Source organism: Ascaphus truei, chromosome 15 (assembly GCF_040206685.1).
Source record: "Ascaphus truei isolate aAscTru1 chromosome 15, aAscTru1.hap1, whole genome shotgun sequence".
Classification (NCBI taxonomy): domain Eukaryota; kingdom Metazoa; phylum Chordata; class Amphibia; order Anura; family Ascaphidae; genus Ascaphus; species Ascaphus truei.
Window position 1 is genome coordinate 53,129,031 of NC_134497.1, and position 72,089 is coordinate 53,201,119.

Consider the following 72,089-nt stretch of genomic DNA (forward strand, 5'->3'; position numbering starts at 1 on the left):
TCCACCTCTTACCCCTAGCTGGTCCGGATCCTGACTGCCTGCGTGGCTGCAAAACCCCGCGAAATGTATCCATCTGTTCCCAGGCAAATCCCTCAGCCCTATTGGCTCCCTGGCGTCAGGTGTCTCTGCCCCTATGCACCCTGGGGGCTGGCAGACTCATCTCGCGCATGCGCGAGCTATCTGGGGCCTCCCGCGCTGTGCTCTGCCACTGCGCATGCGCAACAGCCCTAACATGGCGGCGCCCTGCTTCCCGAGCCGCCGGGCCGGTGGCAACGCGATCGCGGCCTTAGCGACGGCCCGATCGCGTCCCTAGCTACCAGGGATTCCTCTGCTCGCGCTCCGGCCCCCCCTCACTCCCTCGCACACAGCGTTTGGCCAAAAGGGAGGATGGGGGTCAGCCACAACAAGGGGGATATGGCTACATCCTCCCCCTGGTGAAAACTCCAACGTCCTCGCTTGGACCACATAACTTCCCACCAATGTACAAAAATAATATAATAAAAATGCAGTAATATATATAACTTAGCACAGGTAACTCTAAACGAGATTGCATAACTCGTTGAGCATCACAATCACAGACTGTATCTTACTACGAGAACACTGCTGAGCCTCATAATGGGGTGCCCTCATTTGATCGTAGGTATCCCGAGTTGGCGGGTACCTGACTCGTTGACTCCGTCGGAGTTGTTCTTCAGCAACTCCCTTGGGGGAGTAATACGCATAGTCCTGAGGCCTAGCCTCTTCCCTTGAGGGGAGAAATGTCTCTGAGGGTACAAAACACGGGCTCTGTGGATCCAAAGGCTGGCCTGTTGGTGCCACCTTAGTAGGCATTGGCCTACGGGGCCCTTTACCCGTAGCTTCTTCAGGAGATGCCCCTTCTGTGGGATGGTCTCTTTGAGAGGGTCCCTCCAGAGGGTCTTCAGGAGTTTCAGAGTGAGTCTCGTTAGTTACAGTCTCTTGACCCACCTCTGATAGATCGAACTCACCGTTGAGCGGTGTGGCCTGTAGTTCCTCTTCTTCGTCTCCCACTTGGGGAATGGGGAGAAGGTGATTACGATGCCAAACCTTTACCCTGCCATCGGTGTCTCTGATACGATAAACCGGGAGGCCGGGCATCTGTGACTCCACCTCATATACGCCATCTCTCCACCGGTCCGTCAGTTTATGTTTTCCGGGGATTCCCAAATTACGAAGTAACACTGCATCCCCAGGACGTAACTCTCGATACTTGACTTTATTGTCATATCGTCTCTTGTTACCAGCATTCAGTTTGGCTGTAGACTTCTCAGCCTGTTGGTAAGCTTGTTGCAGACTGTCTTTTAGCCTTTGCACGTACTTAAAATGAGTGGTATTGAGTATCCCGTCCATTGATACTCGGAGACGCACATCTACTGGAAGTCTGGCCTCCCGCCCAAACATGAGGAAGTACGGGGAGAACCCAGTGGACTCATGGCGAGTACAGTTGTACGCGTGTACCAAAGTTTCTACATGACGACTCCATTCTGTTTTCTGCATTCCCTTCAGGGTTCCAAGCATGTCCAACAGGGTCCTGTTGAATCGTTCAGGTAAAGCATCTCCTTCGGGGTGGTACGGAGTCGTCCGGGATTTGGCGATGTTCAGCATTTTAAGTAATTCTCGGATCAGAGTACTCTCAAAATCTCGCCCTTGGTCGGAGTGAAGTGGGTTTGGAAGGCCGTAATGAACGAAGAACTTTTCCCATAGAACTTTCGCGACCGTGATAGCCTTCTGGTCTTTTGTGGGGAAGGCCTGTGCATAGCGGGTGTAATGGTCCGTGATGATCAGCACATTACCGATTCCTCGACTATCAGGTTCGATACACAGGAAGTCCATACACACCAGGTCCATTGGACCAGAACTCTTCAGATGGGCCATGGGAGCTGCTCGGGTAGGCAACGTCTTGCGTTGAACGCACCGGGAACAACGGCAGCAGTGTTGTTCCACCGCTTCCCGCATCTTGGGCCAGAAAAAACGATCTCGGACTAGCCCAAAAGTCTTCTCTACACCGAGATGCCCGTGTTCATCGTGTAGAGACTTCAACACCATATATCTCATGTTTTGGGGTAGAACTAGTTGTCGCCTATCAGGGTGGTTATGATATTGGACTACCCTATAGAGCAAACAATTATCTATCTCGAACTTGTCCACCTCACGCATGAGTAACGCGACCAGATCTCGGGGAGCACTCTTCAATAGAGCGGGGTTCTTTCGCTGAACGGCTTGTCGGATTATGCTGATCACGGGATCTCTTAATTGATAGTCCACTAAGTCTTTCCATCTTATGACTTTGTCCTGGGTTATGTTCATCCCTGCGGGGTCGCAGTAGGCAGCAGGGATCGCCTGCGACTGGCACCCTAACGAATCAGCAACTCTTAGTTCAGAGAAAGCGACCTGATCATTGATGACGGCCGCTATACTACACATTGCTCGCATCCCAGGTCCAGGGATCTCTTCCCATTCATCATCGTCAGGGGTAGCATTCAATCCTGGTCGTCGTGATAGAGCATCGGCCCCAATGTTCAGAGGCCCTGGCTTGTACTTCAGGGAGAATCGGTAGTTACATAGTGTCGCCAGCCATCGGTGTCCGGCTGCATCCAATTTGGCGGAAGTATTGATGTACCTGAGGGGATTGTTATCGGTCCTTACCTCAAATGTAACACCATAGAGGTAATCATGAAGTTTCTCCGTGATCGCCCATTTGAGAGCCAGGAACTCTAACTTGTGCACCGGATATTTCTGCTCACTGGGTGTCAGACTGCGGCTGATGTAGGCTACAGGCCGAAGACCCTCGGGGTGCTTCTGATGAAGGACAGCGCCCAGTCCATTGAGACTGGCATCCACATGCAGGACATATGGTTGTTCTGGGTCAGCATATGCAAGCACTGGTGCTTCAGTCAGGCTTTTCATCAAGTTCAGGAAGGCCCGTTCACACTCAGGCGTCCACTTATCGCCAAACGGTTGACGGGCCGACGTGGCCTTTCTCCCAGTATCTTCAGGGTATATCTTCAGCAAATTGTTCAAGGGTTTAGCTCGACTAGAGTACCCTTCCACGAACTGACGGTAATACCCACAGAAACCGAGGAAGGATCGCAGTTCCGCGACATTATCGGGACGCGGCCAGTTCACCACCGCTTCTACTTTGGCCGGATCAGTAGCAATCCCCTGGGCGGACACGATGTGTCCCACGTAGGTCACTGAGGTGTGGCAAAACCTACACTTGTCGAGTGATAGCTTCAATCCTTCTTGGCCAAGAAGATCTATCACCTTCAGCAGCCTCTCCTCGTGTTCTTCTAAGGTCTTCCCAAAGACAATGATATCGTCCAGGTAAACCAGACACTCCCGAGGGTTCATGTCCCCTATTGTCTTTTCCATCAACCGCTGGAAGGTAGCAGGGGCTCCGCATATACCTTGGGGCATACGCGTGAACTGGTAGAAGCCCAGAGGACAGACGAAGGCAGTCTTTTCCTGATCCTCTTCACTCATGGGTACCTGGTAGTACCCAGATCGCAAATCGAGCACACTAAACCATTGGCTCCCGTTCAGAGCATTCAGGATCTCTTCAATACGAGGGAGATTGTATTGGTCAGGTACCGTACGATTATTCAGCGTTCGATAATCGACGCACAATCTTACAGATCCATTCTTCTTCCTTACTACCACTATGGGTGATGCATAAGGACTCCGCGACTCCGTCAGTATTCCAGCGGTCTTCATCTCCTCCAGGACATCCCTTACATCGTCCACATCCCTGGGGGCGATACGACGAGAACGTTCACGGAACGGAGTGGCGTCACTCAGCCTAATAGTGTGTTGGGCGCTGCGGCTGCGGCCTACATCCATCTTGCTGGTAGAAAATACTGTTCTTCTTTCCCTCAGCTTGGCCGTCAGTCGATCCTTCCACTCTGTTGGCAGGGTCGAATCTCCGAAGTTGAAGTCCAGGTCGACTAACCTCTCACCTACTGCAGCGGCGTTCACCTGGGGCGCGGTTTCTACCGGGCTGACGGGATATATACTGCCCAGACTTTGTCCTACATCGATGTCCATTGGAAATGGAGAGATGTTTTGGATATACACATGGGTTCGGAGAGGAACTCGGGTCGTCCACTCTCTTACTTCAGGTATTACCCGATACCCTCTCTGGATCTCTTCCTCAGGGTCACTCTCCAGAGAGAACAGATGATCGGTCTCCTCCCGATCTGGATAACAGCACCAGACGGCCAGGCGTTTCACTCCCCCTGGTGAAATGGTCGTCAGTCCGCGTTGACGATTGTAGAGGTCCCCGTGACGCTCTAGGGCATATACTCGGTTGCACTCCTCTCTCAGTACAGGATCCAGGCGTGTATTGGCCAATGGCAATTCATTAGTCTCCTTCAGGTAGGCTCTGATTACAGCTCGTACTATATCCGTATTTGTCCCCAGGATGACCGGGTACTGACACTGTCCTTGAGGCTTTGGGCACACCATTGCCTCCACATTCATGGGATGTTTCTTGCCGGTATTCAATTGAAGTATCTCCAGTTGAACGCTCACAATCCCATCGATAGGGTAATCCTCGTTGCTCAACCCCCTCACCTTCATATGTTCCGCCGACCGCAGGGGACAATGCTTCAGGTGCTGGTCGTAGAAGTGCCGGTATATTATGGTCACTTGAGACCCGGTGTCCAATAGAGCAGCAGCATAGACTCCCTCTACTACCACACGTACGATGGCCGAAGGGCCCACCTGACAGTAACCATCTCCCCCTGGAGTTCCTTCGCCTGGGCTCAGATCAGGAGGGGCTTCGGGAGGCGTGGGGGTGGCCTCGGTGGTTTTGGCTTCTGAGGTCTGCCTCTGACAGATCATAGCCCTGGCCGAGCTTCCTTTACGGGGCGTTTCCTTTTCTTGGGTGACTCCATTAGGGCACTCTCTAGAGAAATGGCCTTTCTGTCCACAGGTATAGCAAACGACGTCTTTCAGGTCCAGTCGTCTTGGGTAAGTGGGGGAGGATCGCCCCGAAGCCCGCCCTTTCGTTGAGGGCGACTTGGGTGGCGCATCTTCCTCTTTGACAGGTGTCTTAGTCCGCCGAGCGGAGGCTCCCGGGGTGTCACTGGTCGGGGGATCTCTGACCTTGGTGCCTGCATGCAGCTTGGTATAGGCCTCATGCCCTTTTACGATCCCCAGAATGTCCATGAAGGTAGGGGGAGGGCCCTCCTTTAGTGAGCACCTGATCAATATAACGATGTGATGCGTGGGGATGGCCCCTCGGAGGAACTGCTTGCGCCGATATTCGTCCATCTCTGAAGATAGGATGAGGCCGCAAGTTCGCAATTTCCACAGGACCAGCTGGATGCGTTGCAGGAAGTCGGACAGGTCTTCCTTCTCTTTCTGTCGGAGAGCGTAATATTTGAACCACAGCTCGCTCTCCTCTTCCTCTTTGCCATAGATCTGGACTAACAAGTCTACCATCTGGTGAGCAGAGAGATCAGGGTCTTGGTCACCCTGTGCACTGACCATGGTGGCCGCTGGGGGTCGCAGGCTTTCCAGGATTCTCTGCCGTCTGACCGTTTCAGAGCAGGGCCATTCGTCGATCACCTTGAGGGTGTGCTCCTTCCAAGAATCGATACTTTCTTCGCCTATGGGGACAGGAACCGTTCCTGAGAACGCCTTCAATTTCCTATAATTTTGGGCTTGGGCGGACGTAGTTATCGCTTCCACAAGCTGCGGGAATGTCACTCCTAGCAGGGAGCCGTCATTGTCGGAGCCACTGGCTATCACGGCTCGCCGTCTGTTAGGGGTTGGGGTAGAACTGTTCACGGACCTGTTAGTAACCGGTGATGTGGGCGGACTACCGGCCCAGCTGGTGGCCCCTTGCCTAGCATCTGAAGAGAAGGTCACTCTGGGTAGGGATATATCTGATCGGATGGGTGTACTGGCGGCCATATCTCTGTCATCCCAACCCTCATGTCTGGGGAGGGAAGTGACGTGACTGGAAACAGTTCCCGGGTAAATTAGAGGGCACCCTTGCGGCAAAGTCTCTGGTAGATACACTACTCGTGGGCCTCTATCAGGAAGTATAGCTTGTTCAGTGGCTAGCAATAGGGTATTCTCTTGCCGGTTAATGTTATAGTGCTTGCTGATGAGGCGGGCGCCCGCCAGACCAGGTAATGTCCTTACTGCGCTGCAGACAGTAAACATGGAGACATCAGCAGGCACCCCGTCTACGGCGACCACGTGTCGCAGAAGCTCTCCTAGCTTTTCGGCCCAGTCGGCCACTTGTTTGGGCGTGAGCGCAGACATACTGACTGACAGGGTAACGGTAACTACAAAGTGGGGCACCCCAGGACTATCTCAGCAGCGCCTCCAAATGTAACGGGTATTCCCTATGAATACAACCGCTACTACCTGCTGTGCAACCTGTGTGGCTCTCAGGAGCCTAAGCCTCCGCTTGGGGAACCTGGGGTACATACGTGTTATACATCTCTGGGTGCAACGCCTCCACCTGGGAAGGATCCCAACGGAGTGGGAGGAGACCCTCACAGGAAACAACCACACAAAGCGAGCAATTATAAAACAGGACTGGCATTACTGCATAGCAAAACATATATTATCACATATCAACACAACCTCCATGCGCCACGGCGGACGCTAACCACTCTGCGCCACGGCGGACGCTAACCACTCTGCGTCACGGCGGACGCTACCACCTCTAGGCGTCACGGCGGACGCTAACCTCCCACAGAGTGATCCCACCCCGTGTCCAGTAACCCCCACCCAAATGTCTTGCACCCCCAAAGTCAAATACCACTGTGCATGTGTATGTGTGACTGCGCAGCCACTATGTCTGGTGATAGGCCTGGTTGGTGCACGTGAGTTGCAGGTTACCTGCCCGGGCTCCAGCCACGGGTACCGCGATATCACTAGAGATCCGCCCGATCCGACGTTGTCCTCCACACCGCGTTGGGTGAATTCCAGCGCAGATAATATCACCTTAGTCCCAGGGTTGTAGGTGGTGTTCTGAGCCCAGAACCCACCTCGCAGGGCCGCACGGATTCAGCACTGTGTCCCTGACTAAGCAACCAATTAATGGGGCAGTGTCCCTATCTAGGGCCTGTCCCTAAGCTCCACAAGCTACTAGGTGGCTCAGGACCTAACTGGGACCTTGGGGGCTGCTGGCCTAATGCAGAGGGTCACTGACCCCTGCATCCACCTCTTACCCCTAGCTGGTCCGGATCCTGACTGCCTGCGTGGCTGCAAAACCCCGCGAAATGTATCCATCTGTTCCCAGGCAAATCCCTCAGCCCTATTGGCTCCCTGGCGTCAGGTGTCTCTGCCCCTATGCACCCTGGGGGCTGGCAGACTCATCTCGCGCATGCGCGAGCTATCTGGGGCCTCCCGCGCTGTGCTCTGCCACTGCGCATGCGCAACAGCCCTAACATGGCGGCGCCCTGCTTCCCGAGCCGCCGGGCCGGTGGCAACGCGATTGCGGCCTTAGCGACGGCCCGATCGCGTCCCCGGCAACCGGCCCGCTCGCGTCCCTAGCTACCAGGGATTCCTCTGCTCACGCTCCGGCCCCCCCTCACTCCCTCGCACACAGCGTTTGGCCAAAAGGGAGGATGAGGGTCAGCCACAACAAGGGGGACCTGGCTACACTGCTCTAATGAGAGTTGAGTTATGGAGCCTTTCTGAGAATTTACAATGGTGGTTATTGTTAATAGAACTTGAAAATGGGAAGACTGTTAATATAGTAAAAGAAAAGTAAGGGTGAATGAGCAATTAAACAACGTTGCCAGTACTGTATGTACTGTCTGTCACCACACACGACACACGACACACGACACACGACACACGACACACGACACACACATATATACATATATATACATATATATGGAAAAAACAAAAAACAACAGGTCCACTCATAGTGTAGTAAGTATCAAGAATATTTATGGACTGGTAAAAATATAAATTGCGCACTCACAAACATCACAGAAATGTAAGCATGTATGAGACTATGCTCAATCGCTTCACCATATGAAGTAGGGATCGGTGCCTGTGTAGATGTTTACCATATAAAGGGTGCTCTGCATATTTCCCCCACCTTCCAAGGAGTCCGAGCAGTGTAGTACGTGCAGGAACAGAGGCTCCACCGCACATGGCACGAGCTAAACCTGAGTAGGTACACTCCGTGTACTTCCCTGCTCACGTGTCTGATCTCCAGACAATCGCAAGAAATGTGTCCCTGGGAGGTTCTGGTAATTCTGGTCCTGGTAATTCAATAAATGGTTGGCAAAAATCAATAGACAATGCTAATGCTACAAACTGTGTGTGAATGGTGCAAAAATAAAACATAATATAATCAGGGGTACTAACACATTTACTCCAGAACACACCCTACGTGTTTCATCCTTAAGACTTCGTCAGGAAATATAAAATAGTTGGTCTGCATGTATATTTATATGAGAACTATCCAATCAAAGCTAGACATGTATTAATTACACAATTGGAACCAGATGAACACTTCAGATTATGGATTTAACTGTTTCACTGCTGACATGCACAGAAAACCTTAAACCAACCATATTTGTTTTATTCATCTCATGAATTGTTTATTGAAGCCCTAACTTCTCTGTAAAGTATATTCGGATCATGTTTCAGACACAGACAGAAAGACAGACACACTGAGACACACACATATACTCACACACAGATAAATACACATACAAACACACATACACACACTGAGACACACAGCCTCACCTCTCTGCTGCATACTTTTCCTCCTCCCTTTGGCCCCACGCTGCAAGCTCCTGCCACCTCCTGATTGGTTGCTGCTGTGTAATTCAGCCAATCAGAAGCTGCCCAGCCCCCTAGCAGCAGCAGCCCTGCTCTATCCCATGTCCGATATTATCTCTCATATTTTACCGGACAGGGGAACCAAATACCGGACCCCTGGCAACCCTAAGAACGAGCCGGGGTGCCGGGCGGTGGGAGAGCGAGCGGAGCCCGGGTGCCGGGCGGGGGGAGAGCATTGGTGGGCACGCATGGGCCCGGCACTTGGGGCCTCATATGCTGCGGGTGCCCCGGGCAACTGCCCAGTGTGCCCATACGTTAAGACAGCCCTGCATATACATGTGCCGTAAAATCTTTATATACAGCTCTGCATACACTATATAAAAAATAATGGGTCATATTTACTGAACAGTCTCTCAAAATAAGACACCTTATAATAAGGCCACGAGAGATTATAACATAAATTTATTGGAAAAGTATATTCACAATAGTACAAATACACAGACAACACACATACTTAACTGGGGAAACTGGGGATACCCTGCAGGCCTAGTTGCAGGGACCTTCTTGCATAGGTTTCCCCTGTTCTGCTTCCTGCACAGCGCCTACAGGGTTTACTTGTCAGGCCTGAGACCAGCACTGCAGCTTTCACCTACAATTGAACTCAAAACTAGAGCCAGAATTGAAGCTAACTAGGGGTCTCCCTCCCCTCCTGTGTATACCCCTAGCCCACCATATTGAAACATTCAGGGCCAGGTTCTGCCTACGTGCCCAGGCCCTGATTGGTGGGTAGGGTTGCAACATTAAATTTGCAACATAAAAGAGTATGGCCGCGCTTATGGTGCCGGCGATGCTAACATCACGCTGCGGTTGCTGGAAAAATAAAATTGAAGTGACTTCCAGCGATCGCGACCAAGCCATTGCTCCATCCCTACTATAAGCGCACGCGTCAATACATTTTTTTTGACGCGATGTCGCGTCGCCGTCACTATAAGCGCAGCCTAACATGGAAAGGTCACAGACAATCTTTGCAACATTCCAACTTCAAACACATTAATTCCTTAGGTGCTGGAACCTAGCAAAATACATATACATATACCACATAATACAATACCAATGTATTATTGACAGGTAGGGATAATGGCAGACTTAACCTTTATTAACAGCAGCCATATTTACCCCTACCGTCACACGCTCCTTTTGGGAGATCCTGAATGAATGTACTGTGATGACAGTACCCCCATGGCAGATCAGCCCTGAACTGTAGAGATGTACAGTAGGACCAGCTACTCAGCATATTTATGGAATTAACAACAGTTCTTCAACTATTAAAATAGTACTTTCCATTTTCCCCTGTTCCTATGTTAAATACAATAAATTTAATGCATATTTATTAATATATGTCAGCACAATGTTGAATGCTTTCCATACTGTAGTATTCCAGGAACTGAAAGCAGAGCATAATATGTGTGTGTGGTCTAATATTTTCAAGTGGTGGTGGAGACAAGGTCTGTCCTCTGATGTCTGCTGAGCAAGATGATAAACAAAATGTAATGGCCATACCTAGAAATGAGATTGGCTTAGTGTGATTCAGCTACGGACAATCAGCAAACCACTCTGATAAAGGAATGCTCTTGACATGATTATCGTTTTACTATAGCAATGCCCCATGTCCTAAGCAAAAGGAACATTTCTAGCATAACATTGAGAAGGGCAATGTGACAATAGATTAAATGCAGTAATGCCATAAAATGTACTGCTTAGTACAGTACAGAGGTATATTTTACCATTTAAAGAGAACCCGTAGTAAGAACGTAGTAACAGGGGGTGATGTGTCAAAGATACACTTGGAGCAACATTTACATCAATTTTTCTCTTTTTCATATTGTCTTTTTCCATCAAAATATTAAGGTCTTTGCTCCACGTTTTGGAACACGTGCATCAGCTTGGAATTTAGGGAGTATAAATAGAAGGTGTAAAGGAGGAGTTACTTGATACACATATTATAATGAGATATATAACAATGAAAAATACAACGTTGTGAGCACATTCACATGTCTCAGACAGGTCTGTAACCCTGCCTTTCATCATTATCGCTTAGCATACAATGCTTCCACTACAGCAAGGAATTTTGTGTAATGACATGCAAATGAGCACAGGGTCAACTTTTGCTTCTTATCCTTTGTGACATGGACCCCTATAAGCTTACACCTGCTGTATTACACAGCGTCCAGCACACTTATTCTGGCTTTATATTTATTGAAGCTCAGGTAGGTTTCAACCACTCATTAACCAGGTTTTGGTGGGTAAAAAGTGATAACCCTCCACCATACAGCATACAGAAAATAAAAATATCACTTGTGAGCACATTCACATAGTTAAATAGTTACATAGTAGATGAGGTTGAAAAAAGACGTACGTTCATCAAGTTCATCCTATGCTAAATTTAGACAACAGATACTTTATCCTATAGCTACTGCACCGACACACTTTATTCGAGCAAATACCCAGTATGTACCTGGCAGATACCTGGAATGCGCTGCTCCTCACCTCTGACAAGCCCCGTTGCGTTTGCCTTCCCAGCCTGGGTTCATGCCTGGCTGACGGGCGGCTGATCTGTTAAATGATAATGATTAGGATTTAATAGGCTGCAATGCTTCGCGTGTCTACCAGATGGCATAAATTCATGAATTGTAATGCAGTATATATATATATACTGTGCTGTATTGCAGCCAGCTGGAATAAAATGCTTCAATCCCTGCCTGGAAAATAACCCAATGCACTCGGGCAGAAAACAGTCACAAACCTCAATACACCCGGGTATACCCGAATTCGTGGGACTAGCCGAGCTCGAATAAAGTGTATACAGGCATACATACCCCGGTTTAAGGACACTCACTTTAAGTACACTCGTGAGTAAGTACATCTAGCTCAATAGGCAAACGGCAGCTCACGCATGCGCCTGTCTGCACGTCCTGAACAGCAATACTGTCTCCCTGCCTGTACCGAAACTGTGCGCAAGCGGGGAGACTATAGAGCCTGTTACACATGTGTTATTTACATCAGTTATGCATGTATATGATGATTGCAGTACAGTATATGCATCGATAAGTGTGAAAAAGGTAGTGCTTCACTATAAGTACATTTTCACTTTACATACATGCTCCGGTCCCATTGTGTATGTTAATGTGGGGTATGCCTGTACTTACTTATTGATCCAGAGGAAGGCAAACAAAAACCCCAGTCATATCATCCAATGATATCTCATAAGGGGAAAAAGAAATTCCTTCCTGACTCCAAGAATTGGCAATCGGATTTATCGCTGGATCAACATCCTTTTCATGTATACTTACAGGCAGTCCTCGTTTTACAACGCTTCATGGCTTATCCAACGCTATGCAATGCATACCTATGTTAATTTTTACAACGCCAAAATGGCTTATCCAACGCTCTTACGACGCTTTGCAAAGTTGTTTATGTGTATATAATATATATATTATACTATATGTAACGGGTATTCCACCCCACCCAACCGCATATACAGTGTGAGTGCGGGGAACATACAAGGTTACTCAGGTGTGGTGCATTACCTGTTGGCTCACAGGAGGGCTGAGCTTCCGCCACGGGGAACCTGGGGTAATTATACTAGGGGTGATCACTTACAACATCTTCTCGGTACAGCGCCTCCACCTGCGATGGCTCCCACCAGAGGGGGAGTGGTTCCTCACAGGACAATCACAATAATACTCACGTAGACAGCATGTATATTAACTATATGACTTTACTAACATGCATGGAGAATATCATCACATTTACATAACATCATAACCTGTTAACCTTATCACCAGAGGCCCAATGTCTGGTGTTCCCACCCAGTGTCCTGTAATCCCCCACACCCAATGTCCCGTACTCCTACGGAGGTCGTGGGTGACTGCGCAGTCACTAAATTATCTGTTAGGTCTGTTGGTGCACATGTGTAGAAATACCTTCCGAGCACTCCGATGCTCGGGCCTGCAACACTCTTCTCAAAGGGTCAGACGTGCGATGCATCCATCTGATCCTTTCCAGTTACTTCTCCAGGAACCCCAACGAGGGTCCCACCGCTTCACGGGAACACAACCGTCTCACGGTAACATCAACCGAATCACGGGAACAGCAGCCGCCGCTATCCCTGTCTATCCATAACTAACCCTAACGTGACAGGAACCCTAACCTAGGGCCTGTCCCTGATGAACCGCAACCTGGGGTGGCTTGGGGAAATCTCCTAGGGTCTGCGGAGTAATACCCTGCCCCACTCCCCTAGCTACCCAAGTCCCTAATCCTCCCTAACATATAGCTACTCCTAACACCTAGCTACTAACTCCCAGATACTAACAGCCTGCAGCAGACACACAGCTAACACCGTCAGCCTGCAGACATCCACACACGCTGCACGCACTGCGCCCAGCACATGCAGCGACAACACACAGCAACCAATCCTACATACACCATACACTGGAGAGGGAGAGCCTATCTGGGACCTAAGGGGTTAAGCGTCTGCCTACTCCCCTAACGAGGCCCAGTCCTGACTCCCACTAACAACTGACTAACCTGAGTGACAGGGTCCCTTACTCTAGGGCATCCCTGGCAACACTCACTATATGGGATAACTAGAGCTATCTTGGGCCAAGGGGGTGCTGGCTAGTACATGGGATCCCTCTCTCCCGTACCCTACCTCCTTCCCTTGTCTGCCTCCTTGCTCTGCTTCTTCCTGACTCACACGTAGCTCCAGCCCGCCAAATGTATCTATCTCCCTCCAGGGCAGTCCTACAGCCCTATTGGCTCCTATCTGGCACCTGGTGCCTGTCTCGCTATGCCCCATGGGAGTTGTAGTCCCATGGAGCCTAAAAGCACATAGGGACCGCGTGCGCGCCTTTCCTGCGCATGCACGAACACCTAATGTCCGCCTCACTGTCTCCCTACCTCTCGCGCGATTCTTCCTTGCCCCTGAAGTTCCCTCCGCGCATGCGTGAGCTGCTCGGGGGCCTCTGGCTCTTAATATCCCCTGCGCATGCGTAACGCGCAGAACAATGGCGCCGCCAGGATTACCGAGCCGCCGGGACCTTAGCGACACGACCGCGGCCATAGCAACGGCCCGATCGCATCCCCGGCAACCGGCAACCTGCAGGGGAAGAAGCGCTGCTCCCTCCTCGGCCCCCACCCTCCGGAATGGCCGTCGGGTCTGCCGCTTGCCTCCGGCAGCACCCGACATCGCTCCGGGCCACGGAGGTTCCCGGGGGGGTCGCAGGGAGAAAAAGGTGACCTGGCTACATATATAAGATATTATATTTTTATATTATATATTATGTTATATTATATATATATATATATATATATAAAGATCAAACAGTCAGCACTCTGATGTAAAACAAAAGGCAGTTGCTAGTCCCATAGGGATCCACATAACATACAAACCAGCCCAAAGACCAGTAAGGAGACAGCAACCAACGAGTTGTAATCCAAAGAAGTCTGTATTGAAATAAACAGGTACACGAAAGCCAACGTTTCGGTCTCTCAGGGAGACCTTCCTCAGGGCCGTGCAAACACCACACTAACAGTGACCCTACTTATATACCCACACCCCTAGTGCAACCAATTAAACATAACCAATCACCAGCAACCTGTCATGATTTACCTGTTATGCAGCTGAGCACCGTTGAGAAACAACCAATGTCTGGACCAGAAGGAGTCATGCGGATCCACAAGCAGGAAAAAGCAATGTGGTAATCAAAGGCAGCCAACTCAGGCATCTGAGTCTGTAGATTCACGAGCAGGGAAACCCCTCCCGTGATCCAGGCTGCCTGCTCTGATGTCTATAGCCTGCGACCGGTGTCGGGAGCTACAGCGCGTCACCTGACTAGCCTGCGCGTCATAGGGCAAAGTGTGAGCCGGGGAGCCAATGGGAAACATCCATGCGCACTGGAAAGGTACGCAGTACCCTGATGGAGGAACCCTGGCAACCAAGGACGCCAGCACACAGTCTGCGCAGGCGCAGTAGTAAACACTGATAGAAAGGGCAGCGCTGCACCCACAGCACTAATGTAAGGCAGGTACACGAGCCAAAAAAGGGCTGTGGCTGAAAATAAAGCCACAAAAGGCAGTGGTCAAGGTCCCAGGAGTACCAGCTGCACCCCACAATATAAAACATGACAATAAAAAGACAATCAAAACAAGGGAGTGACAGTGTGCAAGGGAACTGAAGCTATGGAGGAACAATGTCCACACGTCAAAAATATGCATGCAAACATAAAAATAAACATTCAAATATGGTCAAAAGATCAAAGCAAGCAAAAATCAATGCGCAGGTAGCCATAAACAATTTACAAAAAACAGCCCAGTTTGAGCTCTTCGTTCAGTCCCCCTGGTGCCATAGTCCGCAGTTCAAAAATGAGTCTGGCCTCCTGTTGTAGCAAGATCTTGCCTCTGTCACCACCACGCGTAGGGATAGGGACCTGCAGGATAGGCATGCATCTAAGCGTTGCTAAGGAGTGTCTATGTTCTTTAAAATGTCTCGCGACAGGGAGACATTTAAGGTCCATGTCATCGCCACCGCTCACTAGGGCTTTCCTGATGGTAGTACGGTGCATGGCCATCCGCTCCTTCAGCATCCTCACAGTTTTTCCAATATATAGAAGTCCACAAGGGCATCTGATGTAGTATACCACAAATTTGGATTCACAATTAAGTGCCTGTTGGAGTTTGATGGGAATGCCACTGTGGGGATGATTGTAGCTGGGGCCCAATTGCATGAACTGGCAGTTAGTACAGCCATGACATCGATATGAGCCTGGTTTCTTGACCAACCAGGTCTTGGAGGTGGCATATTTCTCTATTGGATCCGATCCTGTCACCATGTCACCAATACTAGGGCCGCGACGGAAGCAGAACAACGGTGGTTCCTTGGCACATGTGCCTATCCTCTCATCATTTTGTAAGATCCGCCAATTCCCCCGGATGCATCGCTTGATGTCATTGGAGGCGGTGCTGAAAGTGCTGACTATGTTGAGTCTGTTAGTCTCCGTTTGTTTAGGAACTGATGTCAGTAATAAGCTCCTGTCAACCTGTTCCACCTTTTGTAAGGCGTATTGGATGTCTTTTTCACAATAGCCCCTCTCTCGAAAGCGGGCAGCCATCTGACCCAAAGCCCTTACGGACTCTGCTGGATCTGTTGTGATCCTCTTCACTCTTAAAAGCTGTGAGTAGGGGAGACCCCTTTTGAGTGGCAAGGGATGGTGACTGGATGCACACAGCAATGAGTTCTTGTCAGTGCTCTTCCGGTACAGTCTTGTAGCCAACGAGCCGCCAGACTTGTATACAATCGTGTCTAAGAAAGCAATTTCTTTAGAGCTGTGACTGAGAGTGAAGCGTATGGTGGAAGGAATGTTATTCAAAGAAGCCACAAACGCCAGCAGATCTTTTTCGCTGCCACCCCACAAAATGAACACATCATCAATGTAGCGTAGATATTTGACAATATGGTGTCCATAAGTCACATCATGGAGTATATGGGTCTGCTCGTACTGGTCCATGAACAGATTCGCATAGGATGGCGCCATATTGGACCCCATGGCCGTCCCTGTCAGCTGTAAGTAATGGTGCTTCTCGAACCTGAAGAAATTTTTATGCAGAATAACCTCAATCAGTAGCATGAGAAATTCCACAGGGGGACCCTGTTGTACACCAGATGTTTCAAATTTGGCGCGGACTGCTTCCAGGCCCTCCGTATGGGGGATGTTGGTATAAAGACTAGACACATCTAGTGTGGCAAAAATATAGTCAGATGTATCTATGGATATGTCACCGAGCTGTTTGATGAAGTCTGTGGTGTCCTTGATGTATGAACCCATGCTGGCTACCAGTGGCTGTAGGTAGAAATCCACAAATTGTGAGAGCGGGTGGCATAACGATCCACGGGCTGATATGATGGGTCTGCCTGGAGGTGCTGTACAGGACTTGTGGATTTTGGGCAGAGTGTATAGCACTGGCATTACCGGGTGATCTTGTGTCAAGAATTTACTGGTCTCCTCTGTGATCCAAGTGTTATTGAGACCAAGTTGGATGATTCCATCTATTTCTCTTTTGTATGCTGTTGTTGGGTCCCCAGGCAAGCGTCTGTAGTGATGTACTACCAGGAGCTGTTGTTCAATTTCTTCTCTGTAATACTGATAGTTGAGGATCACTATCCCCCCACCTTTATCCGCAGCCCTCACAATGATGTTTTTATTGTCTCGTAATGTTTTGAGGGCAGCTCGTTCATCTCTGGACAGGTTATTAAAACTTGTCTTGTGATTCTTAAGGATATTACGAGAGTCCTTGGTCACCAGATTCATGAATGTAGCAATGTTCGGATTGGTGGAGTGAGGATCAAATGTGCTTCTAGGCTTAAATGGAGTTACCTCGGTGCCCCCGGGTGGATCTTTCAGTCCACTCCTGAAAAAAAAGTCTTTCAACTTCAGATGTCTGTGTAATTTGTACATATCAACCTCCCATTTGAAGGCATCTTGGGTGTGGGTAGGCACAAAGGAAAGGCCTTTTTGTAAAATATTGGTCTCAGCACTTGATAGTGTGTAGTCCGATAGATTGTAGATCACCGTCTCACCGGCTGTGTCTTGGATCCCCTTGCTGTTTTTCCTGCGCGAGCGGGATAACGCCGATCTCCGGCCACCTCTCCTGTTATATTTCCTGGTGTGGAGCCGTGTGGGGGTATTCTGGCCCGACCCCCATCTCCTGATCCTAAAAAAGGTTCCATAGGGGCGCTGTCTGGGGCATCAGATTGGTCGGTATCGCTGGTGGTGTATCCCATTCGGCCAGCACCACTGCGCTTGGACCGTGACTGGTAACGGCGTTGTGGTCCACTTCTTGCGCCTTTGGTCTCTCCAAGGCCCAGTAGCCACCGGTAGACGTTCCTCTCCTTGTAGTCTGTTGTCACCTGTCGAAGCTTCTCCTTTTTAAATTTGATAAGGTTGTCCCGATATGTATCCACCGTAGTTTTAATTTTGTCAGTCCAGTCCGTGCCTGTGTCCGCCGCTAGGATCCCCGCATGCTTGATGTCTATCAGCTCTATATCCTTCTTGATTTTCGCAATCTCTTTACTTGATTGGTCAATGACCAGAATCATCAGGTCGAACGAGCATTTATTTAAAATAGCTATCCAGCGTTTACAGAACTCAACATCATTCCTGCCTATAGTGGGTTGGTTTTTCACTCTGAAGCCTCTGGGCAGCATCCTCTCCTTGTGATAGTGGGATAGGGTGACCCCATGTAAGAAAAAATCCACTTCACGCTTCTTTAATTTAATGAGATCATTGAAGATGTCCGCTGCCTTGTCAGGCCCCACCACTGATTCAAATGACTCCGCGAAGCGGATCTGTGCCACCTCTGCATCGCTGAAGCCAGCCACATCCGATAAGGAAGAGAAAATTCCTGTGATATCAGCAAATTCCTCCATAGCATATAAATACAATGTCACATATAGAAAATAAAAATAGAAAAATGGCAGTTTCCGTCAGTAAATACCCTTCCTCGCTGCGCCACAGTAGAGGAGGACAATATACAGGTACGTAGGTGCACGACTCATAAAAATAAGTAACAAAGATCAAACAGTCAGCACTCTGATGTAAAACAAAAGGCAGTTGCTAGTCCCATAGGGATCCACATAACATACAAACCAGCCCAAAGACCAGTAAGGAGACAGCAACCAACGAGGTGTAATCCAAAGAAGTCTGTATTGAAATAAACAGGTACACGAAAGCCAACGTTTCGGTCTCTCAGGGAGACCTTCCTCAGGGCCGTGCAAACACCACACTAACAGTGACCCTACTTATATACCCACACCCCTAGTGCAACCAATTAAACATAACCAATCACCAGCAACCTGTCATGATTTACCTGTTATGCAGCTGAGCACCGTTGAGAAACAACCAATGTCTGGACCAGAAGGAGTCATGCGGATCCACAAGCAGGAAAAAGCAATGTGGTAATCAAAGGCAGCCAACTCAGGCATCTGAGTCTGTAGATTCACGAGCAGGGAAACCCCTCCCGTGATCCAGGCTGCCTGCTCTGATGTCTATAGCCTGCGACCGGTGTCGGGAGCTACAGCGCGTCACCTGACTAGCCTGCGCGTCATAGGGCAAAGTGTGAGCCGGGGAGCCAATGGGAAACATCCATGCGCACTGGAAAGGTACGCAGTACCCTGATGGAGGAACCCTGGCAACCAAGGACGCCAGCACACAGTCTGCGCAGGCGCAGTAGTAAACACTGATAGAAAGGGCAGCGCTGCACCCACAGCACTAATGTAAGGCAGGTACACGAGCCAAAAAAGGGCTGTGGCTGAAAATAAAGCCACAAAAGGCAGTGGTCAAGGTCCCAGGAGTACCAGCTGCACCCCACAATATAAAACATGACAATAAAAAGACAATCAAAACAAGGGAGTGACAGTGTGCAAGGGAAGTGAAGCTATGGAGGAACAATGTCCACACGTCAAAAATATGCATGCAAACATAAAAATAAACAAATATTTGAATGTTTATTTTTATGTTTGCATGCATATTTTTGACGTGTGGAAATTGTTCCTCCATAGCTTCACTTCCCTTGCACACTGTCACTCCCTTGTTTTGATTGTCTTTTTATTGTCATGTTTTATATTGTGGGGTGCAGCTGGTACTCCTGGGACCTTGACCACTGCCTTTTGTGGCTTTATTTTCAGCCACAGCCCTTTTTTGGCTCGTGTACCTGCCTTACATTAGTGCTGTGGGTGCAGCGCTGCCCTTTCTATCAGTGTTTACTACTGCGCCTGCGCAGACTGTGTGCTGGCGTCCTTGGTTGCCAGGGTTCCTCCATCAGGGTACTGCATACCTTTCCAGTGCGCATGGATGTTTCCCATTGGCTCCCCGGCTCACACTTTGCCCTATGACGCGCAGGCTAGTCAGGTGACGCGCTGTAGCTCCCGACACCGGTCGCAGGCTATAGACATCAGAGCAGGCAGCCTGGATCACGGGAGGGGTTTCCCTGCTCGTGAATCTACAGACTCAGATGCCTGAGTTGGCTGCCTTTGATTACCACATTGCTTTTTCCTGCTTGTGGATCCGCATGACTCCTTCTGGTCCAGACATTGGTTGTTTCTCAACGGTGCTCAGCTGCATAACAGGTAAATCATGACAGGTTGCTGGTGATTGGTTATGTTTAATTGGTTGCACTAGGGGTGTGGGTATATAAGTAGGGTCACTGTTAGTGTGGTGTTTGCACGGCCCTGAGGAAGGTCTCCCTGAGAGACCGAAACGTTGGCTTTCGTGTACCTGTTTATTTCAATACAGACTTCTTTGGATTACACCTCGTTGGTTGCTGTCTCCTTACTGGTCTTTGGGCTGGTTTGTATGTTATGTGGATCCCTATGGGACTAGCAACTGCCTTTTGTTTTACATCAGAGTGCTGACTGTTTGATCTTTGTTACTTATTTTTATGAGTCGTGCACCTACGTACCTGTATATTGTCCTCCTCTACTGTGGCGCAGCGAGGAAGGGTATTTACTGACGGAAACTGCCATTTTTCTATTTTTATTTTCTATATGTGACATTGTATTTATATGCTATGGAGGAATTTGCTGATATCACAGGAATTTTCTCTTCCTTATCGGATGTGGCTGGCTTCAGCGATGCAGAGGTGGCACAGATCCGCTTCGCGGAGTCATTTGAATCAGTGGTGGGGCCTGACAAGGCAGCGGACATCTTCAATGATCTCATTAAATTAAAGAAGCGTGAAGTGGATTTTTTCTTACATGGGGTCACCCTATCCCACTATCACAAGGAGAGGATGCTGCCCAGAGGCTTCAGAGTGAAAAACCAACCCACTATAGGCAGGAATGATGTTGAGTTCTGTAAACGCTGGATAGCTATTTTAAATAAATGCTCGTTCGACCTGATGATTCTGGTCATTGACCAATCAAGTAAAGAGATTGCGAAAATCAAGAAGGATATAGAGCTGATAGACATCAAGCATGCGGGGATCCTAGCGGCGGACACAGGCACGGACTGGACTGACAAAATTAAAACTACGGTGGATACATATCGGGACAACCTTATCAAATTTAAAAAGGAGAAGCTTCGACAGGTGACAACAGACTACAAGGAGAGGAACGTCTACCGGTGGCTACTGGGCCTTGGAGAGACCAAAGGCGCAAGAAGTGGACCACAACGCCGTTACCAGTCACGGTCCAAGCGCAGTGGTGCTGGCCGAATGGGATACACCACCAGCGATACCGACCAATCTGATGCCCCAGACAGCGCCCCTATGGAACCTTTTTTAGGATCAGGAGATGGGGGTCGGGCCAGAATACCCCCACACGGCTCCACACCAGGAAATATAACAGGAGAGGTGGCCGGAGATCGGCGTTATCCCGCTCGCGCAGGAAAAACAGCAAGGGGATCCAAGACACAGCCGGTGAGACGGTGATCTACAATCTATCGGACTACACACTATCAAGTGCTGAGACCAATATTTTACAAAAAGGCCTTTCCTTTGTGCCTACCCACACCCAAGATGCCTTCAAATGGGAGGTTGATATGTACAAATTACACAGACATCTGAAGTTGAAAGACTTTTTTTTCAGGAGTGGACTGAAAGATCCACCCGGGGGCACCGAGGTAACTCCATTTAAGCCTAGAAGCACATTTGATCCTCACTCCACCAATCCGAACATTGCTACATTCATGAATCTGGTGACCAAGGACTCTCGTAATATCCTTAAGAATCACAAGACAAGTTTTAATAACCTGTCCAGAGATGAACGAGCTGCCCTCAAAACATTACGAGACAATAAAAACATCATTGTGAGGGCTGCGGATAAAGGTGGGGGGATAGTGATCCTCAACTATCAGTATTACAGAGAAGAAATTGAACAACAGCTCCTGGTAGTACATCACTACAGACGCTTGCCTGGGGACCCAACAACAGCATACAAAAGAGAAATAGATGGAATCATCCAACTTGGTCTCAATAACACTTGGATCACAGAGGAGACCAGTAAATTCTTGACACAAGATCACCCGGTAATGCCAGTGCTATACACTCTGCCCAAAATCCACAAGTCCTGTACAGCACCTCCAGGCAGACCCATCATATCAGCCCGTGGATCGTTATGCCACCCGCTCTCACAATTTGTGGATTTCTACCTACAGCCACTGGTAGCCAGCATGGGTTCATACATCAAGGACACCACAGACTTCATCAAACAGCTCGGTGACATATCCATAGATACATCTGACTATATTTTTGCCACACTAGATGTGTCTAGTCTTTATACCAACATCCCCCATACGGAGGGCCTGGAAGCAGTCCGCGCCAAATTTGAAACATCTGGTGTACAACAGGGTCCCCCTGTGGAATTTCTCATGCTACTGATTGAGGTTATTCTGCATAAAAATTTCTTCAGGTTCGAGAAGCACCATTACTTACAGCTGACAGGGACGGCCATGGGGTCCAATATGGCGCCATCCTATGCGAATCTGTTCATGGACCAGTACGAGCAGACCCATATACTCCATGATGTGACTTATGGACACCATATTGTCAAATATCTACGCTACATTGATGATGTGTTCATTTTGTGGGGTGGCAGCGAAAAAGATCTGCTGGCGTTTGTGGCTTCTTTGAATAACATTCCTTCCACCATACGCTTCACTCTCAGTCACAGCTCTAAAGAAATTGCTTTCTTAGACACGATTGTATACAAGTCTGGCGGCTCGTTGGCTACAAGACTGTACCGGAAGAGCACTGACAAGAACTCATTGCTGTGTGCATCCAGTCACCATCCCTTGCCACTCAAAAGGGGTCTCCCCTACTCACAGCTTTTAAGAGTGAAGAGGATCACAACAGATCCAGCAGAGTCCGTAAGGGCTTTGGGTCAGATGGCTGCCCGCTTTCGAGAGAGGGGCTATTGTGAAAAAGACATCCAATACGCCTTACAAAAGGTGGAACAGGTTGACAGGAGCTTATTACTGACATCAGTTCCTAAACAAACGGAGACTAACAGACTCAACATAGTCAGCACTTTCAGCACCGCCTCCAATGACATCAAGCGATGCATCCGGGGGAATTGGCGGATCTTACAAAATGATGAGAGGATAGGCACATGTGCCAAGGAACCACCGTTGTTCTGCTTCCGTCGCGGCCCTAGTATTGGTGACATGGTGACAGGATCGGATCCAATAGAGAAATATGCCACCTCCAAGACCTGGTTGGTCAAGAAACCAGGCTCATATCGATGTCATGGCTGTACTAACTGCCAGTTCATGCAATTGGGCCCCAGCTACAATCATCCCCACAGTGGCATTCCCATCAAACTCCAACAGGCACTTAATTGTGAATCCAAATTTGTGGTATACTACATCAGATGCCCTTGTGGACTTCTATATATTGGAAAAACTGTGAGGATGCTGAAGGAGCGGATGGCCATGCACCGTACTACCATCAGGAAAGCCCTAGTGAGCGGTGGCGATGACATGGACCTTAAATGTCTCCCTGTCGCGAGACATTTTAAAGAACATAGACACTCCTTAGCAACGCTTAGATGCATGCCTATCCTGCAGGTCCCTATCCCTACGCGTGGTGGTGACAGAGGCAAGATCTTGCTACAACAGGAGGCCAGACTCATTTTTGAACTGCGGACTATGGCACCAGGGGGACTGAACGAAGAGCTCAAACTGGGCTGTTTTTTGTAAATTGTTTATGGCTACCTGCGCATTGATTTTTGCTTGCTTTGATCTTTTGACCATATTTGAATGTTTATTTTTATGTTTGCATGCATATTTTTGACGTGTGGACATTGTTCCTCCATAGCTTCAGTTCCCTTGCACACTGTCACTCCCTTGTTTTGATTGTCTTTTTATTGTCATGTTTTATATTGTGGGGTGCAGCTGGTACTCCTGGGACCTTGACCACTGCCTTTTGTGGCTTTATTTTCAGCCACAGCCCTTTTTTGGCTCGTGTACCTGCCTTACATTAGTGCTGTGGGTGCAGCGCTGCCCTTTCTATCAGTGTTTACTACTGCGCCTGCGCAGACTGTGTGCTGGCGTCCTTGGTTGCCAGGGTTCCTCCATCAGGGTACTGCGTACCTTTCCAGTGCGCATGGATGTTTCCCATTGGCTCCCCGGCTCACACTTTGCCCTATGACGCGCAGGCTAGTCAGGTGACGCGCTGTAGCTCCCGACACCGGTCGCAGGCTATAGACATCAGAGCAGGCAGCCTGGATCACGGGAGGGGTTTCCCTGCTCGTGAATCTACAGACTCAGATGCCTGAGTTGGCTGCCTTTGATTACCACATTGCTTTTTCCTGCTTGTGGATCCGCATGACTCCTTCTGGTCCAGACATTGGTTGTTTTTCAACGGTGCTCAGCTGCATAACAGGTAAATCATGACAGGTTGCTGGTGATTGGTTATGTTTAATTGGTTGCACTAGGGGTGTGGGTATATAAGTAGGGTCACTGTTAGTGTGGTGTTTGCACGGCCCTGAGGAAGGTCTCCCTGAGAGACCGAAACGTTGGCTTTCGTGTACCTGTTTATTTCAATACAGACTTCTTTGGATTACACCTCGTTGGTTGCTGTCTCCTTACTGGTCTTTGGGCTGGTTTGTATGTTATATATATATATATATATATATATATATATATATATATATATATATATATATACAGTGGTCGACAAATCACCAAAAAATCTACTCGCCACACAAAAAAATCTACTCGCCACCTAGTACCAAACGAGTGCTGCTTGGGCCAATAGGAGCTCACCACGATGTTAAATCCACTCGCCCGGGGCGAGCAAATGTATAGGTTTGTCGAACACTGTATATATATATATATATATATATATATATATATATATATATATATATATATATATATATATATCTCTCTTTATATATATTTTTTAAACCGTTGTATGTCCGTCCTGTGTCTACCTGTGTCTAGGGGCAATCACATTGGACCTTTGCCCCGTCACTCCACCTCAGGCCAATGAGATGGCTCCCTTGGCCCGCCCGCCCCCGCACACCTCTCATTGGCCTGCGGCCAACACACCGACACCACTGCCACACTCTCCCAGCCCTCACTGAGCTTTGGGAACGCTTCACAGCACCTAACCCTCACTGCTCTGGGAATGCTACCTCCAAAAGAACTGCGGAATCAGGTACAGGCTCTTTCACCACTGCAACACTCCCCACACTCACCCAACAGCGCACGCGGAACCGCAGGCCCTCTCCGTCCCACACACACTCATGACTGCCAACACCCCTTCCCTTCAATCCGCGCGGACCCACTTCAAACCGTCAGACAACAGCGCACAATCACCTCTCGGCCACAAACACTGGCCTGGATAGCACCTACACACAGCACGCTCACGGCGCACACCGACGGCCACCGCCTCTTAACAACCCCCCTCCCCCACCAATGCACACCACGACCGCACGCCAGACCTCTCCCGGTACCGCAGCCCCTCTATGACCCACACACACTCCGGCCAACACCCCTCCCCTTCACCTCAACACAACCACGCCGGCCCGCACGTTCACCGCCAAAACACGACACACCCCCAGCAAAAATACACACTCTCTGCTACTCGCTTTCACAGCCACAGAACCTCATCGCTAACGGACAATGCCCGCATCTTCATACACACCCCTCTTCCGGACGTAGCAACTCCAACACCCCCCCACCCCACATTCCCTCACCTAACCCGCAAAAACCCCACTTCGCCGCCGGAACGTCGAAACTCCCCGCCCCCCACAGCCTCCCATAGCACACAACACACCACAACCACTCCCGTAGGCCGCAACCCCCCTCCAACCACTCACGTAGGCCTGAACCCTCCCCAATCCCTCCCGTAGGCCGCAACCCCCCCCCCCCCCAACCCCTCCTGTAGGCTGCAACCCCCCCAACCCCTCCCGTAGGCCGCAACCCCCCCAACCCCTCCTGTAGGCCGCAACCCCCCCAACCCCTCCCGTAGGCTGCAACCCCCCCAACCCCTCATATAGGCCACAACAACCCCCCTCCGGGGGTCACACACCTCACCTTCACTGTCCTGCCACATCATGATAATACTGCTTCAATACAACAGCACATCCTGGCACCTGTCTGCTTGCCTGCACAATATAGGCTCTCAGCGTCACTTACACACAAACACACACACAACACTCAGCCACACACCCAAAAGCCACGCCACACTCACTCACCCACGCTGCCACACTCACTCAGCCACATGCCCTCCGCCACGCCACACTCACTCAGCCACACGCCCTCAGCCATGCCACACTCACTCACTCAAAAAACTCACTCACACACCCAACCACCACACATAAAACACTCACACACACACCCACCACTCACCCACCCACCACTCGCACACCCACCCACCACTCACACACACATCCATCACTCACACCCAACCACACAACAATCACCCAACTGTCACTCACCCACACAACACACCTCTTGTGTGAAACCGTATCAAAAGCCTTTGCAAAATCTAAATAGACCACATCAACTGCATTACCCTGGTCTAAATTGCTACTTACCTCCTCAAAGAAACAAATAAGGTTAGTTTGGCAAGATCTATCCTTCATAAATCCATGCTGACTATTACTAATTTCCATTAGGTATTCCTGAATATTATCCCGTATTAAACCTTCAAGTAGTTTACCTACTATTGAAGTCAGGCTTACAGGTCTGTAATTTCTGGTTGTGATCTAGCTCCCTTTTTAAATATTGTATGTCTTTATTTATATAGCGCCATAAATGTACATAGCGCTTCACAGTAGTAATACATGTCATATAAATAACAAATAATATAAATAACAGATCATGGGAATAAGTGCTTCAGACATACTGTAAAAGTAACATTAAGGAAGGAGTCCCTGCTCCGAGGAGCTTACAATCTAATTGGTAGGTAGGGAGAACGTACAGAGACAGTAGGAGGGAATACTAGTAAGTGCGTCTGCAGGGGGCCAAGCTTTATGTGTCATGTGTCCATGATTATCCAGTGCTACTCATATGCTTCTTTAAGCAGATGTGTCTTAAGGTGGGTCTTAAAGGTGGATAGCGAGGGGGCTAGTCGGGTATTGAGGGGAAGGGCATTCCAGAGGTGTGGGGCAGAAAGTGAGAAAGGTTTAAGGCAGGAGAGAGCTTTAGATACAAAGGGGGTAGAAAGAAGACATCCTTGAGAAGAACGCAAGAGTCGTGATGGTGCATAGTGAGAAATTAGGGCTGAGATGTAAGGAGGGGCAGAAGAATGTAAAGCTTTAAAAGTGAGCAGGAGAATTGAGTGTGAGATACGTGATTTAAGCGGAAGCCAGGAGAGGGATTTCAGGAGGGGAGATGCAGAGACAGATTTAGGAAAGAGTAGAGTGATTCTGGCAGCAGCGTTTAGGATAGATTATAGGGGAGACAGGTGAGAGGTAGGAAGGCCGGACAGCAGGAGGTTGCAGTAATCGAGACGTGAGAGAATGAGGGCCTGAGTCAGAGTTCTAGCAGTTGAGTAACAGAGGAAAGGGCGTATCTTTGTTATATTGCGGAGGAAAAAGCGACAAGTTTTTGAAACATTTTGAATATGAGAGGAGAATGAGAGAGAGAGGAATCAAGTGTGACCCCTAGGCAGCGTGCTTGGGCTACTGGGTGAATGATCGTATTTCCAATAGCAATGTGGAAAGAGGTAGTAGGGCCAGGTTTGGGAGGAAGTATATAAATATAGGCACCACATCTGCTTTACGCCAATCTTGTGGTACTGAGCCTGTGGCAATGGAGTCCTTGAATATTAAATATAATGGTTTTGCTATTACTGAGCTTAACTCCTTGAGAACTCTTGGATGTATGCCATCGGGGCCAGGTGCCTTATTTACTTTAATTTTTTCAAGTCGCTTATGAACTTCTTCCTCAGTTAACCAATTGTTCATTAATATGGAGGTTGTGGCTTCCTCCTGTGGCACTACTATTGAATTTGATTCTTCCCTGGTAAACACAGAGGCAACAAATTTGTTTAATACCTCTGCTTTTTCCTTATCTCCAATAATCTGCCTACCCATCTCCTGCCTACTGAAAGGGTCCTATATTTTCTTTTCTCATTTTTTTGTTATTAAAGTACTTAAAGAACTTTTTTGGGTTGACCTTACTTTCTATTGCAATCCTTTTTTCATTATCCATTTTTGCTAATTTGATTGCCTTTTTGCAATTTTTGTTACATTCCTTATCATTCTGATACGATGTCTCTGTCCCTTCTGACTTAAAGAATCTAAACGCCTTTCTCTTCTTGTTCATTTCCTCCCCTACCTGTTTATTTAGCCACATTGGTTTTGACTTATTTCTTTTATACATTAAATTACAATTTATCACTACATATTATTATACAACATTTACACATAATTATTCAGGGTTCACATCCCGGGCAACGCCGGGTCTCTCAGCTAGTATATATATATATATATATATATATATATATATATATATATATATATATATATATATATATATATATATATATATATATATATATATATATATATATATATAAAATACAGTATATGCACTATATAATTTATGTGTGTGCTGCATATCTTATTGTCTGTGTAAAATGTTTCGTGTATTTTAGCATTAAAAATGCCTTCAGGAACGGATCCTTTCATTTAAACAGTGATCCTATGGGAAAACGTGTTTCGTTTTACAACGTTTCACTATCCAACGCCATTTTGAGTAACGCATTGTGTCGGATAACCGAGGACTGCCTGTATTTGGTATATCCCTGTATACCTTTCCTAAATAAAAATATGTCCAACCTTTTTTTGAACAAATCTAATGTATCTGCCATCACAGTCTCCATGGGTAATGAATTCCACATTTTAACTGTCCTTACTGTTAAGACCCCTTTCTTTGTTGCTATTGAAATCTCCTTTCCTCTAACCTTAAGGGATGGCCCGAGTCCTTTGTACTGCCCGTGGGATGAATAGTTCTTTTGAAAGCTCCTTGTATTGTCCCTGAATATATTTGTATATAGTTATCATATCCCCTCTTAGACACTTCTTTTCTAATGTAAATAAATCTAATTTAGCTAGCCTCTCCTCATAAGTTAGATTGTCCATCCCCTTTATTAATTCGGTGGCTCTTCTCTGCACTCTCTCTAGTTCCATAATGTCCATAATGTCTGCAACCCTGACTGACCCCATGAAACTGGTTTAATTCCTACCTATCAGGTAGATCCCAACATGTGTCCATCTCAGGCTCAGTTTTAAATACCTGGGCATATGGTTTGACTCCCATTTAACATTTGGGATGCACATTGATACCCTGACATCCAAAACCTATGCCAAACTAGGTATACTTTATAGGAACAAATCCTCCCTAAGTCGGCTGGTCAGAAAACATATCGTAAAACAGATGCTAATGCCAATTATAGACTATGGGGACATAGTATATGGCACGGAATCCCAATCCCACCTTAGTAAACTTGATACCATCTACAACTCAATATGCCGCTTTGTCCTCCAATGCAACTACAGCACACATCACTTTAAAATGCTCAAAGAACTAGATTGATGATCACTTGAGTCTAGGCGCAAAGTTCATCTTACCTGTCTTGCCTTGAAATACTTTCTGGGCAAGCTACCCGCCTATCTGAACAATCTCCTCACCACTACCACATGCTGCTCTTATCACCTGAGATCTGACTCCAAAAGACTGATCATGGTCCCAAGGTTCAACAAAGTATCGGTCCGCTCCTCCTTCTCACATCGTACACCCCATAACTGGAACAATCTACCGGAAACTCTCACAATCGCCTCCAGTCTAAGTTCTTTCAAAACTAAAGCTGTCTCACATTTTAATCTAGTCTGTAACTGTTACATACGCCTATAACATATACTATCTCTTATTGTGCATGCAATGTCTTGTATATAATGTATAACCTGCTCACTTCATGTAACTATGTATTTGTAACTATGTATCTGTCATCATAACTCTGTGCCCAGGACATACTTGAAAACAAGAGGTAACTCTCAATGTATTACTTCCAGGTAAAACATTTATAAATAATCGCGTAGCATGGAGTGCTCCAACTGCAGCCAGGGATTCTGGGATGAGATGTATCAAACTCTGACGCATCTCTGTGCATCCCTTTTTAAATATTTATTTTTGCTTAAAGAAAACTTGGCCTGGTCAGAGGCCATGTAAACTTTTCTGGATAACAATTGGTGTCATACATAGGAAACTGTCTTATATTTGATGAAAACGTAAATGAAACATGGAGCAATGGGTCAAAAAAAAAACCTCTTTTCGCACTTTCTTTACGTTGATACATCTCTCTCATAGGGACTATCTTTTTGATCCTTTTATTCCTCTAGTGTATCTGCAAATATGAGAAATATGAGAGTCTGTATTATATTTGTTGCAGGAATTGATATATTTTAATGGACCAACAAAAAAATAACATAATTACTAATAAAACAAGGTGATTGAAAGCAATTAGTTTTTTTCCTTCAGAATTCACGGGTGATCTATTTTTTCACTCCCCAAATCAATAACTGACAAAACGAGAAGCAAAACATTCAAAGGACCCTTGAAATATTGATGAATGGCGATGCAGTCAAAATGATGCCTTCTTTATCAGTTTGCTTCAAATATGCTCCAATTGCAATACTTTATACATATGGCGCAGTGACTCCTGTAACAATTCAATGACGGATTTTAATTAACTCAACTCCCTTTGATTTTTAACCCCCAGAAACACACAAATATAATTTTACATATTTACAGAGGTGTTTTTGTTTTTAGGTAAAAAGATACCTGTATGATCCCTAAGATGGTGAAAATTAAATTTTTATCTAAACTGCAATAATGAATATGGGACATTTGGGAGAAAGCATTCACTGTGGATATTCCAGCATCCGTTCTAATAATTTTTGCACTACAGTGAGTTCCTTCAGTGACCACAGTGACCTCTGTTACTTTAAGTACCCTCAGTAAAATAGCATAGACTAAAACAATAAATATAGGGCAAAAAAAACCTATAACTATGAGACAAATATATTTGGAGACAGGTAAATGGTGTAATAGCTATAGGATGTAAAGTGCACAAATGACAATTTGATATAAGCTATTAATTAGAGCGTAGCTGGTGTAAATTGATATTCAAGATGAGTGCTTTACACACACATGTTTAGGAATTGAAAAGAGTGCAAATCAGTCCAATAAGAATGAGATCTTAATCTAAAAGATCAAAAGTTGCAAGTCCCGTAAGATGCAGATGTTTGGAGACTTATGCTGCTTCAGAAAGGTGATGAACCACATCACAAGGAAATATTTGAAAAAGAAAGGCATGTGCTCCATAGCGTAACACTGTGAAAAATAGGGTTTAATAAAACAGTTAAACGGGTCACATGGACATCCAATACGAGGCAGAACATGTGCTTGCGAGAGGAAATACCTCTAAGAACACAGTGCGTTCAGTTCACGTTGCAGGAGGGATAACGTGTGGTCGTCGGCAGAGACAAGATGGCCGTGTCGTGACGTGGGCAGGAAGTTGAAGTTCCCAGTGTGACATATGCCTAACTTCCTGCCCGAGTCCCGGGAAAATGTAAACTGGCAGAGGGAGGAGGAATAGGTATCCTCGCATCACGGGGTTTAGCAGCACGCTAGTTATGTGCCCAGGTGAAGTTTTTTTTTAACCATTGGGAATACCCTTTGCTTTATTGTAAAGCAGAGGGTATACCCTATTGGTTCGAAAATAACAGAGAGTATATGGCGTATACCCTTCACTCCAGCACAGGGTAGACATTCTCCTGGTTTAATGCTGCAATCTTCAGGCAACAAACACTCTGTAATATAAGCGGTGTCTGTTATTAAGGACTACTTTTCTTTTTTTGCTCATATAGACGTGAGATTAAAAATGTTGACGGTCTGATTCCAAATTGAGCCATAGTGCTATATTCAAACTAACTAACAAACAATAAATAGAAATACACATTCAACAACTTTAAAACTACCTACGCCTTTCAAACATAACAAATGTTCTTCCTCAGGGCAGGAATAAATCAGCATGTATTGCTAATGATATTTTTATGCGCTGCAGTCCAAATGCCACCAATGTGCTTTTTATATTGTCGTATTGTTATTTTTTCCTTCCTGTTCATAAAATTTAGAGAAACATAATTTGTTATAATTTTTCGTTTCTTTTTCCAACATACTATAGTGTACATCTCAGATGCACTGACCGAGGCCCCTTGCAGACGCACTTAACAGAACACCATCCTTCTGTCTCTGTAAGTTCTCCCCACTTACCACTTACATTTAAGCTCTTCGGTGCACAGACCCATTTTTCTATTGTTGTATGTCTGAAACGCTTATTCCCTTTGTGTTATAATATTATGTCATGTATTGTTAAGCCCTACAGTAAGTACCTGGATGGAGCTATATAAAGTGTAGGGAAGCAAGGAGCACAGCTGAAGTAGAAATCTGCAGGGAGAGTCCTGTAGAAAAAATGAATAAGGGGCACAACTCCGTGCTAAAACTGAGGGTGGTTTATTGGATAATTGCACAGGGACAGAAACACAGCCCACACACCGACATGTTTCGTCCCACGGGACTTTATCAAGGTGTACCACATCACTATACCTCCTTACCTTTAATACACCCATTTCGCGCCAAAATCGCCCAACCGAGTACACTGCGCATGCGCGCCGGCGACGCGTCGCATCTCCGTGACATCGCCTCCCCTCTGGCACTAGTCCTGGAGTCAGAGACCACGTCACTGGGATGCATCCGTTTCCACCCTGGAACGCATGCCAGCTGTGCTCCTATTGGGCGGAGGCGGAAGAGGGATGAAAATTACATTTTTTTACATTTTTTTTGTGCCCAATAGGAGCACAGCTGGCATGCGTTCCAGGGTGGAAACGGATGCATCCCAGTAACGTGGTCTCTGACTCCAGGACTAGTGCCAGAGGGGAGGCGATGTCACGGAGATGCGACGCGTCGCCGGCGCGCATGCGCAGTGTACTCGGTTGGGCGATTTTGGCGCGAAATGGGTGTATTAAAGGTAAGGAGGTATAGTGATGTGGTACACCTTGATAAAGTCCCGTGGGACGAAACATGTCGGTGTGTGGGCTGTGTTTCTGTCCCTGTGCAATTATCCAATAAACCACCCTCAGTTTTAGCACGGAGTTGTGCCCCTTATTCATTTTTTCTACAGGACTCTCCCTGCAGATTTCTACTTCAGCTGTGCTCCTTGCTTCCCTACACTCTGATTTCCCTGATCAGGATTGCACGCAGTGGAACTTCGTCTGGATGGATTTCGTATTCCCATACACTCAATGGAAAGGTAATGGGCAGTAGCCCTCATTCTATGTTACCTTGGTCCCTATTTAGGGAAGTGTATATGGTAAGGGGGGTAAGCAGGGTAAACCATATCTGCGGTAGTCGCGCTGACTGACCGCTAGGTCCCATGTTCATGTCCCCCCTTAACCTAGTATTATATAATTGCTGGAATTATCTATGGAAGTTCCTATCTACCTATATGCTGTAATACAGTTTGTGAGTCTATACACTTGTATGAGCGTCAATCTCTACGTTTATACATATTGGAGCTATATAAATAAAGATATAGAGACATACAAACATACAAATCGTTTCTTCATTGTTTGTCAATTTTATCTCTTCGTTTTCAGAATCATCTTATATTTGAGACATGTTAGAGCAAACAACACCTATTAATCAGAGCGCCGATCTGTGTCCCTAGGTTACTATAATAATTCCTTCAGTGCTGAAGGCTTTGATATGTAAGGCAATTTTTTTTCCAGATTGCACATCATTTTTGCAAGCTTTGAAAGTCCAATATTAGACGATTTCACTCAATTTTTCCTGCAAGCCATGGTGGCTTTAGATAAGGGCAAACCAGGCAACTACTCATGGCCCCACACTGTAGAGGGCCCCCAAAGTTTGCAAATGTTTTATTGTGTGTAGAAGTTAAAATGGGTTTTAACTTCCACCTAATAAAATCTTTTATAACAATTTCTTGGTAAGGTTTGTGTTTCTGGGTGCACTCAGATCTCCAAAATAACCTAGGTAAGTAGTGGATTTTTTTTTACGCATTCTGATATAATATGATACAATACACTAGAGAAAACATGAAAATATGATGAGTTTTGTCCCTATTGTTGTGGCTTATAGAACCCTTTCTCCATGACCTATACCCCATGCTGACTGTAGTTTTGACTGAAGCAACTACACAAATCTGTGAATACAATTTTGATAGTGTAACTTCTACAGTGGTGTTGATATAATGTTACATTTGTCATGTAAATTGTAATATTCTTTACTCCATGTGTAATAAATGTTAATTACACTGAATGTATATGATGCCCAACTTGCTAGGTTGCTTATACAGTAGGTCATCAAATTAAAAACTCTAAGGGGTCCCCAATGCATCTTTTGACCACGGCCCCAAGAACCCTAAGGCTACCCCTGTGAGTGCAAGGGTTATAAAAAGCAGTTTAAAGGCAGGGGTGAGCAAACTTTTTATGCCGAGCCCCCCTTTTTATCCATGAAATTTCTCGGGCCCCCCCTGATGTAATCAAAATCACATGGAAAAAAAACCCCTTTATTAAACGGTATACAATGTAAATAAAATATGTCTAAGGCCGAGCATATAGTGCCCGCAACGGCGACGCGTGACGTCACCCATCGCCGCTAGCGAAAGTTGTATTTTGCTTTGTGCCGGCGCGGGCAACCAGGCCATTGATTGGTTCAGGGGCTGTCACACGAGGTGACAGCCCCTGAAAAATCAAATATTGCCGGCTTAAAAAAAAATCGCATTGCCCCCTCGCGCTTACTATAAGCGCACGCGGCGGCGACAATGCATTTATTTTCGGGCGACGTCGCGTCGCCAGCACTATAAGCGCAGTCTAAATACTTACATACTTCAACAGCTCACTCTTGCAAAATTAGGCTGCGTCCACGCTGCCGCTGAGAGCGGTGACATCACCAACTCTCCAAGCATGAGCGCAGGGTGTCCTGCATAATTTTGCAAGCACGAGCGGGGAAGTGTTTACACTTTTTTATTTCTGTACATTTATAGTATGATTGATATAGTGGCAGCCTACCCTTTCACTTGCAGAGGATTGCAGCAAAGCAGTTTGCCAGTGGAGGAGAGCAGGAACACAGCGCTATTGCAGGGCAGACACCGGAGGGAGGGGCGTTTGACATCACAGCGCTCGCTCCTCCCCCGTATCTCCGAATCACGTGGCCGCCACCTGCACTATCCTGTTCGGCCGCCTGCGCACATCTTCGGCTGCCCGCCAACGCACATCTTCTTTGCCGCCCGCGCACATCTTTTTCGCCTGCGCACCCAGGTTTTGGCGCATGTGCCCCGCCTAAATAATCCCCCCCAGTTTGTGCACCGCTGCATTCAATCACAACACCCATACAATCACAGATAACACACACCCTCCCCCCCACACACACCCCCCCACACACACACACAAACACTCAACACCCCCCCCCCCCACACACACACACACACTCAACCCCCCCCACACACACAAACTCAACCCCCCCCCCCCACACACACACACACACACTCAACCAACCACACACACACAACCACACACCCAACCACACACTTAACACCACACACCCACACACATACACATACACAGTTGGTGGGGGGAGGGAGTAACTAAGCCTGCTCAGGTCCCCCCATGTGCTGCTGAAAATGGGCGGGTAACAGACAGGAGGAGTAGGGCTTGTCTGTGTGCAGGGGAAGGCCCCGCAGCAAAGCCCCGCCCCTCTGCAAAACGCAGCGGAGAACTGGAAGCAGCCTCAGCACGGAGCTTCTGGCTGCCCATGCACAGCTTTGCCCGCCCGCAGGTTTCCCCGCACGCTGCCTGCGACCCCCCTAAATAATCTTGCGCCCCCCAGTTTGCGCACCGCTGGATTAGAGGAATACACACATCATACATTTTATGATATCTTGTCCAACTAACAAAGCGAGAACATCATGAGGTTTAAAAAAATAAATACATTTCATCACCCACATAACATGTGTTGTTTTAATAATGGAGGTTAGTTCTATAACTTGGATTTATAGTAAAACCTTCAAGCTATACATTTTGTTTGTTTGGAAAACAAAAGTTTCCTGTAACGTTAAATCTTTTACAACTGGCGTTTTAAAGCTGAACCCAACATTTATTAGAATATGACAGGTTCACAATACAGCATGCGGATACTCACTCAGAGTTTATGCTTCTTCTGATTGCACAGCAGTGAAAGACTTCCCATGTTATTGTTTTGTGGAATTCATGACACCTTAGGGATGTGTGATATAAAAGAGCTATTTTAACAATCATATAAAAAAACAATGGCGTTTGCAACTGAATTTAGCAGACATTGAATATCCTACAATAAAGCTTTATTAAAAAGAGATTTCTCTACCTTTAATGTTGTTTCCAGAACTAGAATTGCACCTACTGTACGCTGTACCTTCAAATATTGCAGCCTACTATTCAAAATGTAATATCTTACATTTAGATAGTTTTATTTAGTTCTTATTGCTTACAATTGCCCATATTCAGTAAGCTTATTTAAATCAGGGGAAATAACGTGACATTACCAAAAACAGGGACGGACATTATTTTACCTGAGTTTATACTTTATTCCCCAACATAGTTATATGCAAAAATAACAGCATTTGACTCAATTTGCGTTGAATTAACCTCAAGTTATGTCTGAATAATGCTACGTTATCTTCAAATAATGTGACATTGCTAAAGTCTTGGTGTCACTCGCACCCAGACCCTGAATGCGAAATTGGACATGAGAGAACACTTGAAAAAGATGATAAAAGTTAATTAAATAAACTTTTATCATATTTTTCATATAATAACCCCTGTGACAAACGGCTTACTCAGGGGCTCTGTCCGGGTCCACTAGAACACAGTCTTTTAGGTTAAGAAAAACGATGAGGCGTAATGTACTGTTCCTTTAAGCAGACTTCTGCCTGGTTTATTCGATCCCTGGCACGGAGACTGCAACACTGAACACAAATACAAAACAAATCCCTGCTCATCTGAACAATAACTAAATACAGATTCATCTTGACTAGGGTTAGGCGGCTTGCCCGCTTCCAACAAACAAAATAAGGAACTTTATAAGTTAAAAAAGGATCAGAATGATTTACTGTGTTTGGGGAAAGGCTTTCCCCTTTCTGTTTCAAGCAGCAGTCCTGCCTCCAGGCTCTTGGAGAGAGGGATGAGAGGAACCAGGAAACCAGCTTTAAATACCTGTTTCCTAATTAGCAGGACAAGTGACAGAAATCAGGCAGATCAGAGTTTGTCTGCTGAATCCTTCATCTCTCAGTTCCAGCACCTGCGAAACTGTAGGATAGAGTACATCCCTTCTGTGGCTGCACTTTCCAGCCTAAACAGGATAGAAGCTGTCCAGTATCCTGGGAGCCCCATATATCGAATTTAATATCATTCCCTGGTTTCTGTCACATACTGTATCTTCCCCCAAGCTCAGACGTAGAGGGGTGAGTGACCATGGATACACTGGTTGGACACAGAGAGCTTCTTTCAGGATTCTAAAGGCCTATTCGGTTTCAGGGGACCACTTTACTTTACCCTCTTGCTTTTGTGAGGTCGGTTAGTGGGCTTTCCTTAGTGGCAACATTGGGAATGAAACTTCAATAGTAGCCAATTAATCCCAAAAAGGTTCTTACTTGCTTCTTTGTAACTGACATTGACCAATTTTTTATCACCTCTACTTTGACTGTTTGGGGTTTAAGTAAATCTCTGCCAATGGAATACCGTAGATACTTGGCCTCCTCCAGACCAATAGTGCATTCCCTGGTTTCTGTCACATATCCTCCCCCAGCTCAGACCTAGAGGGCTGAGCGACCATGGATGGACACAGAAAGCTTCTTTCAGGCTTCAAAACGCCTATTCAGTTTTGGGGACCATTTTACCATTAGCGGCCCTCTTGCTTTTGTGAGGTCGGTTAGTGGGCTTGCCTTAGTGGCAACATTGGGAATGAACCTTCAATAGTAGCCAATTAATCCCAAAAAGGTTCTTACTGGCTTCTTTGTAACTGACCTTGGTCAATTTTTTATCACCTCTACTTTGACTGTTTGGGTATTAAGTAAATCTCTGCCAATGAAATACCCTAGATACTTGGCCTCCTCCAGACCAATAGTGCATTTAGCAGGGTTAGCAGTTAGTCCAGCACACCGAACTGAATCTAGCACAGCTTGGACCTTTGGAAGGTGGGATTGCCAATCTTCACTATGAATTACCACATCATCCAGGTAGGCAGTAGCGTACCGAGCATGTGGCTTCAAAATTTTATCCATCATTCTTTGGAATGTGGCAGGAGCCCCATGTAGGCCAAAAGGCAACACCCTATACTGAAAGAGGCCGTCTGGGGTTGAGAAGGCCGTCTTATCTTTTGCCCTTTCGTGAGGAGAACCTGCAAGTACCCTTTTGTTAGGTCTAGGGTAGTGAGATATCGGGCTTTGCCTATTCTCTCTACAAGTTCATCAACCCTAGGCATAGGATAAGTATCACATTTTGAGACAGCATTTAGTTTGCTGTAGTCATTGCAAAACCTTGTTGTACCATCTGGTTTTGGGACCAAAACTATAGGGCTGTTGAACCCACTTTGGGATTCCTCAATTACACCAAGTTTTAATATTTTCTTAACCTCTAAACTTATAGCCTCTCTTTTGGCCTCTGGGATTCGGAAAGGTTTAAGGTTAACTTGGACCCCGGGTTCAGAGACTAGGTCATGTTCAATTACCTTAGTTCTATCTGGCTTTGTAGATAAGACTTCTTTGTTTCTTATCACTAGTTTCTGGACCTCCTTTTTTTTTTTGATAAATGGACAGGGGTTCAGCTATGCTAACCTCTGGGTCAGTTTCTCGACTCTGACGGACCTGGGGTTTCTAAGATTAATAAGACCTCTCTATCTTTCCAGGGCTTAAGTACACTCGCGACATACTTTATTCGAGCTCGGCTAGTCCCACGAAATCGGGTATACCCGGGTGTATTGAGGTTTGTGACTGTTTTCTGCCCGAGTGCATTGGGTTATTTTCCAGGCAGGGATTGAAGCATTTTATTCCCGCTGGCTGCAATACTGCACAGTATATATATATATATATACTGCATTACAATTCATGAATTTATGCCATCTGGTAGACACGCAAAGCATTGCAGCCTATTAAATCCTAATCATTATCATTTAACAGATCAGCCGCCCGTCAGCCAGGCATGAACCCAGGCTGGGAAGGCAAACGCAACGGGGCTTGTCAGAGGTGAGGAGCGGCGCATTCCAGGTATCTGCCAGGTACATACTGGGTATTTGCTCGAATAAAGTGTGTCGGTGCAGTAGGTTTATATGGTAAATCTGTTCAGGTTTTCTCCTGCCTGGCTGTTTCCCTGTGTTATTTACTTCCCCCACTCTTTCCATGACCTCATATGGCCCATGACACTTAGTGAGGAATTTACTCTCTATGGTGGGAACCAAACTAGCACCCTATCGTCTGGATGAAATTTTTTGAACCTAGCACACTTATTATAAGTATTCCTCTGTGCTTCTTGTGCTTTTTCTATGTGTTCCCTCACAATAGGTTGGACCATGGCTATGCGGTCCTGCATCTGGGCCACATGTTCTATTACACTTCTGTGTGGTGTAACCTTGTGTTTCCAAGTCTCTTTGACTATATCCAGTAAGCCTCTTGGGTGTCAGCCATACAATAGTTCAAAAGGGGAAAAGCCTGTCGATGATTGGAGAACCTCCCTAATTGCAAATAACAGGTATGGCAATAAATAATCCCAGGTTTTCCCATCCTTATCAACCGCCTGGCGAAGATGCTTATTTTATTGAATCGTTCCATTAGACCGTCTGTTTGCGGATGATAGACTGATGTTCTGAGGTGTTTGATTTTTAGGAGCTTATATCATTCTTTTGTTACTTGGGACATAAATGGGGCCCCCTGGTTGGTTAATATCTCTTTAGGAATTCTGACCCGGGTAAACAGGAGTATTAACTCTTTTGCTATGTTTTTGGCAGAGGTGCTGTGTATGGAGATTGCCTCCGGAGAGCGGGTGGCATAATCTAATATTACCAATATATACTGGTGTCCCATAGAAAACTTTATTAGAGGTCCTACTTGATCCATAGCAATCCAATCAAAGGGTTCATCTATTATGGAAAGGGGTATCAATGGGCTACGATAAGCTTTGAATGGGGCAGTGATCTGAGATTCTGGCCATGAGGAACAATAATTCGTAATTTCTGCCAGAACACCAGTCCAATAGAAGCTTCAGAGAACCTTTTCTCTTGTCTTTTCTACCCCCATGTGTCACCCCACAAGGGTGACTATGTGCAAGGTGTAATTCCACATTTCGAAATGTCTGTGGGACTAACAACTGTTTAGTTATAATGGATTTCCTCCTATCGACCTGATAGGTCATTTTCTACCTCGAAGTAAGGGTAGGAAAGTGACCTATCTGGTTGTCCAGGAGTACTAGTAATACTGATGACACACAGAACCCCTATATAGCACTCTCTTCCTCAGTGAGATGATGAATGAGTTAAAACATATTTATTCAAAAACTAGGTTAAAACAATGGGGTTTAAAACATGTATTAAATAATACCAAGTGTTTCATAGACTCTTGGGGTAAGTTACTCCAGAGGAGTGTCAATAGGATATTAAAGTCCAGTGTTGGGGAACTCACTGGAACAATCTATTCATCTGGCACAATACTATTTATATATAAGGGAGTACTACCCTGCTATTATCCGACCATTACATTGAGTTAAAGGATTTTACCTCACTAGCTAACAGTACCCTATCCAGCAATTAACATCTGGAGTGCCAGTTCCTCACCATATATGGAGGAGTGCTGCACCAATTAGGAAAAGGTTTTAAATTATTAACCTGTTAACTGGTCCTATAAGGTGCAGCACTTAGCAGTTACTCCTAATCTGTTTCTATAGGAGTTTCAGCAGTGCCTTCACTCCTATCAGTAATTATATCCTGAGTACTAGTGTAAACTTAGGATCTGCATATTCCAGATCCACTGTTCACACGTTATAACAAATTGCCTATCACTTGTACTCACGCACAACTAATCCTAGTTGACGTTAGTAAAAATATTTGGTGTACACCTACCAATATTTGTACAATAATACAATCATACCTTTAACTGACTGCAGTACCAAGCAGCACAGTGATAGGTTCTGTATATCTGTGCACCAAATTAGCACTCAATTACTGTGGCATTACATATATGGTCATTATTATCGTTCCTACACAACACCAACCTCTAGCTAATCGCTCTTTATGAAGGTTACTAGGGCCAGTGAGTTCCCCAACACTGGACTTTAATATCCTATTGACACTCCTCTGGAGTAACTTACCCCAAAGAGTCTATGAAACACTTGGTATTATTTAATACATGTTTTAAACCCCATTGTTTTAACCTAGTTTTTGAATAAATATGTTTTAACTCATTCATCATCTCACCTAGGAAGGGAGTGCTATATTGTAGTTCTGTGTGTCTTCAGTATTACTCTTTATTTGCCCCTCTAACCACCATTCCCTTCATTACTAGCTGTAGCTTGGGTATCTAACTAGTATACAAATGTCCAGGAGTACTATTCTGGTCCCGCATATTCCCCCTTGCTTCCACAAAGGTGGGGTCTTCCCACTGGGCCTTCTTAAAACTCCCGGGGCTGACCTCTAGGTCAGTGAAAGGATTATCCTGTTTTGGGGTGGTAGGCGACTGTTCAACGTCTTAATTGGGGGTATTCCCTGCGAAGGTAGCCATGGGAAAAATAATTTTACAGCACTCTTCCTCTTTCCCTTTTTTATTTGGGCCCTCCTCGAGCTCCATTTCTGAAAAAGGGAACGGAATTGTTTCTTCTGTTACCTCTTTATGGTCAGCTGTTGAACTCTGGGCGCTATTCTGACAGGAGGACCACATGCTTAGAAAATGGGGAAAGTCATCCCTATTATTACATCATGTGCCAGTTTGAGTACTATACCAACTCTGAAATTTAAAGAACCAAACTCGGTTTCAATAAGAACAGTGGAATATTCACGATTATCCCCATGTATATAACAAATTGCAACTCTTTGTGAACTGTTTACCTGTTTGTTCCCAGTGGGCAACAGGTATTTGGACACTAGGGTAACCATACTCCCCTAGTCAAGCAGTGCCTGAACCCTCTTACCATTTACAAATGACCTGAGATGGTTATTCATGGGGTCCTCTTGGCTAGGGCCCATACATTGAGACCATAAAGAATAAGGTTCAACACTATTGCATTGCATTAGTCCATTATTGAGTGGGCAGCCTTTCTCCGTGTGCCCCCTCTTATAACAATTTACACATTTGAGTATATAGTCTGTGTCCCACTTAGAGCCCTTTCGTGGCTCTCCTTGTCGGGTGCTGCCTTTAGTATGCAAGCCAGTGTCGCTGGTGCTGTGTGAAGGCGGTTTCCTCTCTTCAGCCCCCCTTAACCCTTGTACCCTTTTACAATCTCTGGTAGAGTCCTTGGGTTGTGGGGAATGTTCCGGGATTGTGGGTTACAGGTGCTCCTCTGCCACAGTGTACCTTTCTACGAGGGATACCAGCTTGTCTGCATTGTAGGGGTCACTCTGGCTGATCCAACGACTCAGGCCAGAGGGGAGTGGCTTGATGAGTTGATCTCGGGTTGCAGTCACTTCCAGGCGAGGTGGATGTGGTCATACATCTGGGATCGGTTTGCTTTATCCAACATGAAGGACCATGCGTGAAACCTGTGGGCACGATCAACCATGGTTACGCCAAGGCGGGCGAGGATCTCCAACTTTAACTTTGCATAGATTCTTCAGCTGGCTCTAGATCAAAGTAAGCCTTCTGGGGTTCGCCACTTAAGAAGTGTGCGATTAGACTGGCCCACTCGGCTTCTGGCAAACCCCGCTCTCTGTGCCGTACATTCAAAAGAGAGAAGGAAGGTTTCAACATCATCTGATGGTCCTATCTTCTGAAGGAAGTGGCTTGCCCTGGTCATTTTCGGGCCTGGGGCCGCCTCTGCTGGGGCCTTAGTGATAGCCTCTCTCAGGACCACAAGTTGCTGCTTTATGACCTGGGCGAAACTTTGTTGCTCCTCTCTCAGCAAGCAATTTGTCTCTTGCTGGGTTGCATTAGTGTCTTGCACGGCCAGTAGCAGCTGGTGATGGTTTGCATTAGTATTCTGCTGGTTTGCATTAGTGTCCATTATCAGCTGTCGATGAGTTGCATTCGTCTCTTGCTGGGCAGCACATTGCGTACCAAGGCATTCACCACATCGTCCATCTTGTTTTACCAACAATAACAAGTTCTTTTACCCGCAGACCTTTTAGTGTTCTGCCTGCATTCACCACCATATGTGACACACGGCTTTCTCAGGGGCACCTCCGTCTGTCCTGGTCCGCTATAAAACAGTCTTTTAGGGTAAAAAAAATGATGAGGCATACTGTAATGTGCTGTTCCTTTAAGCAGATTCTGCCTGTTTTATTCAGTCCCAGGCACTGAGACTGCAACACTGACTACAAATGCAAAACAAAACCCTGCAATACTGAGCAATAATTAAACACAGGTCCACCCTGACTAGGGTTGGGCGGCTTGCCCGCTTTCAACAAACAAATTAAAGAACTTTACAAGTTAACAAAGGATCAGAATGATTTACCCTATTTGGGGAAAGGCTTTCCCCTTTCTTCTTCCAGCAGCAGTCCTGTCTCCAGGCTCTTGGAGAGAGAGGTGAGAGGAACCAGGAAACCAGCTTTAAATACCTGTTTCCTAATTAACAGGACAGGTGACAGAAATCGGGCAGCAGACAAACTCTGGTATGGATCCTTCATCCCTCAGTTCCAGCACCTGCGAAACTGTGGGATGGAGTACATCCCTACTGTGGCTGCACTTTCCAACCTAAACAGGATAGAAGCTGTCCTGTATCCCGGGAGCCCTATACTGTATATCGAATGTATTACCATTCCCTGGTTTCTGTCACACCTCTTATAAGCCAAAGTGGTTGGGTAGTCATAGGCCACCCTTGGCTATCTGGCCACTATGGGCTACAAAGAGTTAATATAGTTCTAACTCTAGACTAACTGCCCCCCTTGCATAGCAAAGAGCTTGCTTGTACATTGCTTGGCAATGCCTTCCTAAACCCTATGGCCGACGAGGGTGGTAAACCCCTACTGTTCTCCCCCCAGGTGGCCTATCCACCCTCCCTAAGGCACTGAACCTCATCACCAACCACCACAACCCATTTCCCACCCTGACACACCTAACCACCCCACCTACTCACTATAAAATTGACTTAGAGACCTACTAGACAAAAATGGCCAATAGGGTTGATGGCCATTGCAATAACACTGTTGTAAAGTAGACAGATGTAGCAGCCGTTATTGATCCCATTGAGGCGTTAGGAGATCTGAATGACTTTTGGTGTGATATAGCTCTTTGAGCCCATCATATTGGCTACTTCCAGCTATAACATTATAACTGGTGCATATATATAAATGTAGCGCACTTTCCCCCAACTCCTGGGAGATATGGCGGCTACTGTTTATGTGGTGCATTACCTGATGCTCACAGGAGGCCTGGGCCTCCGCTGCTTGGAGCCTGGGGTGTGCCTGATCTGTCGGGTGACAGCACCTCCACCTATCTGGAATCCTACTACGTGGGATAACCCCGTTACAGGAACCAATGCAATAAATACACAGTGTTTATAATAACAAGTTTACCGACATGCAAAAATAACACAATAACCATAAAATGTGACCTCGCACGGCCTTACCCACACACACCCTGCACCGGTAGTGTCCCCAATGTACAGAGATGCCCTGGGCACCCCCCCAGCCCGGTGTCCACAGAAGCCAAACCACCCGGAAGTGTGAGACAGCGCTACCCACAGTAACTGAAAGTGTTATAGTTGGTGCACGTTGTGCGGTACCTGCATAGGTGTTCCAGGCATGACCGAAAAGCAAAAGGTATCCACTGATCCAGCGATGTCGATGTCAGCGAAGCCTCCCCCTCTGCATGGGGTGAACTCCGGTAAGAGTGTCTCACCTTTGATAGTCTATGATAGTGCGGTGGTGGTCCTGCCCCAGACCACAGTCCGCAAATCGCTGTGCGGCATCTTCAAATGGAACTATATACTAACTGTATACAGCTACAGGGGAAATGTCCCTAGCTAGGGGTTTCCCTGTAGCAGCCACAATCTGATTAGATGAGTGGGGCCTATCTTGGACCTGAAGGGTTAATCTGGCCTTGTCTGTGTGCTACTGACATCCAGACCCTACCTTCCCTTTCTCTGTCCTGGTTCCAACTGACCAACTGCCCTAACTGTTATCACTGTTCTAACTGTCCTAACTGTTTTAACTGCTGCAGCCTTATTGACTGCCTGGAAACATGTGGTCTGCTGCCCCTGAGGCTGTTGGGACTTGTCGTTCCCAGCGGACCGGTACCTAATGGCCGCCACAACTATGCCTCTCTGTGCATCCCCTCGCACTTTTCCCAGCCTCTGCTGCCTATGGAAAGGTAAGGGCACAAACAGGGGACCAGGGGGACCCAGACTATCTATCTATATATATATATGTGGAAAAAGATAATAAATGAATAGACAGCACTTGTTGAAGTATCACACCTGATTATAATCACATAATACAAAAAAAAAAAAAAACACAGATGACTAATAAATTACTCTCAATAAAGCAATGACAATGTGAAAAAATGTATAATGGTATAGAAACTAAGGTGGCTATATATTGTAGTGGGATGATAAAAACCTGAATAGTAAAAATCACATATGAAAATAAATTATGATAAAAAATGCATTAAAAAAATAATGTCCAAAGTTAATAAGATAAAAAAAAAGTGGTAAACGATGATCTATAATCCAATTACGGGTAAACATTGATAGTGATATATGTGGATCCTGGTAGCTTCTTACTTAGGTTCAAAAATTCCAAAAAAGAACCTATTAGAAAAACGAAAAGAGAAAGAAGCGCCCGATCCTAGTGTAAAATCTGAGTACAAGGTTTTAATAACACGAACCCTAATAATGAAAACTCACAATATGCCACAAATAAAAGAGCATTGTATGAGCAAGCTCATGCACCAATATGTCGCCAGACCGCCATCAGTGAGCTCCGTCGTGGTATATATCCTTGAAAGACCTCCCTGCTGCTGGTGTCACCGTTTCTAGGTCCCTCCGGCAACCCGTGATTGCAGCCTGTTTTTCCTGGTCTGTAAGAGTTCTTGTCGTCTGAGAGCAACTCAGTGAACTTCCTCTCTTCCTCTCTGGCGTCTGCACTGCTGGGCACTTCACTTGACCACCGTAGCTTGCTAATACCACGTGACCCTACACGTTTCTTCCACACAGCGGATTTCATCAGGGGATATATATATATATATATATATATATATATATCTATATATATATATATATATATATGTAGCTCACTTCCCCCCACCCCCTGGGAGATGTGTGGCTACAGTATGTGTGGTGCAATACCTGGGGGCTCATAGGATTCCTGAGATTCCGCTTCTAGGAGCCTGGGGTGTATCCTGGAAATATACTCATTGGCGCCTCCACCTGTGCGGGATTCTATTGTGTAGAATGACCCCGTTACAGGACACAAAAAGAATGCACACTGGGTAAAGCAGAACAGTTTACTATACACACTAATATACTGTAGTACAGCCTACCCACCAGGCCTCGAACGGCCGTACCTCCCAGGGTACCTTGGGCACCCAATCAACCTGGTGTCTACAAAGTCAAATTCCCCCACTCAATGTGTGGTACAGCGCTGCCCACTACTATGTGAAAGTGAGTTGGTGCACGTGATGAGGTGAGGTACCTGCTGGGTGTGTCCACACCCGTGTGCGCAGTGATGCTGATGGGATCCACGGATCCAGTGATGCTAACCATAAAGCCTCCGCCTGTAAATTGGATGGGTCCGCTGGGATGGTACCACCATATGCAATGTCTCTGTGTTGCAGGTGTCTGGTCCCAGATCACCTGAGGTCAGGATGCAGCCGCGTCCTAGCTGTGTCCCTCACTTTAATGCTACAGGGGCAGTGTCCCTATCTATGGTGAATGGAATGAGACTGTCCTGCGCTTCGGTGGTTGGTCTCAGTACCCGTGGGTTTCAATGGAGTCACTAAGGGATAGAGAGTGAGGGTGCAATTGGGAACCTCTGCAGTAACCAGAGTTGGAGGGGAAAACCCTTACCTATATAAATACTCCGGTCTGGGTCCTGCTCTCCTCTGCTCTCTTGTATCCCGCGTGCAGCCTTCTGAAGAGATGAGTAGAAAGAAAGAAGATCCGGCGCCACTGTAGCGTGAAACGTGTTGAGGGGCAGATCATGGTGTAGTCTTGCGTGTGTAATGAGCTAATAAAGTTTCTTCAATCTACCCGGAAGTAGCCTGGATGTTTGTCACATACAGTGGCGCCAGATTTTCTTTCTTTCTATTCGTCCCTATCTATGGGCCTGTCCCTGCAGCAACCACAAGCTGAGGGGAGTCGGGGCATAATGGGGGTCTCTGGCCTAGTGCAGGGGTCACTGACACCCTGCACACGCACACCCTACCCTGATGGCGTCCCAGCTCCAACTGACTCGCGGTCCCAGCGTGCGAAAAGTAACTGTCTGCAGAGCAGGAGAATCTCTGTGCCCTATTGGCTGCACTAGACCATATGATCAAAGCAGCCCCTGGGGCTGCTGGGTATTGTTGTTCTTCTGCTGAGCCTGTGCCTCTACTCGCCGCCGTCCGCACTGCAGCTCATGCATTGATCTGTAATGGCGGCCGGCTATTTCTTGTCCCATCTGCGCATGCGCGATGCATCCTGTGCATGCGCTAGGATTAACAAAATGGCGGCGCCCTGCAAAGGGAGCCGCTGGAGACTCCGGCGATCTGAATGCCATTACTGCAGCCACACAACTTCCCCGACACTGTCAGGACCTGCCCACTGCCTCCGCCTCATAGCGCACCCGCCCCAGGAGGTAGGGAGCTTACGGGGGACCAGGGGACCCAGGCCATATATATATATATATATATATATATATATATATATATATATATATATATTAGGAAGTAATAGCAGGCACACAAGGACTTGTGAAAAAATGCAAAAGTTTATTACTAATGTCAACGTTCCGGCTCTACAAGGAGCCTTTCTCAAGTCTTTAAAAAGGCTCCTTGGAAAGCCGAAGCGTTGACCTTAGTAATAAACGTGTTGCATAAATACTGGTGTGTCTGCTATTACTTTCTATTATTCCCAATTTCTTGGTAGCTAAAGCACACCCTTTTTTCTGTGAAGTGACCTTAGTATGAATGATATATAATAGTAGAAACCAGGACAGTGTATAACTGCTCAAATGCTTAATAGCTGCATAGATCAAAAAGGCAGGCACACCATACTGTACTTGCCAAAAACTTGATACTTTATTCCTCAATAGTTTGGCTACCAAACCTGATGAAGGCCCTGCTGTAAGGAGCAAAATGTTGTTTTTTGTGTGCAATACACTATCTTAATACACTTACCTGCGATGTGCTGCTTCTCTTTTTGCTCTGATCTATAGGTTTGGGGTAAGAAGTAACTTTATTTTTTTCCTACGATATGTGCGCTGGCCAGTCTCCGGTTGAGAGTCGAAACATTGATAGTTTTGTAATGAAGCAGTGCCAGCGTCCATCATATATATATATATATATAGCAGGATGACCGTGGTTAGTGAGGAGACAACACAACTCTTCTGGTGAAATAATATGCTGGTGGATTTATTTGTCCAAAAGTGTAACCAATACAATGGGTACTCTGTCCCTTTAAGTGCAATAAACGTACACAAAAAACTATCCCCGGTCGGGGAACTGACTAAACAAAAGTGCAGGCTACCTACCTGGCTGGCTAGCTAACCTAGTCCAGCCCAACAATGTTCAACAACACCAGTTGGCTCCTTACCTGGGAGCTTTATTCCCCCTTGGGACAGGATCAATCTGAGCAGCCTGTGTCTGTCTGTCAACACTCCTCTGTCTTCTCTCTCTACCTGAGAGAGACTGCTGCTGCAGAGGCATTTCCTCTTCCTGTTTTAAAGCAGGTGAGCTAGCTTAATTTGAATCTCCTGTGGACAGCTTAATAAGCTGGGTTAACCCCTCGTCTACTGGAAAGCAGGCATACTGCCATCTCCTATTAATGTATACAGAGTCAATGACCCTGTCACAATATATATATATGTGTATGTGTAATTAACATTTATGTGTGTGTAATTAACATGCATGTGTGTGCAATTAACATTTATGTGTGTGTAATTAACATTTATGTATATGTGTAATTAACATTTATGTGTAGGAGTAATTTACATTTATGTGTGTGTGTAATTAACATTTATGTATATGTGTAATTAACATTTATGTGTAATTAACATTTGTGTGTCTAATTAACATTTATGTATGTTTAATTAAAATTTATGTGTGTGTAATTAACATTTACGTACATGTGTGTAGCCATGTATCCCTTTGGCTACTAATCTGCCCTGCCTAACACATAAGCCCTGGTAACAGTGCAGGCAGTGTTAGGGTTAAATCTACAACCTGCTGTAGTAAGCAGCTTCCTTGAGTGACTGGGGGGGGGGGGGGCTGAGGCCTAGGTGCCACCCGCTGAAGCCCCGCCACTGGTACTAGTGGGGAGTGGCAGTTGGGATTTGACAGTTTTGAGTTGTGAGTTAGTCAGTTCTACCATCTCCCCACAATGGAGTGGATCGTTGTTCAATTCACTCCCGCAGGGGAGTGGGGGCTGCTACTCCTTACTCCCCCAGGGAGTAGGGAAGCAAAGGATAGACCTTCGGGGCCTCAAACCCTGGGGGTTGATTTCAGGGACCAGAGGAAATGCATTGTTGATTGTGTACGGTTGTACTCAATAAAGACCAGTTGCTGTTTTTATACTCCTGCCTGTAACTGCAGTTTATCAGGGGGAGTGCAAGATGATTTTCCTGCAGGAACTGCACCCAGCTCTGCTGGGGCCTGCTTTAAAAACAGAATAATCTCTCAACGACGTTTCATGCACATACGTGCACTTCTTCAGGGCAGGGAGAGATTATTCTGTTTTTAGAGCTGTCTGTTTGGTTGTGGAGGATATTGGCAGCAGTTGTGTAGGCTGTGGGGGGAAAGGAGAGGAAGAGGAGCAGCGATTTCAGTAACACCGCAGCGTGTGACGTCACATCCACCAGGAAGTTCCGGTTTTCGTGCGACTCAACATCCATCCCCCACACGAGGCAATCCCTAAAGGAGCTCCAGTTATCATCAGAGAGGAGCATCTGAGCGATTTTCAGCTTTACTGCTTTTACTATCCACTGTCCTGTAAGTAGGGTTTTAATTTTACCCCTCTGGACTTAAGTGCTGTATCCTCCGGAACCCAGTATTTCAATGTTAATAAATAGCTTTTTGTTAGGATTATAGTCTTGCAAGTATCTGTCTGTCATTGTGTGTTATGTTTGTCATGTGTGAGTTTTTAATGTTTTAATGTCAACTTTTTTGGCGTACTGCACCATTATCTGTTTGTTTTCTTCTCTTTTTTACATATTGCACTATCATTTGGTGTAAGCTGTTCGTTGACCCCTTCACAGCCTGTTTGCTCAAGGACACTTTTGGGACTTTGCAAGAGATGGTTTGGTCTTTATTCGGATTTATTATTATTTAAAGGACTGATTTGGCGCCGGGAATTCTTTCTTTTCTCTGTGGGGGGACACTTGTTACATCTGGAGGAGCCACTGAGATTGTATCATCAGGACAGGCTTTTGCAGTAAGAGAAAGGAGGTACGCTCCTGTTATGAATGAGGGGGGGGCTTGTGCAGTGTCCAAGGGGACTCTTGCCCAGCATGGCACCAACTTCCCCGCCAGTGGAACTGCAGCCTATGTTGCTCCCCAATATTTTATAGTTCATGCCAAATTGAGAGGTGCTTGAAAACCACCGTATCAAGGCCATTTTCAGAGGACTGATGCGTAGGGCTCCTGGGGGTGTTTTGGGATCCAGGGGACCCAGAAACTTCGGAAGGGGACTATGGCATCACGGGTCCAACCACTAGTAATTCTGTTCACAGTATGGCGGGTAGTGTCCGAGGAGGGGTGCTTGACCTCAGGAAGCCTAGAACCTCCATTTGAGGAACTGCAGTGAATACTTAAGTTGTCCCCAGCACAGGGAGCCACAGTGTGCTCTTTCTGAACTGTCCACGTATGTGTAGCGTCCCAGGGGGGGGGGCTCTCGAAGATCAGGAGGCCAGAACCTCTGTTTTAAAGGAGCAACAGCAATACAGCAAGTGAAAAAGCTGAGGACCACGTGGGGAGGTTTGCAAAGTTCAAAGCTTTCTGTTAAAAAATTGTGCTTGGTTCGGCACAAAAATGAAGCTCCACCCACAATAAGGGCTGGGTTTGGCGCGAAAGCAAAGTCGCGCCCACTTGCTGTGAGTGGCTTGGCGCGAAAGTGAAGCCGTGACTATCTATAATGTGCCTGTGCTCCTGGATCCACCAGGGGGAGGAGGCAAATAATGTTGTGTCACCCCAAGGGGCGTAGCCGGACGTGAGCTACTGCACCCTCAGTTGCGCGTGATGAGTCAGCAGAGCAGGAGCTAACTACGAACTGTTCCTGTTTGAACCATCCCTATTATGGCAGAGTGTGCAATTTCACAATATACACTGCCAGGAGGCTTACTGCTTGTGAGACTAAAGGGGGAAGACTTCCTACAGTGCATCTGTTCCATCTGTGACTTTCCTGGGGGAGAGGTGAGCCTGGAGTCAAGGTGTAAGAGGTGCTGGACTCCCCATCTTAAGCCCGAGGTGGGGCTACCACTTGTACCGGGCCCCACAGAGAGAACGCGGGCTTACCTACACCCACACGAGGCATGGACTGCGGAATCAGAAGCGGACGCTCCAAGAGAGCCGTGTGTCTCTGCCCTGCGTTATTCAAGAAATTTACCTGGTGAGATGACCACCTGGGAGGAGGCTGAGGCACTTCCGCTGGTGGTGCAGAAGTGGGACCGCTGCCTGCAAGCCGCCACCAGCAATAGCGTGGTGTCCCAGTCCTCTTCCCCAGGGAGTGTGTCCAACGCTACATCGGAAGAAAGTGAAGGGGGGTGCTCCATTATGATGCTCCAGCTGGAGTGTCACTCAAGTGCTGCTGCCGTGGAGACGCCAACCCCCAATGGTGAGCGGGAGCTGAGTCCCGTATCTGTGACGTCATCGAAGGCGACAGCACAACCTGAGCGGAGGAGCACCAAGGCCTTCGAGGTTCCTCGTGATGGCGCGTCGGATGTGCCTGCTCCCGGTCGGGACACCTGCGCAGATGCCAAGGACCATCGGAGCAGTGAGGATGCGTATCCTTCCCAGGTTCCAGTGGAGGGATCCATCGAAGAGGTACCAGTTTGTACTTATTTGCGCACTGCAGACATCAACACCCTTCCGGTGCGACTGGATGTGGTCATCATGAAGGCAACTGCTGCGGCGGATGAGGACCTTGATACCATCAGTTCAACCCTCTCTCTTCAAGGGAGTGGGTCATTCTTTTCCCTCCCACAGGGAAGTGGGAGCTGTTACTCCTTACTCCCCCAGGGAGTAGGGAAGCAAAGGATAGATCTTTGGGGCTTCAAGCCCTAGAGGTTGATTCCAGGGACCAGAGGAAATGCATTGTTGATTGTGTACGGCTGTACTCAAAGACCAGTTGCTGTTTTTATACTCCTGCCTGTGACTGCAGTTTATCATGGGGAGTGCAAGATGGTTTTCCTGCAGGAACTGCACCCAGCTCTGCTGGGGCCTGCTGTAAATGGAGGCGCAGCACCCAGAAAGAGCTGAGAATATCCTGAAAGCCTGTCCTGTCTTCCCCACTACCATCGGCAGACACTCAGCAATCCTGTAAGCCTCACAGGTACAGGTAACAGTGAAATCTCCCTTGAGGAGGGGGAACACCTGTTGCATGTGTAATTAACATGTATGTGTATGTGTAATTAAAATTTATGTGGGTGTAATTAACATGTATGTGTATGTGTAATTAACATTTCAATATCAAGGAGAGCCCAGGGAGCCTCATTGGCACCAAAGGGTTAATGTTAAAATAATTGTATTGTAATGTAACTCTAATGTATTCTAATCTAATCCCTTTGGTTAAGTTACAATGTATATACTACAAGACTGCACTCTACAACGAAAATATACTCAGAGTGTACAGGGTGCACGGAACAAAGTGGGCCCAAACAACCCCACTATAACGCATAGAAACCCAAAAGAAGCTCCAGCATACGTGTGCTGGAGCTTCTTTTGGGTTCCTTTGGTTAATAACAGGAGCATATTTAGTTTAAACCAAATTACAAAGGTAGAAAAGCTGATATACATTTTCCCCGGGAGATACCAAAGTTAAAAAACAGTTTTATCCCAAAAGTTAAAAAAAAGTAAAAACACTGCTAGGGAAACGTAAAAGGTTTTAAAATACTTCTCTATTTTTTTCTTTTTAACTGCTTCTAACGCCTACATTTAGGGCCAAATTTACTAGGCTGTGCTATGCCATTAGACACAGTGTGACGTCGTAAGACACTTTACGTCCCACTGGCTTGAATGTGCTGTGTGGGGGGTTTCCAGTACCGGGAGGTGTCTAATGGAATTACAGCGCTTAGTACATATGGGCCTTAGTCTACTGAACACGACATGGCCATGAGTATGTTCTTAGTGGGGGACTGCCCTTCATGCTATAATTTTAGGGATTTCTTCACTATACTGGACAATAGTATGTCTTTTTTCCTCTCTAGTTTTTCACTGAAAACAGCATTTAACACATTACTGAGCATTGAAGACTCCTGTTAGCACTTAACGAGACGTTAACTGAAGTTAACATATCGTTACATCATTAACGGACCTCTGTGGTTCTATCTTGACCTAAGTACTCCTAAAAACCCTTATCTGAGAAGAAAAAGATACGACAGTAATGTAATAAGTTCCTTTGTAGTCTTCATTTAAAACAGTTCAGTGCTGCCTGATGAAGAAGAGGAAGTGAGAATAAACAGTACACATTGCCAAACAGTATGAACACTAAAGTGCAGGCTTCGAGCCTTTTGAAATACAATTTAAAAGAAAAAGAGAAACGGCGAGGAACAAATATTAAAATGAGGTTGGTAAATTGCTTGAAAGGGCATTACATGGAACTCAGTTCCAAAACAGGCCCCATTGAGTGAACTGCACCTTTAACTCCCTTATCTACAGCTGCTGTGCCTCTCCCTGATAAGGTAGATACATAAAGACAGGTATATTGTGGGGGAAGGGACATGGACAAGGAAGGACTCATTCATTAAGGTGCAGTTTATCATAGGTTACATTTATTTATTAATAATAATAACTTTATTTTATATAGCACTTTTCTCCCAATGGGACTCAAAACGCTGCACAATTACAGTATAGCGTGTGGTACAAAGCACATAGGAAATCAGACAGACACAGTCCCTCCCCAGATGAGTTTACAATCTATGTTTTGATGCCTGAGGCACAGGGAGATAAAGTGACTTGCTCAAGGTCACAAGGAGCCGACACCGGGAATTGGACCAGATCCCCCTGATTCAAACTCAGTGCCATTGTTTTCATAGACAGTGTTTTTACTCACTGAGCCGCTCCTTCTGCATGGTCAAATGTAGGAGTTTGACACCTATTTTTGAGGTACTTTAGTATAGCTGTTCTTGGTCTTTCTTGTGTTAGGATATGTTTTTGATATTCTACATCAACCATGTCATTAAACCTATGGAAACTGTCATTCTGGGTAATAATGAGTTATGTAGTGTTGTAATAAGAAACAATGTAACATGATACTCAGTCACGGATTTTCAAATCCACAGCCCATAGGTACTTTCCTTACCTTGGTGCCACCTCCTCCGTTGTGCCGCCACCGCCCTCCTCCTTCTTCAGTGTTGCAGCAGTGTCAAATGACACTGCAATGTCACATGGCGTCACCATGGTAACGCAACATCGTAGCGTCATTTGACTCCACAATGTCACGTTGCCATGGTAATGTGACATCATGGGATGTCACGTTGCTGTGGCTTTATGGTGCTGAAGATGGAAGAAGGCAGCATGAAGAAGAAGGTGAGAACTGTACAAAGGCCCCACAGTCTCCCCTGACAATCAGGGGGGAAGGGAGCGGGGCCTCTTTATATCGGGGGAAAAAAAGGGAAATTTGACCCCCCCAAAAAATGTTGCCGCCCCAGGCCCGGGTCTATTTATATTTCAATGATTTTACCCCCACTATCCAAATTTCCATGGTAACCAAATGTTTTTAGAACTTTGTACAATTGTTCCCTAATCTCTTCTGTGACTATGTTGATTGTGTTTACAGGAAAATTACAAATACCTCCTTTTGTTATTTGCACAGCAAGTACAATGCCGTGATTAGCTAAAAGGTTAATAGTGTAGAACAAGTACAGTAACTGATAACAAGTTTTATTGAGCCAGATAGAAAAAAAAACACATTTACTGTTTTACAGGAAATAAGGAGAAAAAAAAACTTTCACTGTAATACAAGGTTGCTGTGTTTTGCATCTTACAGTATGTCATTTTTGATGCTAATATTGATAAAACATCTTAGGGACATAACTATACTTGCAACCAACCTTTAATGGATGTACAGATACAGCGTTGCCCAATATATTATAAAGTAATTGATTATTCAAATGTGGTTGTCTTAATATAATTATAGATCAATAATACTTTTCCAGATATACTAGATCTCTTACAAGGATCTTAATGACTAAAGCTTATGTTTCACCATTGCTTTTTTCTTCTTCAGGGACAAGCCGAATTTATTCCCAGTCACCGATTAATATCCATTTAATTTTCAGACCCTTACAGGTTGCATCTATTTTGTTATATACGTTCATACTGTATGCTGAATTATCTCCCCTCGCACAGAACACAGCCGTCTTATATCTATTAAACATCTACTTTGCTTCACACCTGACCTGATGTAGTCCATACTTTATCAGTAATCCAAGACTCATGATGAGTAACATGATTTGTTCATTGGTACTGCTGTTGACTTTACAATACAGTATGTACAGTAGATGTTTAACATCCATGACAAGGACATAGCATGCCACCTAGTGACACATGCCAGGACACCACATATCAACATTGACAAGCTCATGAAATGGGTGAATATTGAACATTTAGCAAAACTTCCCCAAGAGTCACTATTAAATGAACCTCCCTGTCTCCTTATACCACAGACATTAGTAAACCTGTCCAACTTGTGGAGGGTACCAAATTGTGTCATATCTCACAAACACAGACACCACGTTTGTCACACAAAGCTTGCGTGTACTGTACATGTTTTTTTAGTTGCAAAACGTTTGCAAATTGAAGTCTGAGACATTGTATTATTACTGTGTAAGGGTATAGTGAAGCACACAACCCCATTTCTATGCTGCAGACACCTATAAAGCAGCAATACTAAATCCACCCCCCTTTTTCTATTTTTTTTCTTATTTTTATATGTAAAACATGTGTGTAAAGCAACATTTTTACATAAACTGGTAATCGTTTTGTGCTCCTGTTATAAATCTGTTAAAATCCAGATTGTGTGCCTAACATAATGTCCACCTTTCAGTTCCAATCAATCTAAAGTCAGTGTAGCTCAGCAGCTAAGGTAACATTGACTATTGTTACAGTTTACTGCTCAAACTGCTGGGAATATTGGCAACACATTATCACAAACAGGAAAGTGTTACAAAGATTTTGCCCTGCTGGGGAGGTGAGCTAAAGCTGCTATAGAAATCTAAGGATGCTTTAAAACAAATTGAAAATGTAACTGAGTTTAATTCTAACAAAATACTATTATCTAATACTACAGAATTAATTTATTTAAAAAAATATATAAGATGTCACATGTTTTGCTGCTTTAATAATTGAAACAATAAAAAAACATTCAAAATATGGTAATGCACTCACAAGCAAAGTGCTCTAGATTAAGCACACATAGATGCCTCTGCTTGGCAGATTTAGAGGAGGCAGCCCCCCCATTGCTTCAGACCTTCTCCCACGTTGCCATCTCTCTCCTATTACTGTGTCACGGTGGATGCCCCTCTGAGTCATCACACATGCGTTCAATTCCGGGTGTGAAAAGATGAAGTCACGTTGTCTTGACAACATACCATTTGAGGACACTCACAGAACACACTACAGCTATTTGATTCACCCAATACATTTCACACATGTTCCTTTGCTTCCTCAGGGGCTAACAGGCATGTGTCCGTGTTTTCATGTGTGAATTATTTAAATTATTCTTAGTTAACCCTTGCTGATCAGAAATGAAGGAGTGTGAAAAAGTCTTAGTGACGCTTTGGAATCACTGAACTCTAAATCATTAAAAGGAGTTTCTATTTGTATCTCTTGTGTATTTCTTTGTTTCAATATAACTCAAATAACAAAAATGCATCAGAATCCTGTAATAAAACTATTGCAATGAACAACCACAATATGAGAAATAAATAAAGTAAAAAAAAATATTATCAGTAACAGATAAGATTAAAATGAGAGACAGCTGAAGTCTTGAAATAACTTAGACTGGTTGCAGCTTTGAGAGTCTCTGCTCGATTGTTCCAAACGTGAGGTATACATGGTAGGAGAAGGAGGAGTGACCAGATTCCATGATGAACCTTGGGACCTTGATCAGTGTTTTGGAGTTAGATTTCAGGTAACGGAATAATATAAAAGGTATTAGTGTTTAAAAATTATTACAAATAATTTAATTAAATGACACTTTAATTAAAACATTTCTATAAGAATGGTGGTTTATTACAGTGGTTTTTTACAGTAGTAGATATGATGGTGGTCTTATTTAGATGCAGTCCTTAAATATGATGAGGTGTGAAAGTTATCACCCCTGCCCCCCATCTCTCTGGCTCCTGCTCATCCGGATGGCTTTCCTTCTGTCCTAACTCCTTACTCCCCACCACATGGACAGGCCGAACCAATTAATGAAATCCCTACTCTATGGTGAGGTGAATAGCCAATGTTCTTCTATAAAAAGATAATTTGAAGACCAGTTTAGATAGTAAGCAAATTAAGTAACCTAACATTATGTTCCTGTGTTAACTATAGAAGACTTTAGGGAAGACTTAAAGGACAGTACAAAGGACTCAGGGTCATCCCTTAAGGTTGGAGGAAAGGAGATTTCACCAGCAACAAAGGAAAGGGTTCTTTACAGTAAGGGCAGTTAAAATGTGGAATTCCTTACCCATGGAGACTGTGATGGCAGATACAATAGATTTGTTCAAAAAAAGGTTGGACATCTTTTTAGATAGGAAAGGTATACAGGGATATACCAAATAAGAAAACATGAGAAGGATGTTGATCCAAGGAGTAATCTGATTGCCAATTCTTGGAGACAGGAAGGAATTTATTTTTCCTGATCCCCTGGCAGTGGGCAATCTTGGGTTAACTCCCTCCTCCAGCTTAGTAGGACAGGAAATCGAATCTTGTAGGTAGGCCATAAAGGCCCCTCCATCTACCTGCAAGCTAGTCTTTTTCCTGTCCTCACAGCTAGTAGTAGGTTTTGTTATTTTCTAATTGAGGACTCACCTGATTGCAAGTAGTGCAGTCAGTCAGGGTCTCAGCCTCTCTGCCCTGAAGCTCCGTTCGACGCACCCGCAAAATGTGACAAGGCAGAGGCCCGTGCGACCGGGCAACCCCAGGACCTCTGGAAAATCACGGTGGGGCGGGGGGTGAGCCATAGGAGGCTCATGATACCGCAATGGCATCTGGAACGCAGAGGTGAAGGAACGTGGACACCGAGCGCGCACTCCACGCACGTGGGCGTGCGCGTCATGTTACAGTCGGCGGGGGCGTGCGCGTACACGTGAGAGCCGAGCGCACACACTGCAGTGACGTCAGCGACAGCGACGGAAGCCAGTGTGTTTTGTGAGGTGTGTGAGACTGATGCTACAGCATGGAATGCTCAGCAGATAGAAGAAGCCAGGTGCTGGATATTGAGCTGAATATGGACACTACAACAGCAAAAGGGTTGCTTACCAAGTCTAGGTGAGTCCTGAATTTAGCAATTTCAAATTAAAGAGATGATTCCTTACATATGTAGGGTGTATATTTCGTTTTTATTTTGTTTTGTTTAATATTCGCTCAGTGGTTACCCAGCCAGAAGAGGGAACTTCTAAGGGTATGGCAGAGTCCCTGCACAATAAGAGAAAGGCTACTAGGAAAACCAAGTGGTGTGCAGCATGTGAGAAGCCAGCTTTAGTGGGAAAACAGCTATGTGAGGACTACCTTAAAGCAGCAGCGGGCGACTCTAGTGAGCAAATGAACAGCTTCTTAGTTTGGATGAAGGATGCAGTTAAACAATCTGTGGAATCTGCAGTACAGCAGGCGGTTAAGCCAGTTCAGAAAAGGTCAAGATCCCAGACTAGTCTGGATAAAGAAAGAGGAGCATCATCTGATGAATCAGAGATAGGGTGTTTTCAAGTGTTTGATGGTGAATGGTATTCATCAGAGCAGGAGATGCAGGAAGAAGAAGAGGCTGAATTTGATGTGGAGATGGTTGATCCCATCATAAAAGCTATGAGAGAGGTGTTGGAGTTAGAGGACTCTGAGGATGTGACTCAGAAAAAAGATAAATTGTTTGGGTCAAGACAAAAGAAAAACAGAGTTGTTCCAGTTCACCAGGTGATTAAGGATCTGGTACAAACAGAACTATCATGGCCAGATGGCACGATAAGTGTTCCAGGAGATTTAATAAGATGTATCTGTTTGCGCAGGAAGAGGTTAAATTCTGGGAGGTTAGTCCAAAGGTGGATGCAGCTATATCTAGAATAGCAAAGACGGCGACTACCCTAGAATAGCAAAGAGTCGGCAACCCTGAGGGATGCTATGGACAAAAAAATGGATAGCGTTTTAAAAAAGGCTTATATTACAGCAGAAACAGCTTGTAAACCAGCTATAGCAACCACGTCAGTTGCAAGGGCGATACGTGTGTGGATTACCAATATAGAAGAGGCCCTAGAGAAAGGGATAAAGAGCACTTCTATACTGAAGGCGTTGTCTGAAGTTAAGTGGGCAGCAGACTATATAGCGGAGGCTTCACTAGACGGAGTGAGGTTGGCGGCCAAGACTATGGCTTTGACGATGACAACAAGGAGAGCACTGTGGCTCAGGCAATGGATTGCAGATGCAGCATCCAAGAATAGTCTTTGCGGCTTGCCTTTTGAAGGAGAATTCCTATTCGGCTACAAACTATATGCAATCATAACTAAGGCATCAGGGGGTAAAAGTACGTTCTTGCCCCAGGAGAGCAGGAATAAGAGATATACATTCCAGCAGTCGGATAGAGGTCAGTACAGAAAAGCGAAGTCTTATCGACCTGGCAGACCATCCTCAAGACAGGCAACATGGAGAGGCGGTCAGAACAAGCTTTTTCGCGGCGCCAGAGGAAGAGGGTATTTTCCCAGAGGGAGATTCTCATGAAGGTCATGGTGCCCAACAGTTGCCTGTTGGAGGAAGACTGACCCAATTTGACGCAGTTTGGGCCCGAACAATACAAGACAAATGGGTATTACAAACCATTCATCACGGATATCATTTGGAAATCGAGAATATACCCAGAAAGGATATGTTTCTAACAACAAAAGTGCGGATAAAAGTATAGATGAACCAAATAAAGACTGTACTGAAGCAGTTATTTCAGTCAAAGGTAATAACGGAAGTACCTCAAGCCCACAGAGGAAAATGAATTGATTCCAGAATATTCCTGGTAAAAAAAGCGTCAGGAGACTACAGAGCAGTCTTAGACCTGAGAAGGGTGAATACTTTCCTACGAATAAGGAAGTTCAAGATGATCTCTCTAAACGTTATCATTCAGGAAGTGAAACCAGGAGACTGGATGATATCGATAGATTTAAGGGATGCCTATCTACACATTCCGGTTGCAACGAGACACCAAACATTTCTCAGGTTTACAATAAACCAGCATCATTACCAATATACAGCTGTGCCATTCGGTCTGGCGACCTCCCCCAGAACATTCACAAAAGTCCTGGCCCCATTAGTTGCAGAGCTAAGAAAAAGGGGCATGGAGATATATCCATACCTGGACGACATCCTGGTGAAATCACAGAGTCAGGAAAAACTAAGACAAGACAAAGACATGGTCATATTTTTTCTGGAAGAACATGGTTGGCTTATAAACAAAGACAAAAGTCAGCTAGATCCGACGCAATCCTTAAAATTCTTGGGGGTGGAGTTCCACACAGCAGAAGCAGAAGTAAGGCTGCCATATGCAAGGAGTCAAGACGTTGCTTTACAAGTAAGGAGGCTCAGAACAGCGAGCAGAGCTACAGCAGAAGACTGCATGAGACTCTTGGGGAAATTTGCGTCCACACTAAACGTGATAAAGTGGGCAGGTCTGCATATGAGACCATTGCAGCAGAATTTCTACGGCAGTGGAACAAAGACCCCAAAGATACAGGGCAAAGGATTTTCTTATACCCACACACAAAAAAAGAATTTAAGTGGTGGGAAAATACCCAGAATATGGTAAAAGGACGTACACTACATCCATTACAATGGGCAGAAATTACAACAGATGCAAGCAGCACAGGTTGGGGGGCCCAGACGGGGGAACTTCTGGTCCAAGGTGCCTGGACAAAGCAGGAGCGGCTTCTTCCATCAAACTTGCTAGAACTAAAAGCAGTACAAAAATCGCTGGAAGCATTCCAGGATCAAATAAAAGGTGGCAATATAAAGATACAGTCAGACAACCGGCAGTTGTAAAGTATATCGCCAAACAAGGTGGCACGAGAAGCAGAAAACTGATGAACCTCACATCAGAAATCCTGATATGGGCAGAAGGCTATGTGGCAGAGATCACAGCCGTGCATATTCAAGGGCAAGAGAATGTCACAGCAAACTTTCTAAGCAGCAATCTTATACATGCAGGAGAATGGGCGTTGGATTCCCAGGTATTTCGGAGGTTGGTAGAGTGATGGGGGCATCCAGAGATCGACTTTATGGCTACACATCAGAACCGAAAGGTGAAAGATTACTGCGCAAGGCACTTCCATCCAAGTGAAAAAGGCACAGATGCTCTCAGCCTCAAATGGGATTTCAAGTTGGTGTACCTGTTTCCCCCAATTCTCCAAATTCCTAGAACAGTCAGGAAAATCAGGGAAGACCAGGCGGAAGTGATACCTTTTTTCCAAGAAGGCTGTGGTTCTCACACCTCATAAATATGGCAGTAGATGCACCATGGCACATACCAAACAGCAGACAGCTGATGCAACAGGGGCCAATCTGCCAACCGAATCCCAAGCATTGGGCCTTGATGGCTTGGCGATTGAGCGGAAAACACTAAGAGTGGGAGGATGCTCAGACAAAACAATTGAGACCATGCTAGAAGCAAGGAAAAAATCCACGTCAAAAATATATCATAGTATTTGGCTATGTTTCAGAGACTGGTGCACAAGGCAAAAAGAAAGGTTCTTTGCTCCAAAGATTGTCTCGATAGTGGAATTCCTGCAGGAAGGCTTTGAGAAAGGTCTCAGTCTAAAGGTACAGGTATCCGCTTTATCTGCACTATTGGAGAGAAACTTGGCAACAGAAAAACTTGTCATCCGTTTTCTACAAGCGGTCAGGAGGCTAATGCCACAGATTAAGAGCAGAGTGCCAGTGTGGGACTTGTCGCTAGTGCTGGACATATTGACTTCACCTCCTTTTGAACCTATAAAAGATATAGGAATGAGATTGTTATCATGGAAAGTGGCATTCTTAATAGTGATTACTTCAGCAAGATGAGTGGGAGAGTTGCAGGCATTATCTTGTAAAGAGCCATTCCTAGTCATACACCAGGACAAGGTAGTACTCAGGCCTGTACAACATTTCTTACCAAAGGTGGTGTCACAATTTCATATGAATCAGGAGATTGCGATCCCTTCATTCTGCCCAAGACCGGGGTACAGAAAGGAAGAAAGGTTACACAACCGAGATGTTTGAAGGTCTACATTGAAAGGATGCAGGAAGTGAGAAAGTCAGACAGACTATTCATTATCCCAGAGGGACCGAGGAAAGGTCAAGCAGCATCCAAGGGGATGATATCCAAGTGGATAGTATTGTGCATTAAGAGAGCGTATGAAAGCAAAGGACAAAATACACCTTTGAATTTGAAAGCGCATTCGACAAGGGCCATGGCTACATCAGGGGCATTCAGAGCGCAAGCGTCACTGGGACAAATATGCAAGGCAGCTGTATGGTCCTCATTCAACACGTTTATGAAACACTACAAACTGGACATTCAAGCATCAGCTGATGCAAGCTTTGGTCGGAAGGCCCTATAGTCTGTAGTGAAATAAAGTGAAAGTTGACTAATAAAGATTGAAACTGATAGTGGCAATGAGTGTGGTTTTTGTGTTGTCCCTCCATAAAGTTATGCTGCTGGGGTATGTCCCAAGAGTGCCTACTGCCAGGGGATCAGGAAAGGAGAAAACTTAAACAACTTACCGTAATTTTCTTTTCCTGGAACCATGGCAGTGGGCACATAGTTACCCTCCCTATGTATGCCTAACTTCTCAGTTATATTTTTCAGCTATGGGAGAGTCCAAAGATTAGCTTGCAGGTAGAGGGAGGGGCCTTTATGGCCTACCTGCAAGATTCGATTTCCTGTCCTACTAAGCTGGAGGAGGGAGTTAACACAAGATCCTGCTGTCGGGGCATCAGTGGGTAACTCGCACCAGAGCCTGGCTACTGCAGTTTTTCTACTGGCCAAGGGCATCACAGTATGTATCAGTGTTTTGCCATGCCTGTGATGTCTGACAGCAAGTAGGCAAGCCGGTGACCATGTGAAGGGCCCATTGAGTCTGCTACCGATGATCAGCGAGCTCTTCTAATGTGAAGCAGTCGACATTGTGGGTCTCCCCATTATCCCTATCTCGGGGAAGCGTTACATTCTCACGGTGGTCGATTTCGCCACCCGGTATCCTGAGGCTGTAGCGCTGTCCTCGTTCGAAGCGTCTAATGTGACGGTGGTCCTAGATAGGATCAGGAAGGCCAGCCAGACTCTAAACCTGTCCAAATGCCAGGTCAGCATGGCGGAGGAATTGTACCTTGGTCACTGACTGATCTGACCAAGAAGTGGCTCCCGGTGCTGGTAGTCTGGTCTCCCAAGTGTGGGGCAGCGTTCCAGGATCTTAAAGAGTGTCTGGCCATAGTTTGGGCTCTAAAGAAGCCCTACGTGTATGGGAGGACCTTCACAGTGATCACGGATCACAACCCCCTGAGCTTCTTGCAGCAGGTGACGGGGAAGGATGGGAAGCTGTTGTACTACAGCTTTGCCCTTCAGGAGTTTGACTTGATAATTCAGCACAAGTAGGGCAATGAGCAGGGCAACACCAATGGACTTTCCCAGCAGGGCGCTCCCACCCCCAACAAAAGGACTTAAAGCGTCTTAATGCTTGAGGAGCCACCTAATGGAGTAGCTACGCCAGAGCCTTCATATTGAAGGGCGAGATGTGATGGTAGGGGCATCCAACCTCACATAATAAAGGTGAAGACCAGCTAGTTGTCCCTAAACTGTGTGTAATGGCCGCCTCTGTAAGGCTTGTTTTGGCCTGGATGTTATTTGTTTTTTGTAACCTCTTCCAGAAGAGAGCTTTGTGACTGTGAAATCTGGAAGGGGGAAACTGTGTGTTTTGGGGAACTGGGTTTGTGTAAAGCACTTTTATTCCTAGTATGAATGCATTACCTACACAGTTAGCAAGTCAGCATGTCTGTGGTGTTTTGGGCATTTCTCCGTCTGCATAGACAGTAATTCACTTATCTGGGCAGCAGACGGAGAAATACCGGTTCATGACAGAGCTTGGGAGCGGCTTGAGTACTTCGACAATGGTGAGTGGGGATGGGCGGTGACTCTGGTCCGGGAACTGGTTCCCTGCAGTGCAGAGCCTTTATTCGCCGATACTTGGAGGTGCCTACTGTCATGGGAGGTCAATGCTTTTAACACTTTAAATTACCGGATCCTTTGAACAAACCGTGAGATAAAATAAATTGTGATTTATTTACACGAGAAACACACACAGCTTGATTTACAAAATAACATGAATAAACACTTACTGGGATGGGGCAAAACTTTACCGAAATAAAGTCTATAGGCACCAATTCCCAGGAGTGAGGTTGGTGCACAAATAGAGCCGCGAAACAGTCTTTGGCTGGTGGCGCTGCCTGGAACAACTCTTACTCCGCCGAAGGTAATCTTTTCGATCTGCCCTTGCAGGATTCGTTCACAAATCCTTCGTTCTAACGAACTCTTGAAGCAAGGTACAAATCTTAGTTACGATGGAATAGCCTTTGTACCGCACGATGTATCTTAGTTGAGTCTACCGTCCCCACGGACTGCACAGACTTTAAAACTATTCAAAGCCAATCTTTACTATGTGCAGCCAATCATGGCGTGGGAACCAAAACTCCACCTTATGGCAGAGTTGCTCACAGTTCATGCAGCCAGGCACGGTGCTTCATGGTATGCCAAGGGTCATGCGCTAACATCACACCTGAGCCGCTTAGCATACGTAACCAAGCCCCCTTCTCTGGCGGCAGAATGTCTGCCTTTGTCCCGGACATCTGAAAATCTGCTGGACAAACTGTTTATTATAATTCCTCCTAAAGTAACACTGTGATCTGTCACTGCCTTTGTTAAGTCCGGACTTCTGCCGACAGCCCGGTGACGCATCAGTGGGGTGTCTCAGAAGTCCGCACTTAAGGTATGCATGATTTACTCCCCGGAATTGCCGGTCATATACTGTGCTTGTGAATCCGCTGACCCACCTGTCTGAATGTTAATTTCTTTACTCTCATAATTTTAATGCACTAAAAAGAGAGGAACTTTCATTCATGACTTTGTATAAAAGTTAATAACAAGGAAAACATAACTGCTTTACTGTTGGGACCCCAGCAGCATTCACACCAAATTTCATAGCACCCTCATACTCCTAACCTAAGTTAGCTCCCTGCTTCTGTGCTGTGTAAAAAAGTGGCGGGCGTTTAAATCCTTTTCCCGCTTTGCGGTTTGGCAGTGAAATATTGTTGCAATACTCGGAACTAATACATAACTGTGACTGCACCCATACAATGTAACTTAGTATAATACGTGTGGTCCCCTTATTCCTAGCAGGACACACACAGAAAATTCTAACACATTTACAGGCTTGCAGCCAGCAGTGGGCAGCAGAGCTGACACTTCACATTTACAATATGACTCAGGGGCATCCAGCCGGGCATAATACCTTTATTTACTGGCCTGGGTACCCCTTCACCGTCAAACCTACCTTACAGTGGGAATGGGGCTGGCCAGGGGAACCGTTGCTGGGTCTCAGCCCCGTAGGCACAATTCCCATGGGCCAGTTCAAATTTCCCACTTGCCAGTAACTCACTTCCCAAGGGGTGGTCCAGAGTCCCTAAGCCGGCCCCCTCCTCCGATTTTTACAGCCATGCTCTTCTTCAGCAAAAAGATAGGAGGCCATGGTCTATGTAAGAGGCACGTCCGATCAGAGTACCAGACTAGTTCTGGAGAAGAATCGGAGACAGTGACATCATGGCTGGCGGGTTTTTCAAAAGTGTTATTGGTAGAATAGCACTTAGAAGACAGGAGATGAAGCGTTCAGGACAAATCTACTGAAGAAGGCTCCTGCACCTAGTTGAGGCTAGATTCTTCCCCCTCAGGCCCCAGTTGATATGTTACACTGTGATAGTGTGATTTGTGTGTTTGCTGGCTTGCCAGAATAAACTTTAGTTTATTCAACTACTGTGTCCTGTCTGGTGATAAGTTCTGGTCTTCCGTGACAGCCTTTTATCTTGAGATCCACTCGTGTGCAACAAGTTCATTTGTGAGCTAAGTGGGGACTGATGATAGGATGATGTTAAATTGTGAACAGTAGCGATGCCATATTGTCTCTATATACACATATCTGCTTGGTATACATTTAGTTCACAAAAATTAGTAGATGTAGAAAAAACATGCAGATGTGCAGTATTCCAGTCCAAGGCTAAATAGATAAGAACAGAGTCTAAATTAGAACTAGGAAGACATACTGTATATCACAGGTTGGAAGACAGGCAGGAAAATAAGGAGGATATTATGTTAGACAAACAGACAAGGCCAAGAACGGGTCATACTCGTTAAACAATAATGAGGATGGATAACAGAATCAGACAATATGGTATCAGTGAAATGAAAGTGAAATTGGAAAAAACAAGTACTTACTGCTGCGGCAGCTTTTAATCTAACGTTCGCCGGGAGCTGGCTGGGAGCGCCGCGGGTCTGTTCTCCGTTTTTAAACAGATTCTCCAGAGTGGCGGCCGCTGCAATAGAGAAGCGCTAATGGCGCTTACTATTGAAAGCGCCCAAGGCGCGGGAAAACCGGCCGGTTCTCGGCCGAAGACTGCCGCGCGCCGCCCGCGCTATTTTTAAAATGCGGGGGCAGCCGCATTAGGTTTAGCCTGGTCGCCTCTGTATATGAACTTGTACAGATGTCCGGAAACTGGGTATAACTGTGTTATCCTTTATGTATTGAATTCAGAATAACTTGGAACTTACACTGACTAATTCTCCATTCATAACCTGTTGCAATGCCTGCTATGATGCCTGTAAAGAATGATGCTGTGGTGCTGTGATGCTGTACTCTATATTTGTCTCTGAATAAATACTGGAACAAAGAATTTGCTTGTCACGAGAGACCAGGTCTTTTAACACTTTTATATCTAGGATCATTCACTAGGCAAAACAAGGTAGTGGAATAAAATGAGGTTTATTCGGGTAAACCCGCGTACACACAAATGAAATATACAAAATACAGATGAAATACACACTTAATGGGGGACTGGGGATGAAAACTTGTCTCAAATAGGTGCAGGGCGCCTGCTTCTGCAAGGGCTTACCCTGCCTGTTCCACGTCCAGGAACACACGATACTCTTTTCCTGGAGCAAGTAACATTGCTCCTTAGAACTTTTCCTCATCTAGGTTAGGCTTCTCCTGGCAACTCAATGCCTAGTGCTTTGCTATTGCGAGCAAAGCACCTTGGAAAAGCCTGCCGGCGCTTCACTGGACCAAGTTCCAAGATTGCCTGTTAGTCTGAGAGACCGAGAGACAGAGAGAGAGAGAGCTCTCTGATTGTGCAGTCCCTTAAATAGACCTCTGTGTTCTATGTCTAACATGGAACAGGTACTAGCGGCCAATCAGAGCATGGGAACTTTTCCCACCAGCCAATCAGAACGGGGCCTCATCTGGTTGATGTCAGAGGAGGGGGCATGTCAAGCTGGCTTGAAAAACCAGGTGGGTGGGAAATATGAATTAGCCAATGGGAAACGTGCCCACAAGCAGCATATTCCCCCAGCTAACACATTGCTGGCTCCACCAGGTCTGGCAGTCACAAGGGGCCCCAGTGGGGTGCCCCCTGTTCTCTGGAACTGGCACTTAGCCTTTCCCTGCTCACCAAACAGTTCTCTCACCTCTGGACATGCTTCCTCCTTTGAACTTCAATGTCTATGCAGACATCCTGTCACCTGTGTAGATTCCCAGGCTGACTGCATAGATATTTATACATACAATATAAAACTTATTTTAATACAGTATTCTGGGGGACACTGGAGAGCCCTGGTGTAATTCACCTCGCATACACGCAAATCATGCCTGCACGTCGGGAAAAATTACTGGACCTCCAGTAACTTTTTCCCCCGAACTCCTGCAAACAAATGGAATACATTTGACCCAAATATCCCACCTAAAACTTACACACCCGACATTTCATGTCTCTAGGACACCGGGAACATGAAAAGCTTCAAAAAAGGTCACTTTTTTACTCTGCTTTAACATTGGGCTGGAAATACAATTTGGTCTCTAGAGCATGGTCGCAAAGCACAGATTCCCCATAGACTTACATTGGACTTTCATAGCCCACCTTATCCTTATGTACAGATGGGTAGCCGCAAATTATACACTATTTGCAGGTAACATAACAGTACTACCGGCTACCCTGGTCAGCAACACTTTACACACTTTTTAACCCTAGTTGCTCCCTAATATCCACACTTAATCTCCTGCTCCCAAAGTCCCTGTCCTGCAGCCATTTCCTAACTGGGATCCTAACTATACCTGGCATTCCTAGTTTACATTCCTGCAAGGGACCGTAAAATAGGAACAGAAATATAGGGAAATACATCAAGGCGCACAACTAGACCCAAGAGCTGACTTTTCAGCCTTGACAAACAATTTTTAGGGGCAGCCAGCCGGGCTTTACCTTTATTAATGAAGGCCGGCTACCCCCTACCATCACATCGCTCCATGGACTTTTTGACTAAGGTGACATACCTTATCTTCAAGATAGAGAAGGCCCTATATTCAGGGTCATTCTATTGGTTGTAGTAAACCATGTGACAACTTCAAGGTTCTTTTAAAGGATGTGACATCATCCATGGATGATGTCTTATCCTCTTAAAATAAATGTCTGCCATCACATGTACGTCTACCATTAAGATTGGGGGTCATCCTATTGGTTGAAGTACCATGTGATGGCAATCATTTTTTTAAGAGGATGTGACATTATCCATGGATGATATCACATCCTTTAAAAAAACTGGAAGTTGTCACATGGTTTACTACAACCAATAGGATGACACCCAATCCTATTGGTTTAAGTGCCATGTGATGGCAGCCATTTTGGTTTTGGTGACATCATTTAAAGGGAAGGAAGCAGAGCATTTCTGATTGGCTGGCATCCCTCCCATTTGACGATGTTACAGCCTTAGAAAAAAGCTGTCACATTGTACTCCAGCCAAACGGATTGGCTGGGAACCATTTGTCAGTCAAATGTGACGTAATTGGCCTTATATAAGGCCTGGTGGAGAGGTGGGATATATTCCCAAAAGCGGCGCTTCAGCAGATGAGATACACCAATAAATGGTATATATTTATGATCAAGATACGGAGAGGTATGTTGCAATTATAGGAGTATTGGACCCAGTGCAAACGCAGGAGTATATCATAAGAAATAATGTCTTTTAGTGAGGGACTGTTCAATGCCTAATGGCACCTCACAAGACAAAAAGAAACTCTTACCTGCTGCACTGTAACCGGTCTGCAACTCCCCTTGAATCCATTGATGGGGAGATACAATACTCACTAACTTGATCTTATCTCCATCGGTGCGTGCATCACGCAGAGTAGGTATATAGAAGCTTGAAATCCAGAGATTTGCAGCGGAGCACAGCTGAAGAATGAGGCCAGCACCAGCAGTGGAAGGTTAAAAATAAGTATTTATTGAAACATGGTATAAACGGGGGGGAGACAGAACACACTCTGACGCGTTTCAGGCTATGCAGCCCTTTATCAAAGAGTACAATCGCGTCTGTACTCTTTGATAAAGGGCTGCATATCCTGAAACGCATCAGAGTGTGTTCTGTCTCCCCCCCGTTTATACCATTTTTCAATAAATACTTATTTTTAACCTTCCACTGCTGGTGCTGGCCCCATTCTTCAGCTGTGCTCCGTTGCAAATCTCTGGATTTCAAGCTTTTATATAAGGCCTGTCCCGTCTAATTTGATGCCACGAAGCCGATGGGACAACATCCCCCCCCCCAATTGGATTGGATTACAGGTTACAGATGAAGATAAAGAAGAACCCTGAATGGATTATAATTACAGATGAATAATAGAAAGAAGAAAAGAACTAAAGAACTTACAGGAGGATCATGGCTGTTGAGGAGCATTGCGTCGTGGACCAGGAGTTGCTGCTGTTGCTGCTGGAGTCGGATTCGGTGGGTGAAGACATCAAAAGTAAGAAAAACATGGATTGTATTTTATTGCATTGGCATTTTTTTATTTAAATGCAATGTCTTATTTGCTGTTACTTTTATTTGCAGGTTTTTTTAAATTGAAATGCAATGTCCATAGGGCATTGGAGTGGCACTGTGCCAATCAATTTGTTTATTGGCATTTTTTTTAATTGACATTGAATGTGTTTTTAATTTGATGCTTGTTTTTTAGATTGGATGGATGCATATTGACTGGCATAATGGCAACTCATGCCCATAGGGCAGTGGTGTGTCACTGTGCCAATCAATGGGTAGAGGAGGTGGGGTAGTTGCCTTGGGGAGGGTGGTTACATAGTTACATAGTTACATAGTAGATGAGGTTGAAAAAAGACGTATGTCCATCAAGTTCAACCTATGCTAAATTTAGACAACAGATACTTCATCCTATGTCTATACTTACTCATTGATCCAGAGGAAGGCAAACAAAAAAAACCATTAAGGGGAAACATTAATTCCTTCCTGACTCCAAGAATTGGCAATCGGATTAATCCCTGGATCAACATCCTTCCCATGTATACTTATTTGGTATATCCCTGTATACCTTTCCCATCTAAAAAGATGTCCAACCTTTTTATGAATAAATCTATTGTATCTGCCATCACAATCTCCATGGGTAATGAATTCCAAATGTTTACTGAAATTTCCTTTCCTCCAACGTCAAGGGATGGCCCGAGTCCTTTGTACTGCCCGTGGGATGAACAGTTCTTTTGAAAGCTCCTTGTACTGTCCCAAATATATTTGTATATAGTTATCATATCCCCTCTTAGACGCCTCTTCTCTAATGTAAATAAATCTAATTTAGCTAGTCTCTCCTCATAAGTTAGATTGTCCATCCCCTTTATTAATTTGGTGGCTCTTCTTTGCACTCTCACTAGTTCCATAATGTATTTTCTTAGGATTGGTGCCCAAAATTGTACTCCATATTCAAGGTGTGGTCTTTATAAAGGGGCATAATTATGTTTACTTCCCTTCCATCCATTGCCCGTTTGATGCAAGATAAGATCTTATTTGCCTTTGCAGCTACTGCATGACTTTGGGTACTATTGCTAAGCCTGCTGTCTACAAGCACTCCTAAATCTTTCTCCATCAAAGATTCCCCCAATATATCTCCATTTAATTTGTAAGTCACCTTTTTAGTCTTGCATCCCAAATGCATAGCCTTACATTTATCTGTATTAAACCTCATCTGCCATTTACCTGCCCACATTTCCAGTCTCACAAGTCCTTCTGAAGAGAATGACCAAGAAAAGAAGCATAGAAGCGCACCAAGGTATCAGACACCAACATTAGATTGTAAACTCTTCAGGGCATGGACACTATGGGGGCTATG